General features: G+C 43.0%; 1 protein-coding gene across 1 annotated transcript; it reads left to right on the top strand.

Annotated features, from left to right (window-relative positions):
• The first annotated feature begins 33,828 nt into the window (after positions 1-33,828).
• On the top strand, positions 33,829-61,563 carry FAM124B (family with sequence similarity 124 member B). The gene is made up of 4 exons (XM_075863979.1): positions 33,829-34,030; positions 38,363-38,540; positions 49,043-49,778; positions 60,936-61,563. The coding sequence occupies exons 3-4, from the start codon at positions 49,050-49,052 to the stop codon at positions 61,425-61,427; spliced, it is 1,221 nt and encodes a 406-aa protein (XP_075720094.1). The 5' UTR covers positions 33,829-34,030; positions 38,363-38,540; positions 49,043-49,049; the 3' UTR covers positions 61,428-61,563.
• The last annotated feature ends 10,526 nt before the right edge of the window (positions 61,564-72,089 follow it).

Genomic DNA, 72,089 nt, shown 5'->3' with positions numbered 1-72,089 from the left:
GGGATAATACTTCTTTCTCTGTCTCGTACTCTGTATCACATTATACAATAGCCATTTCCGGCAGGTAAGAGGAGAAGTAAAGCACTTCAGACAACACAGCCTGTGGACTAAGAAATACATCAGCGAAAGTGAAAAGGTACAGTACAACCGATCCTTTTAACGGTCTTACTTCCAGAAAGCAGAGTAATACGTTGGCCATTGTACGGACTTGGTGCATGGAATTATTTATATCAGCTCAAGGACATTTACAATTATACATACCACAAGTCACATTCTTCTCAAACGGTCAAATTAGAACTGAAGCATACGTTAGTTTGGAAATCTATTTTTGTCTGTTCGTTTTGTCAACATACAGGTGAAGCAGAGCTCAATATTTCTATTTTTCCCATGTAAATTTTATAAATTTTTCCACAACTCAAAAAAAAACCACATAGCAGTATGTTGGGCAAAGTCAAGAAGAATTGGAGTTCTAGCAGGAACCCAGATAATTGACTCTGGGTAAAGATAATCTAGTCGGTTGGACCAAATGGCAAACTTAGCTCTGATACAGCTAAATAATCATATCTGATGTTATTTTTATTTTTTTATTTTTTTTAAATAAGATTATAAGTTTGCAAAATTAAATTGTATGTAACTAGTACTATTATGTTGTGTCCTAATGCTATTGACAATTGAGCTGCCCAGCTGTTTCCAATGTTAGGTCCTAGTCATTCCTTCGCAACTTCAACTGTTCTACATTGGGAAATGGCAGAGATATTATAGTATATTTTAAAGATCAAGTGCCTGGGAAGGAACCCCCGAAATTTAAAATGATAATTCCTTGAGCTAGTTAATACCACACCCCCGGTATGGTGGGTATACACCATGTTTGGACATTAGAAAGCCAAGGTAAACCAAGCATTGTTTGTCCAATCATGTAATGTAATCTGTAATGTAAAGCCCTGTTCACATCTGCGTTGGATGCTTCGTTAGGGGCTTCCGTCGCAGCATCTGTTGTTTTTGCCAAAGTCAGGCAAAATGATGGAAACTATGACAGAGACCCAACAGAATACATTACAGTCAGTGGGCTCCATCGAGCGCCCTTGGTTTCCGTCATGCAACGGATCTTGAGCTTCTGGTATTCTCGTTGTTCTGCTCATCTGATGGAGCAGAATAGCGGAACCCGGAGTGCAGATGTGAACGAGCGATTAGAGAATGTCGGCATGAGGCCAGTTCCCTTCTACATTTTTTGTATTTGTGTACTGATTGAGGAATACAGCAGAACTGCACAAGGTTGTACAGTGGAAATCTTTACTGAATAAGTTACACAGTGTGTGTCTTGTAAACCACAACCTATTATTCCAACACTTGACAAAAAAGTGACAGGGCCTTGATAAATATGGTGTAAAGCCTGAGCACCAGTCTTCAATTTTATTACATGTACGTCCAAATGTAGCTGTGGACACCGCTGATTGACAGCCACACTCCTGAGGGAACAGCTGGAATTGGAAAAAGCTCAGTTGCTGGCTGTTTAACCCCTTATATGCTGTGGCCAATAGCGACCTTAGCACCTAAGGAGTTAGGGCAGATTCACACGAACGTTGCGTTTTTGCGCGCGCAAACAACGCAGCGTTTTGCGAGCGCAAAAAACATTTGACAGCTGCGTGTGTCATGCGTGTCTGATGCGCGGCTGCGTGATTTTCGCGCAGCCGGCATCATAGAGATGAGGCTTGTCGACGTCCGTCACTGTCCAAGGTGCTGATAGAGCTAAATCTTTCAGCACCCTCGACAGTGAATGCCGAACACAACAGCGAAAAACCTGTAAAAAAAAAGAGATAAAGTTCCTACTTACCGAGAACTTCCCGGCCGTTGCCTTGGTGACGCGTCCCTGGTGACGCGCCTCTCTTGACATCGGGCCCCACCTCCCTGGATGACGCGGCAGTCCAAGTGACCGCTGCAGCCTGTGATTGGCTGCAGCCTGTGCTTGGCCTGTGATTGGCTGGAGCTGTCACTTGAACTGAAGTGTCATCCCGGGAGGTCGGACTGCAGGAAGGAGACAGGAGTAATCGATAAGTTAGAACTTCGGGTTTTTTTACAGGTTCATGTATTTTGGGATCGCAAGTCACTGTCCATGGTGCTGAAACAGTTTAACTCTTTCAGCACCATGCACAGTGAATGTCTCCCGATGTCGCGGACTGGAATTTTTTTTGCCGGGTTCGGCCAAAACGAGTTTGGCCGAACCCGGTGAAGTTAGCTTCGGTTGTCGGGGTTCGCTCCTCGCAAAGACACTCCGTTTGGATGCTTGGAAACAGAAAAGCACGTGGTGCTTTTCTGTTTCCATTCATCCTTTTGACAGCTCGTGCGCTGTTTCAGTCGGTTCGCACGGAAGAGCTTCCGTGCGACCTGCCTGGTTTTCACGCACCCATTGACTTCAATGGGTGCGTGATGCGTGAAATACGCAGAGTTATTGAACCTGTCGCGTATTTTGCGCAGCGAACAAACGCTGCGCAAAATACACGGACTGTGTGTACTGCCCCATAGACTTCTATAGGGCATTGCGTGCCGCGCGAAAACCACGCGGCCTACACGCTGCCAAATCACGCTCGTGTGAATCCCCCCTTAGACGGAGGGATTGGGACTCCCTCCAGCCATTCCCCTTTTTCATTAAAAATTATTTTTGTGTTTAAAAATAGTTCAACATAAAAAAAATACATATATGGTATCGCCGCAATTATAATGACCCATAGAAAATAGATAACATGTTTTTTACACTGCACAGCACATAGTGTAAAAAAATAAAAATGATAATTGGCAAATTTGCTGGTTCCCCAACTCAACAGACTGTTTTCAGGAGAAAACAGCTGCGTCGTTTCAGACGTAAATGCTCCTCCTCGCATTTTGCGAGGCGTCTTTGACGCCCGTAATCTTGAGCTGCTCTTCATTGACTTCAATGAAAAACGGCTTAAATTACGTTTCAAAGAAGTGCCCTGCACTTCTTTGATGAGGCAGTAATTTTACGCGTCGACGTTTGACAGCTCTCAAACGACGACGCGTAAATTACTGGTCGTCGGCATAGTACGTCGGCAAACCCATTCAAATGAATGGCCAGATGTTTGCCGACGTATTGTAGCCCTATTTTCAGGCGTAAATCGAGGCATAATACGCCTCGTTTACGCCTGAAAATAGGTTGTGTGAACCCAGCCTTAGGGTATGTGCACACGATGAGAGGCTTTTACGTCTGAAAAGACAGACTGTTTTCAGGAGAAAACAGCTGTGTCGTTTCAGACGTAAATTCTGCCCCTCGTATTATGCGAGGCATCTTTGACGCCTGTAATCTTGAGCTGCTCTTCATTGACTTCAATGAAGAAAGGCTCAAATTACGTTGCAAAGAAGTGTCCTGCACTTCTTTGCCGAGGCAGTCAAATTACACGTCGTCGTTTGACAGCTGTCAAACGACGACGCGTAAATGACAGGTCGTCTGCACAGTACGTCGGCAAACCCATTCAAATGAATGGACAGATGTTTGCCCACGTATAGTAGCCCTATTTTCAGACGTAAAACGAGGCATAATATGCCTCGTTTACGTCTGAAAATAGGTCGTGTGAACCCAGCCTTAAGTCTTTTGCTGCGTTTTTTACGACCATTTTTGGAGCTGTTTTTCTATTGAGTCAATGAAAAACTGCTCCAAAAACGGCTCATGAAGTGACACGCACTTCTTTTTATGTAAAATAACGCCCCGTCGGAACAGAACGCCGTATTTCCTATTGAAATCAATCGGCAGATGTTTGTAGGCGTTCTGCTTCCGATTTTTCAGCTGTTTTTCGGGACGTTTACGGCCCGAAATACTGCTGAAAATAGCCCGTGTGAACATACCCTTAGGGTATCTTCACATGCAAAACGAAAAACGTCTGTAAAATACGGATCTGTTTTCAAGGGAAAACAGCCTCTGATTTTCAGACGTTTTTAAAGCATCAAACGTTTTTGATGCGTTTTTTGGAGCCCTTTTTGGAGCTGTTTTTCTATTGACACAATGAAAAACGGCTCCAAAAACGGCTCAAGAAGTGAAATGCACTTCTTTTTACAGGGCGTTTTTTACAGGGCGTTTTTTCAAACGTCCGTTTAAAAAAACGCCCGATCTCAGCGAAACGCAGTTTTTCCCATTCAAATGGGCAGATGTTTGGAGGCATTCAGCTTCCATTTTTTCATGCGTTTTTCGAGGCGTTTACGCCCGGAAAAACGGCTGAAAACACAGTGTGTGAACATACCCTTACACAGCTGTTCATCACAGCCCTTTATACTTTTACTCCCTAAGGCCTTATTCACACGAGCGTATTTCATGTCCGTGTGCTGTCCGTTTTTTTCACGGACACCACACGGACCTATGAAAATCAATAAGGTTATTCAGACATGCGTTGTTTTTCACGCAGCGTGTGTCCGTTGCGTGAAACTCACTGCATGTTCTATTTTGGTGCGTTTTTGCGCACCACGTAGCCCATTGAAGTCAATGGGTGCGTGAAAAAATATGTGTCCTTCAGTTTTGTTTGCTGACGTAAAAAACGTGTGACATACGGATGACATTTGCCCGTAAAAAATGCAAATGCGCACCGTACACGCATGTCACACTGAACTGCAATGCAAGAAATACGCTGCGTTTTTTACGTGTGCAAAATAGACACGTTCGTGTGAATAAGGTCTAAAACACATGCACCAATGTTAAAGGAACACTTGCTCTAAGTCTCTGTGAACGTGGCCATAATATACAGTAGCTTTATATTTTGTGCCAAGAATGGGATCAGAACTCATAGTCTTAGATCAGGAAAGCCTGCAAGTTTATGATCCCATAGTACGGTATCTGATCCTGCCCCTGGCATATAAATATATAGTTCCTGTTTGGAGTCATAATAAGATATTTTTAAAGTCCTGATCCATGTAATTTGGCAAAGCTCCAACTTCACACTCTGGGTAGGAGGTATCCGTTGCTCTGCATTTTAAAGGGAAGTGTCAGTTTCTTTGTGAGCTAACAATTGGTATCCAGTGTAAAGGCTCTATTACACGGGCCAATGATCGGACATACGAGCGTTCATATGAACGCTCATTCCCGATCCTTGCCCTGTGCAAGCAGGGCAATGATCAGGCGATGAACGAGCAAGTTCTGCCGACATGATAAAAATGTATGGGGACGAGCGATCGGCGTAACGATCGCTCGACCCTATACATAAGCAATCATTGCTCTGTGTGAAAGGAGCAAACGAGTGCCAATCAACGAGCTGTCTTGCATTTTTCTGTGCGGTTTTTACATTTTGATGCTGTGGGTTTTGGTGTGTTTTTCCTTACAACTAGACAGATACAATTCGCAAGCGAAAACGCAAGATAAATTGAAATGTTGCAGATTTTATAATACGCACCACAGGTCAATTTAGGTGCAGAAAAAAAAAACGCAGCGTATTTTGCTGGTATTGTATTACGCTGCAGATTTTCTGCACGCAAATACGCACGTCAAAATCGCACGTAATTAGCATCATGTGGATTGAGCCTTATTGTCTTTTTAAAATTCTACATGAATAGTACACTCAATATGCAATCAGCATTCATTGTGAACGCTGCCCTTTAAGATAATCTTAAGACCCCCTGCACGTGTAACCTAAATGCTGCAGATTTTCCGCATTACTGGTCAATTTTGGGTGTTTTCTGCAGATATTTTTTTCCGTAGCACGTAGATGAGATTTGTTTACTTGTTTACCAGAAGCCAATGAGGAAAATAATAATAATAATAATAATAACAAAAAAGAAATTCAAAGAAACAAAAAATCCAACCCACTGACTCCTGATTAATGTCCCATGCTTTGGAAAGAATGGATTAAGGCCCTAGGCAGGCGGTTAAACTTTAGGACTAAGGAAAAGATAAGGGATTAATTGGTTTGGCAGAAAGAAAAGAAAAAAGAAAAAAATGGAAAGGGTTTTTACCTGGTTGCCAGGAGTATTCAGGTGGTCAAGCAGGTTTAGCTGAGGGAAGACAGAATATTATCACCCACTGACCATAATAGTCACAGCCTACGGAAAATGTAATTGTCACTGCAATCTTTTTGGTAGAGGTATTTTAATGAGATAAAAGGATGGGAATAGTGGCCTGTTTGAGGTATGAGAGTTCCCAGCGAATATTCAGCATAGTCAAAAGTATTAGTGATGGCGTGAATACAGGACTGAGGTTTCAGGTGGACGGTGTTATCGGTGATTGGGGCAACATTAGAGCAGAAGTGATACTGATGTTGCGGGTATGTTATATCCAACATCACACATTGAATGTGTGCGGTGTATTATTTGGGAATTGAGATGGAGCAAATGGTGAAGTGGATTTGTAAATCATGACTGGAAATAGGCGAGATGATTACCCTAGCCAGAGACGTAACTAGGTTCTCCAGCACCCGGGCAAAGATTCAGTTTGGCGCCCTTCGCCATGTTTGTTTTCTCTACCAGTCAATGAGGTTTCAGTTTTTTCGCACATTTTTTTTTGTGTAACTCAAGCATAAAACCATTTGTACATTTTACAAGCAATATAGTTCTATATACAACGCCAGAACCAAGCTCATTACATATATACAGCACCAGAACAAATCTCAGTACATAAATACAGCACCAGAACCAAGCTCAGTACATATATACAACTCAAGAACCAAGCTCAGTACATAAATACAACGCCAGAACCAAGCTCAGTACATAAATACAATACCAGCACAAATACAGCTCAATTTAGTTCAACCCCTGCCGTATAGCTTTGCACTAAATTTTATACAGCTCCCAGCATGGCCCAAACAATGGTATGTATATGCTGGGAGATGCTGTTTCACCAAAAAAAAATCATACCACCCATGATATCGCTGCAGATCATACAGTGACTACAGTACAGATTAGAGGCAGAATAAACATTTACATTAAGTGACTCACAGGTGACGTCAGGTTCTAGTTGTTCTTTTTCTCTTTTCTTCTCCATCCGGTCCAGACCTCTATGACAACTTCTCCTGGCCACAGCCCATTTCTGCAGTTTGACGCTCAGATGTCTTCAGCTTCTCACTTTTCAAACATTTCTGCACCAATAAATGAAGATAAAGTTCTCATGGTGCCAGACACTGTGCCCCTAAATATAATAGCGCCATATACTGTGTCCTACACACACACACACGCACACACACTGTGCCCCCTGTAGATAGTGCCCTACATAGATTCCCCTGTAGATAGTGACCCCCATAGAGCCCCTGTAGATAGTGTCCCACATAAGCCCCTGAAGATAGTGCCCCACATATAGCCACCCCTGTAGATAGTGCCCACATATAGCCTCCCCTGTATGATAGTGCCCCACATGTAGCACCCCTGTAGATATTGCCCCACTTGTATATAGTGCCCCACATTTAGCTCCCCCTGTATATAGTGCCCCACATATATCTCCCCCTGTAGATAGTGCTCCACATATAGCCCACCCCTATATATAGTGTCCAACATATAGCCCACCCCTGTAGATAGTGCCTCACATATAGGCCACATTTAGATATAGCCCACCCCTGTAGATTGTGCCCTACATATATCTCCCCTATAAATAGTGCTGATGAGTTCCGTTTTCTTTTATATCACATGTGCGTCACTTACATGGGGAAGAGATGGCACCAGGATGCACAATGGAAAGAAGGCAAGTCAGCGTAGGCAGAGTTATGCTCTGGGCAATGTTCTCCTAGGAATCCTTGGGTCATGGCATTCATGTGGATGTGACTTTGACACGTACCCCCTACCTAAACAGTGTTGCAGACCAAGTATTCATGGCAACGGTATTACCTAATGGCAGTGGCCTCTTTCAGCAGGATAATGCGTCCTGCCACTCTGCAAAATTTCAGGAATGGTTTGAGGAACATTAAAAAGGTGTTGACTTGGTCTCTAACTTTTTCACATCTCAATACGATCGAGCATTTGTTGGATGTGCTGTAAAAACAAGTACAATCCATGGAGGCCCCACCTCACAACTTACAGGACGTAAAGGATTTGCTGCTAATGTGTTACGGCTGATTGGTATATTTATCCCCTCAGTTCTAAGCACTGTCGTTACTCTCAGGAACAAACATTCTCCACTTGACTTAGTTAACTAAAAGAATCATCATTGTGACGATAAAGAAAGAAACACCATAAATCTGCAAGAAACAGACAGATAATGCTGCGGCAACCAGCAAAGAGATTTTTTTTTTTTTGCATTGGGAATGCCTGGAATGCAGCCTCCTAGTGAGCTGTAAATTAAACAGAAACAAATGAAGTCATTCATCTAATACATTGTGAAACCAATTTTATTTTTAATATTTCTCTCACTGTCACACAAGAGACTGATGGATAATCCAGCACCTCCATGGTTTTGAGGATGCTGGATTATAAGAATTTTACTGTGGCATCTAATTGGTTAGACATAGGGAGGGGGCTCGGTGCTGATGAGTTGCAATGGAAACCAGGGACCTAACAAAAGCCACCAAGATTGCCATGGGTGAATGCCATGACTATATGTATTATTAGAAAGCAATAATGCTTTTGGTATAATGAGTATACCTAAACATTATAAAAGCAAACAATAGATCGCACATACATATATTTGGTGTCACCATAATTATAACAACTAGTTTAATAAAGCCGTGATTTTCTGGTCGGCCGGCAGCGAACTGTCAGCCGGCGAGCCGCCCATGCACATGGCCGCGGCCATTATTTTCGTGTGCATGGCCCCATAGAAATGAATGGGGCCGCAATTCTCCCGTGGATTTTCGGGGGAATTGCGGTTGCAAAAGCACGTTCGTGTGCATGAGGCCTTATACAGCTACGTCGACAGAAAAATGAAAACGTTTGGCCCTCTGAATTCGACGACACAAAAATTCTTAATCTCAAAATAGGCTTAGTCCTTACAGGAATTATGTGTATAGACAGTGGATATAAAGAGTCTACACACCCCTGTTAAAATGCCAGTTTTGTCATGTTACAAAGTCAGTACAAGATTAATAATTTCAGAACTTTTTCCACCTTTAATGTGACCCATAATCTGTATAATTCCATTGAAAAACCAACTGAAATCATTTAGAGGGGAAAAAATAAAAATAACAAAACTACAATAATGTGGTTCCATAAGTGTGAACACCCCCTATAATTGGGGATGTGGTTGTGTTCAGAATTAGCCAATCACATTTAAACTCATGTTAAATATTAGTCCGTACAGAGCTGCCATTATTTAAAGTGATTCTGAGTAACCCCATATAAAGTTCAGCTGTTCTGTTAGGATATGTGCACACGTGGTGTTTTCACCTGTTTTTGGGCCGTAAACGTCCCAAAAAACGGCTGAAAAATCGGAAGCAGAACGCCTCCAAACATCTTGATTTCAATGGGAAAAACTGCGTTCTTTTCCGACGGGGCATTTTTTACGCGGCCGTTTTTAAAAACAGCCGCGAAAAAGAAGTGCATGTCACTTCTTCAGCCGTTTTTGGAGCCGGTTTTCATAGACACTATAGAAAAACAGCTCCAAAAACGCGACTGAATAAAAAACGTCTGAAAACAGCGCCGTATTTTCAGACGTTTTTTACTAAGCGTGTGCACATACACTTTCTATGTTACATGTGACAGCAAATGCCATGGTCCGTAAAGAGCTTACAACACATCAAAGGGATCTGATTGTTGAAAGGCATCAGTCAGAAGAAGGGTACCAAACAATTTCCAAGGCATTAGATATACCATGGAATACAGTGAAGACAGTCATCAAGAAGTGGATTACATTTGGCACAACAGTGACATTACCAAGAACTGGACATCCCTCAAAACTTGATGAAAAGACGGGATGAAGATTGGTCCAGGAGGCTATCAAGAGGCCTACAGCAACATTAAAGTAGCTGCAGGACTTTCTGGCAGATACTGGTTGTGTAGTGCATGTGACAAAAATCTCTCGTTTTCTTCATATGTCTGGGCTGCGTGGTACGGTGGCAACATGGAAGCCTTTTCTAACAAAGAAAAACTTCCAAGCCAGGGTATTTTTGCAAAGACCTACATCAAGTCTGCCAAAAGCATGTGGGAAAACGTGTTATGGTCTGATGAGACCAAGGTTGAACTTTTTGGCCATAATTCCAAAAGGTATGTTTGTCGCAAAGTCAACACTGCACATCACCGAAAGAACACCATACCCACAGTGAAGCATGGTGGAGGCAGCATTATGGAGCATGATGGAGGCAGCATTATGGAGCATGGTGGAGGCAGAATTATGCTTTGGGACTGTTTTTCTGCGGCTGGAACAGAGGCTTTAGTCAAGGTGAAGGAAATTATGAACAGTTCCAAATATCAGTCAATATTGGCACAAAACCTGCAGGCCTCTGCTAAAAAGCTGAAAATGAGGAGTAATTTCACCCTTCAGCATGACAATGACCCAAAGCATACCTCCAAATCAACAAAAGAATGGCTTCACCAGAAGAAGGTCAAAGTTGTGGAATGGCCCAGCCAGAGTCCAGACCGGAATCACATTCAAAATCTGTCGGGCGACCGGAAGAGGGCTGTACAGATTTGGAGCGCTTTTGCAAGGAAGAGTGGGCAACAATTGCCAAGTCAAGATGTGCCGTGCTGATAGACTTCTACCTAAAAAGTGTTTCCGTTTTCGAGCGCCAAGCATGGTACTGTCCAGGGTGCTGAAAGAGCAGGGTTGTTCAGAGCTAGTCACTGTACAGGGTGCTGAAAGAGTTAATGGGCTGCACTGCTCGTCGGTAACTCTTTCAGCATCCTGTACAGTGACTAGCGCTGAAGAATGACCATGCTCGGCGCTCGCAAAATACAATTTATGAAATAAAAAATAAAAAAATCAGTTCATACTTACCCAGAACTCCCTGCATTTTCCTCCTGTCCGGCCTCCTGGGATGACGTTTCATCCCATGTCACCGCTGCAGCCAATCACAGGCTGTAGTGGCGGATACGCCGGACTGGATGACATCAGAAGGCCGGCCTCCTGGGATGACGCTTCATCCCACGTGACCGCCTCTGCAGCCAATCACAGGCTACAGTGGCCAAATGGACTGCCGCATCATACAGGTAGGACTGGAGGAAGAAGAGGGACTCGTCACCAAGACAACGACCGGGGTACATATGAACTGCTTTTTATTTTTATCAGCAGCCTCTTCCCTCTATCAGTGATGGATAGAGAGAAGTGGCTGCCGATTAGTGTAATATCTCTAATGTACTTCTGCCCGCCCGCCCGTTGCTAGGCAACCGCTCCGTCACACACGGACGGCACATGGATGCCTTCCGTGTGCCTTCAGCTTTTTTGACGGCCCCATTGACTTGCATGGGCCTCACGGTCACGGACTCTCAGACCAAAGTAGCACATGCTCTACTTTTGTCGAAATGGAGCAACGGGACAGTCAAAAAAACTAAAGTGTGCATGGCCCCATTGAAATGAATGGGTCAGGGTGCTAGCCGTCAGATAAACGGCTAGCACCCTGAAGAAAAAGACTGAAGTGGGCATGAAGACTTAGAATTGCAATCAGGGCCTCCTGCCCTCAAGTTCCCTAGTGGGACAAAGTAAAAAAGTTAAAAAAAAGTTGTGTAAAAAGAAAAGTTTTAAAAGTAATAAAAAGTTAAAATCCTACTTTTTCCCTTATCAGAACAATAATAAACCATACCAGAATCACAATTTTTTGGTCACTTCACCTCCCAAAAAATGGAATAAAAAGACATCAAAAAGTCGCATCTATCTAAGGCTTTATTAAGACGAACGGGAAATACGTCCGTGCAACGCGTGTGATTTTCACTCTCGTCGCACGGACCTATATTAGTCTATGGGGCCGTGCGGACATGTGCGTGATTTTTACTCAGCGTGAGTCCGCTGAAAAAAAGTCACGACATGTCCGTTCTTTGGGCGTTTTGCGCGCATCACGCACCCATTGAAGTCAATGAGTGCGTGAAAACCACGCATGCCACACGGAAGCACTTCCGTGCGAACTGCGTGATTCGCGCAACAGCTGTCAAAAGGATGAATGAAAACAGAAAAGCACCACGTGCTTTTCTGTTTACAATCATCCAAACGGAGTGTCATAATGATGGCGGCTGCGCGAAAACCATGCAGCCGCGCATCATATGATACTGCCACACGGAGCTGTTAAGAGGTTTTTGCGCAGGCAAAACGCCACGTTTTTGCATGCACAAAAACGCCACGCTCGTGTGAATCCAGCCTAAAAATGGTACTGATCGAAACTACAGTTCGTTACGCAAAAAACAACCCCTCACACGGCTTTCTTGATGGAGAAATAAAAAAGTTCTGGCTCTTAGAATAAGGTAACACAAAAAGTAAATGATTTTTTATGAAAAGGATTTTATTGTGCAAACATCATAAGACATAAAAAAAAACTATAAACATATGGTATCGCCGGAATCGTATCGCCCTGCAGAATGAAGTGAATATGTCATTCATAGCGCACGGTGAATGCTATAAAAAAGGAATAAAAAATCAATAGTAGAATTGCTGGTTTTTAGTCACCACGCCTCTTAAAAATAGAATAAAAACTGATCAAAAAGTCACATGCACCCCATGAAAACAACAATGAATTCCTCAAGGGGTCTAGTTAACCATATACCTCTCTTATTACACACTCCGTTTCATAAATGGTACCATAATGCCTACTCCACTGCTTCTAGAGGCACTAGCATTGCTTTCACACCTCACGTGCCCTTTGACCTTCTGACAGCTCAATCAAATCCTGAGGGGCGTTATCTTTCCCTCAAAGGCACCGTCGCAAATCAGTTGTTTATCTTTGTTAATTTATATGCCCCCAACATTAGGCCAATTTCCTGGCTGATAGATTCTCTTACCCCTTTTACAGAAGGTACTTTGGTGTTAGGTGGTCACTTTAATACAGTCTTGAACCCCGCCTTGGACTCCTCGGCAAGCACTCGCTCCCCTCCACACAAATTGCTCCGTAAATTGAAACTTTCCCTGTCATCACTACACCTCAGGGACGTCTGGAGAAGCTTACATGCCGACAAGAAGAACTATACTTTTTACTCAGGGAGGCATCAAACCTATCATAGAATAGATCACTTGTTCTTATCTGAACAAATTATGCCAACTGTCAATGTAGCTGATATAGGGGTGACCTTGGTCTCCGACCGTGCTTCTGTATCTATGACCTTTTTCCCCGAGGGTCTCCCAAAACGGTCATTTCAATGGGTCCTTACTGAAACTTTGAAACACAAAGAATGAACAGGACCCCTGATAGTTGGCGGGCACATTAACAATTGTACAAAGAAAGGCTGCCTGCAAGCAGTAAAAGCCCAATTTCCCAACTACCAATTAGTAGTATGAAAAAATAAAAAAATGTAAACTTTATTGGGCTACGTATAGCCAGACAGACCACATAAATTTGGAGTTAAAAATTTCACTACCTAGAGACCGTACTGGAATGTGAGTTACCTGTATGATCACAGGCATTAGTAGTACAAGGCTTGGGAATAGTGTTCAGTTCCCTAGCCAGTTAAATTGCTAGACTAGCTGATAATAAACAGTAAGTACGGTCAGTGGTAGGTATTAAAATCCTAACAGCCCCCCCGACATGTTTCGCTACAGAGTAGCGTCCTCAGGGGTACACGGGGCTAATGGCGGTGCGGCAGGAAAGAGATCCAGATAAGGACACGTCAAATGACGTATCTGGAGGTGTGTGAAGGCACATAGCCAATAACGATGATGGATATAAAAAGCCAAAATGCCCATCATTACATCTCCAGATAAAATTTATAATACGTCTGACCGACAAAATTTATGTCTGGTCTATGATAGCACGCCGCTACCATTATGTGGTCACAGTCATGTATTGCATCAAAAGCAGTTGTCTAAACTATGACATATGTATGTATATGATCATTGATTATTTATAGAAAGATCACAACGTCTATATGAGTTGGTTGGTATGTGACTGGTGTAAAAATATACATAATGATTCCCACACATGTGGATGTCTCCGAAACAGTTAGTCATACGGATAGACATAAGAGAACGACTGTCAGCTATTACTGTGCACTCACAGAAAGGCACTAAAAGTAAATCCCTCGTTCAGACCTGAGGGGGACATGGTATTAAGTCGGTGGATCCACCGCGCCTCTTCTTGTAAGAGTTTGCGGTCAAGATTTCCCGCTCTAGGACCCATTTTAATTTGGGTGATACCCCAAAATTGGAGCAGCTTAGGGTTACCCCCATGAAATTCAAGAACGTGTCTTGAAAGAGTAGTATCCTCCTTACAGTTGACAGTTGACGTCTCCTAAGCTCCTGGGTAGTTTTGCCCACATAGAGCTTAGGGCAGGGGCATTTGGCAATATAGATGACCCCACTGCTCCGACAATTCAAATATTGTTCAATCGCGTACATTCTCCCATCCGTAGGGTTAGTAAAGTTCTTCACAGTCGGCATCAAAGGGCAGAACGAGCATCTGCCACATGGATGGAATCCCTTAACTGGTGATCTAAGCCAAGTGGATGGTATATTAGATTGTCTTGAGAAATGACTGTGCACCAAGACGTCCCGTAAATTCCTTCCCCTACGGTAAGTGATGCTTGGATTAGTCGTGACAGCATCCTTTAGATCGGGATCAGCAGTAAGAATAGCCTAATGTTTTTTCAAGATTTGAGTGACCTGGGGAGAACAAGCATCATAAGTGCCTATGCATCGAATGGCACCAGATGATCCTGTTTTTGTGGATTTATTTTCCATGTTTGACAATAAGTCACTTCTCTCAGAAGCCCTTGCCCTGGCATAGGCCCGATGTAACCATTTTTTTGGGTAGCCACGTGCTCTAAACTTATTAAAAAGTCCATCGCATTCTGCTTGGAAGGACAGTTCACTAGAACAGTTGCGTTTGGCTCTCAAATACTGGCCTATGGGTATCCCTTTCTTGAGGGCAGGGGGATGGTGGCTTTCCCAATGTAAAAGGCTATTGGTGGCAGTTGCCTTACGATAAATATCCGTTTGGACACCGCCACCAGGATCCAAGGAGATCTTGAGATCAAGAAAGTTAATGGCATGGTCATGAATTTCATGCGTGAACTTCATGCCAATATCGTTAGCGATGAGCATAGACATGAAGTCACCAAAAGTGTTGACATCCCCATCCCAGAGGATGAGAATGTCGTCAATGTATCTTCCCCAGAAAGAAATATGTGAAGTGAAACGAAGGAGGTTGTCTGAGAAGACAATAGTGTCCTCCCACCACCCCAAAAAAAGATTGGCATAAGTGGGTGCACAGACTGTGCCCATGGCCGTGCCCTTAATTTGGTGATAGTATTTGTTGTCGAAAATAAAATAATTGTGAGTAAGCAGAAAACGTAAAAGTGACACAACGAAATTATTATGTTGTTGAAATTGAATGCCTTTAGTGCTTAAAAAATATTTTATAGCAGTGAGTCCTAAATCGTGATGAATATTGGTATATAGTGACTCCACGTCTATGCTCGCCAGCATGGTAGTCGGAGTAACATTGATCTCATGGATCCTGGTGACAGTGTCCTTGGTATCTTTAAGGTAGGAAGATAAGGAAGAGACGAATGGTGTCAGTATCTCATTGACATAGAGACTAATACCCTGTGTCAGGCTATCATTACCTGACACAATAGGTCTTCCAGGGAGAGGAGAGGTTGCTTTGTGAACCTTCGGTAGCACATAGAAGGTTGCCATAGTGGGAGTAGGGTTATATAAACATTTGAATTCATCGGCAGTAATAAGACCATCATTTTTGGCATCCCTCAAGAGGGTATGTAGTTCAGACAGGTAATTAGCAGTAGGGTTATTTCCTAAAATAGCATAGGTGGCATTATCATCCAGCAACCTATGGACCATGCCGACATAGTCAGCCTGGTCCATGATCACTATGTTACCACCCTTATCGGAGGGTTTAAGGACCAGTCTGTCATTCCTACATAAATCATCCATTGCCAATCTCTCTTCATTAGTAAGGTTACCAAAGGTGCTAGATCCATTGGTTTTTAATTTTTTTAGGTCATTACACACCATCCTGACGAAAGTGTCGATATGGCTGTATTGTGAGAAAGGAGGTGTGAGCTTGGACTTGGGACGTAGTGACGAAAGTGGTCCAACAGCATCAGTAACACCAAAATCGCTCTCATAGAGCGGACTCTCCAGATCCCTCAAAGTATTAGATTCTGCACGATCCTGAGATGCTCTCTCAGATACATTAGACTTAAAATGTTTGTGTAGTGCCAATTTACGTGCAAAAAGGTTGATGTCCTTTACCCAGACAAATTCATCAAAGGATGGAGTTGGAGTGTATGATAGACCTTTTTTAAGCAAGGTTAGTTGATGAGGATTAAGTTGATAGGAGGATAAATTCATTATCTGCATCTCGTCATCCCTGGTTGCCTGTATATTAGGTGTTAGGATTTTAGTCCCCAGTTCAGACTGGGCTGGCCCAAAAAAGGAAATGTAGTGTTGGGACCTATTGGATGGTGAGTCACATTGTCCCCCCCATTCAGGCTGGGATTGGGGCGAAAGGATTGGGAGCTGATAGGCGTATTGATGGAATTTGGCATAGATGCAGACATAGGCATAGATAAAATAGATGAGGAATTCGGTGTAGTGGAGGGACATGATGTAATACGGTTAGGAAAATTGGTAGTCTGCTTGGATGTGCTTGGAGTTCTTTTAGAAGAACCAGGTCTATTGTTCCTAATCTTTCGTTTAGTACCCAGTCTCAGACTATCAATATTATTTCTGGATTCCTCCGTACCTGAAGCGTCCGATTCAGAGAAATCTGTGAACACCGTAGTGCGTTTTGGATTAGAGTATGAGTTGGTTTTATAAGTATAGATCTGTCCTAGATCAAAGTCTCTCCTATCGCGGATATATTTACGGTGTTTCCGTTCTTTGATCTCTCCCTGTAATTTTTCTATGTTCCTCTGCAATTTTATTTCAGAGGTGCCAAACTCAGGACAAGAGCTAAACACCTGTATGTCTATAATCTCCTTCTCCAATTTTGCACTAATACTACTATAATTCTGCCTCTCAAATTCCAACAGATATTGAAGCATACGCATAGAGCTATCAGTGAGAAGTTCCTCCCAACCCTTGACAAAGGCGGTGTTATCTCGATATGAATTTGGTGTAATGTTGATCCTCAACCCTCTATATATGATTTTTTGTTGTATGTAGGTTTCCAGACTGGCTACCTCCCAACGTGATCGTACATATTTTTGGTATGTTTTTTGGAGATCCCTGAACGCTGTCTGAACGTCAAATTGATGTAATGGAATGTTGCCCACAGAGAAGACGTATGCCGCATCAGCGGACAGCGTCTCTATATTAGGCTTTTTAGATAAAAAGGCAGCCATACCAAATCAATTAGAGTGGATACCTCAGTAAGTGAAATGTTCCAAGTAGGAACGGGGTCAGCAAAAGAGGGTAATTAACCCAGCAACTTAGAAACACAAAGAATGAACAGGACCTCTGATAGTTGGCGGGCATATTAACAATTGTACAAAGAAAGGCTGCCTGCAAGCAGCCAAGCCCAATTTCCCAACTACCAATTAGTAGTATGAAAAAATAAAAAAATGTAAACTTTATTGGGCTACGTATAGCCAGACAGACCACATAAATTTGGAGTTAAAAATTTCACTACCTAGAGACCGTACTGGAATGTGAGTTACCTGTATGATCACAGGCATTAGTAGTACAAGGCTTGGGAATAGTGTTCAGTTCCCTAGCCAGTTAAATTGCTAGACTAGCTGATAATAAACAGTAAGTACGGTCAGTGGTAGGTATTAAAATCCTAACAGCCCCCCCGACATGTTTCGCTACAGAGTAGCGTCCTCAGGGGTACACGGGGCTAATGGCGGCGCGGCAGGAAAGAGATCCTGATAAGGACACGTCAAATGACGTATCTGGAGGTGTGTGAAGGCACATAGCCAATAACGATGATGGATATAAAAAGCCAAAATGCCCATCATTACATCTCCAGATAAAATTTATAATACGTCTGACCGACAAAATTTATGTCTGGTCTATGATAGCACGCCGCTACTATTATGTGGTCACAGTCATGTATTGCATCAAGAGCAGGTGTCTAAACTATGACATATGTATGTATATGATCATTGATTATTTATAGAAAGATCACAACGTCTATATGAGTTGGTTGGTATGTGACTGGTGTAAAAATATACATAATGATTCCCACACATGTGGATGTCTCCGAAATAGTTAGTCATACGGATAGACATAAGAGAACGACTGTAAGCTATTACTGTGCACTCACAGAAAGGCACTAAAAGTAAATCCCTCGTTCAGACCTGAGGGGGACATGGTATTAAGTCGGTGGATCCACCGCGCCTCTTCTTGTAAGAGTTTGCGGTCAAGATTTCCCGCTCTAGGACACATTTTAATTTGGGTGATACCCCAAAATTGGAGCAGCTTAGGGTTACCCCCATGAAATTCAAGAACGTGTCTTGAAAGAGTAGTATCCTCCTTACAGTTGACAGTGCTCAGATGTCTAGACACACGTCTCCTAAGCTCCTGGGTAGTTTTGCCCACATAGAGCTTAGGGCAGGGGCATTTGGCAATATAGATGACCCCACTGCTCCGACAATTCAAATATTGTTCAATCGCGTACATTCTCCCATCCGTAGGGTTAGTAAAGTTCTTCACAGTCGGCATCAAAGGGCAGAACGAGCATCTGCCACATGGATGGAATCCCTTAACTGGTGATCTAAGCCAAGTGGATGGTATATTAGATTGTCTTGAGAAATGACTGTGCACCAAGACGTCCCGTAAATTCCTTCCCCTACGGTAAGTGATGCTTGGATTAGTCGTGACAGCATCCTTTAGATCGGGATCAGCAGTAAGAATAGCCCAATGTTTTTTCAAGATTTGAGTGACCTGGGGAGAACAAGCATCATAAGTGCCTATGCATCGAATGGCACCAGATGATCCTGTTTTTGTGGATTTATTTTCCCTGTTTGACAATAAGTCACTTCTCTCAGAAGCCCTTGCCCTGGCATAGGCCCGATGTAACCATTTTTTTGGGTAGCCACGTGCTCTAAACTTATTAAAAAGTCCATCGCATTCTGCATGGAAGGACAGTTCACTAGAACAGTTGCGTTTGGCTCTCAAATACTGGCCTATGGGTATCCCTTTCGTGAGGGCAGGGGGATGGTGGCTTTCCCAATGTAAAAGGCTATTGGTGGCAGTTGCCTTACGATAAATATCCGTTTGGACACCGCCACCAGGATCCAAGGAGATCTTGAGATCAAGAAAGTTAATGGCATGGTCATGAATTTCATGCGTGAACTTCATGCCAATATCGTTAGTGTTGAGCATAGACATGAAGTCACCAAAAGTGTTGACATCCCCATCCCAGAGGATGAGAATGTCGTCAATGTATCTTCCCCAGAAAGAAATATGTGAAGTGAAACGAAGGATGTTGTCTGAGATGACAATAGTGTCCTCCCACCACCCCAAAAAAAGATTGGCATAAGTGGGTGCACAGACTGTGCCCATGGCCGTGCCCTTAATTTGGTGATAGTATTTGTTGTCGAAAATAAAATAATTGTGAGTAAGCAGAAAACGTAAAAGTGACACAACTAAATTATTATGTTGTTGAAATTGAATGCCTTTAGCGCTTAAAAAATATTTTATAGCAGTGAGTCCTAAATCGTGATGAATATTGGTATATAGTGACTCCACGTCTATGCTCGCCAGCATGGTAGTCGGAGTAACATTGATCTCATGGATCCTGGTGACAGTGTCCATGGTATCTTTAAGGTAGGAAGATAAGGAAGAAACGAATGGTGTCAGTATCTCCTTGACATAGAGACTAATACCCTGTGTCAGGCTATCATTACCTGACACAATAGGTCTTCCAGGGAGAGGAGAGGTTGCTTTGTGAACCTTCGGTAGTGCATAGAAGGTTGCCATAGTGGGAGTAGGGTTATATAAACATTTGAATTCATCGGCAGTAATAAGACCATCATTTTTGGCATCCCTCAAGAGGGTATGTAGTTCAGACAGGTAATTAGCAGTAGGGTTATTTCCTAAAATAGCATAGGTGGCATTATCATCCAGCAACCTATGGACCATGCCGACATAGTCAGCCTGGTCCATGATCACTATGTTACCACCCTTATCGGAGGGTTTAACCCCTTAAGGACGCAGCCTAGTTTGGGCCTTAAGGCTCAGAGCCCATTTTTCAAATCTGACATATTTCACTTTATGTGGTAATAACGTCGGAATGCTTAAACCTATCCAAGCGATTCTGAGATTGTTTTCTCGTGACACTTTGGGCTTCATGTTCGTGGTAAAATCTGGTCGATATATTCAGTCTTTATTTGTGAAAAATTGCAAAATTTAGAGAAAATTTACAAAAAATAGCATTTTTCAGAATTTAAATGCATCTGCTTGAAAAACAGACGCTTATACCACCCAAAATAGTTACTAGTTCACATTTCCCATATGTCTACTTTAGATTGGCATTGTTTTTTGAACATTATTTTATTTTTCTTGGACGTTACAAGGCTTAGAACATAAACAGCAATTTCTCATATTCTTAAGAAAATTTCAAAAGCCTTTTTTTGAAGGTACCTCTTGAGTTCTGAAGTGGCTTTGAGGGGCCTATGTATTAGAAACCCCCATAAAACACCCCATTTTAAAAACTAGACCCCTCAAAGTATTCAAAACAGCATATAGAAAGTTTTTTAACCCTTCAGGCATTTCACAGGAATTAAAGCAAAGTGGAAATGAAATTTGCAAATTTCATTTTTTCTGCTGAATTTCAATTTTATTCAATTTTTTTCTGTAACAGAGAAGGTTTTACCAGAGAAACACTACTAAATATGCATTGTCCATATTCTGCAGTTTTTAGAAATGTCCCACATGTGCCCTACTGCTCTCGTGGACTAAAACACAAGCCCTAGAAGCAAAGAAGCACCTAGTGCATTTTGAGGCCTCTTTTTTATTAGAATATATTTTAGGCAGCATTCCAGGTTTGAAGAGGTGTTGAGGTATCAAAACAATGGAAACCCACCAGAATTGACCCCATTTTGGAAATTACACCCCTCAAGGAATTAATTTATGGTTTTTGTTATCATTTTGACCGCACAGTTTTTTCACAGCACCTATTTGAATTGGGCTGTGAAATGAAAAAAAATGATATTTTTTCCAATAAGATGTCATTTTTGATCAAAATTTCTTATTTTCACAGGGAACAACATACCCCATTTTGTTGCCCAATTTGTCCTTAGTGCGGCAATACCCCATTTGTGGTGATAAACTGCCGTTTGGGCCCATGGGAGGGCTCAGAAGGAAAGGACCACCATTTGGCCTACTGGAGCTTTTCTGGTGCTAAGTCATGTATGCAGAAGCCCCTGAGGTACCAGTACAGTTGAAACCCTCGAGAAGTGACCCCATTTTAAAAACTAAGACATTCATCTAGAGGTGTAGTGAGCATTTTGACCTCACAGGTACTGTGTAAAAGATAATGCGCAGCAGATGGTGCAGTGTGAGATTTGCAATTTTATATATATATATGCCATTTCAGTGTCCAATATAGTGTACCCAGCATGCGCCACCGGAGATATACACCACTTAAATTGTAATGTGGGTTCTCCTGGGTACGGCAATACCCTACATGTGGCTGTTATCAGCTGCCTGGGCATACGGCAGGGCTCAGAAGGGAAAGATGAGGGGGGTAAGCTGTGCGGAGTGCATCAGGGTAAATTAAAAATCAAGGGATGTATGATACATTTTAAAACAATCTTTTATACAGAGCCCTGGTTTTTCGGGACACGTGTCACATTGGTATATTGTGTTCTTCCTTATCCCCCTCTTATAGCAGACTCTGCACCTCTTTTGACTCTTTCCCTTTCCACCGGTTTGGGGAACTTCTCCTGGAAAGTGTTGCCCTGGTACGATGCGTGTGGCCTCGCTTCCAGAAGTACTGGGTGCCCCCCCTTCCTGGTCCCTAAAGATTAGATCTTGAAATTCCAGGAAAGTTCCCCTCTGGCCTGCACATCGACGTAGCACGTACGCATTGTACAAAGCCATCTGCATGATGTGCCCGGCCAGCTTCTTATACCACACCGCATGGCGCTGTAGGGCTTCAGGACTTGATTTGACAAGTCCACCCCTCCCATGTACCTATTGTAGTCCAGGATGCAGTCTGGTTTGGGGGTGGCCTTTCCTTCATATAGCCTAAACCTGTAGGTATACCCTGATGCACTCTCGCACAGCTTATACATCTTCACGGCATACCCTGCCCTCTTACCCGGCAGGTACTGGCGGAATTGAACCCTCCCTTTAAAATGTACCAGGGACTCATCAATAGAAAAACACTTCTCGGGGGTGTATGCTTGGGAAAACCGGGCACTGAAACGGTCTAATAGGGGTCTCCGTTTATACAAACGGTCAAAACTGGGGTAATCTCGGGGTGGGCACGGCTCATTATCAGTATAATGTGAGAAGCGAAGTATTGCCTCATTTATTTATTTTTTTAGGTTCCAGTTCAGTTCTGAAGTTGCTTTGAGGGGACTATATATTAGAAACCCCCATCAAACACCCCATTTAAGAAACTAGACCCCTCAAAGTATTCACAACAGCATTTAGAAAGTTTATGAACCCTTTAGGTTTTTCACAGAAATTTAGAGCAAAGCAGAGGTGAAATTTACTTTTTTTTTTGTCAGAAAATCCTCTTTATACCATTTTTTTTATAACACTGAAGGTTTTATCAGAGAAACGCAACTCAATACGTATTGCCCAGATTCTGCAGTTTTGAGAAATATTCCACATGTGGCCCTAGTGCGGTAATGGACTGAAGCGCCGGCCTCCGAAGCAAAGGAGCACCTAGTGGATTTTGAGCCCTCTTTTTTATTAGGCACCATGTCCGGTTTGAAGAGGTCTTGTGGTGCCAAATCATTGGAAACCCCCCAAAAGTGACCCCATTTTGGAAACTAGACCCCTTGAGGAATTCATTGTAGTTTTCTTGGGGTGCATGCGGCTTTTTGATCAGTTTTTATTCTATTTTTAGGTGGCGTGGTGACTAATAAACAGCAATTCTACTATTGTTTTTTTATTCTTTTTTTTTTACTGCGTTCACCGTGCGCTATAAATGATATATTCACTTTATTCTGCGTGGCGATACGATTACGTCGATACCAGATGTTTATAGTTTTTTTTTATGTCTTATGGCGTTTGCACAATAAAATATGTTTTGTAAACAATCATTCACTTTTTGTGTCACCTTATTCTAAGAGCCAGAACGTTTTTATTTTTCAATCAATAAAGCCGTGCGAGGACTTATTTTTTGCGTAACGAACTGTAGTTTCCATCAGTACCATTTTTCGGTACATGCGACTTTTTGATCTCTTTTTATTCCATTTTTTGGGAGGTGAAGTGACCAAACAATTGTGATTGTGGTACGGTTTATTCATATTTTTTTTTACGGCGTTCACCGTGCAGAATAAATAACAAAATAATTTTGTAGTTCAGGCCGTTACGGACGCGGCGATACCAATTATGTATAGTTTATTTGTTTGTTTATATATTTTTATTAATAATAAAGACTGATAAGGGATAAAGTGGGACTTTTACTTTTATTACTTTTAAAACTTTTATTTTCTTATTTTTACACATTATTTTGTAACTTTTTTTTTACTGTATTACTTTATCCCACTAGGGGACTTGAGGGCAGGAGGCCCTGATCGCTATTCTAATACACTGCACTACATGCGTAGTGCAGTGTATTTGAACTGTCAGCTACTCACTGACAGCAAGCATAGTGGGTCCTGACGTTGTCAGGACCCACTAGGCTTCCGTCTATGGCATAGCCGGACGCCATTGTTTGGTGTCCGGTTGCCATAGTCACCATCGCCGGCCGCTATCGTGTAGCAGGCCGGCGATGGCGGATTAACCCCTAAGAAGCCGCGATCGCTATTGAACGCGGCTTCTGAGGGGTTAATCGGCGGGGGAGCTCCGCGATCGGTCCCGGCACATTGAGCAGTGATAGTCTGCTGTCGGAAACAGCAGCTATCACAGCTCATGAACGCGCCCCGCGCGAACGGCGCCGTGTTTACTCCATGACCTACTATTAGGTCACTGAGCGCGAACGCTACAGTTAGCATGACCTAATAGTAGGTCATGGAGCGTTAAGGGGTTAAGGACCAGTCTGTCATTCCTACATAAATCATCCATTGCCAATCTCTCTTCATTAGTAAGGTTACCAAAGGTGCTAGATCCATTGGTTTTTAATTTTTTTAGGTCATTACACACCATCCTGACGAAAGTGTCGATATGGCTGTATTGTCAGAAAGGAGGTGTGAGCTTGGACTTGGGACGTAGTGACGAAAGTGGTCCAACAGCATCCGTAACACCAAAATCGCTCTCATAGAGCAGACTCTCCAGATCCCTCAAAGTATTAGATTCTGCACGATCCTGAGATGAGAGAACTCCAAGCACATCCAAGCAGACTACCAATTTTCCTAACCGTATTACATCATGTCCCTCCACTACACCGAATTCCTCATCTATTTTATCTATGCCTATGTCTGGATCTATGCCAAATTCCATCAATACGCCTATCAGCTCCCAATCCTTTCGCCCCAATCCCAGCCTGAATGGGGGGGACAATGTGACTCACCATCCAATAGGTCCCAACACTACATTTCCTTTTTTTGGGCCAGCCCAGTCTGAACTGGGGACTAAAATCCTAACACCTAATATACAGGCAACCAGGGATGACGAGATGCAGATAATGAAATTATCCTCCTATCAACTTAATCCTCATCAACTAACCTTGCTTAAAAAAGGTCTATCATACACTCCAACTCCATCCTTTGATGAATTTGTCTGGGTAAAGGACATCAACCTTTTTGCACGTAAATTGGCACTACACAAATATTTTAAGTCTAATGTATCTGAGAGAGCATCTCAGGATCGTGCAGAATCTAATACTTTGAGGGATCTGGAGAGTCTGCTCTATGAGAGCGATTTTGGTGTTGCGGATGCTGTTGGACCACTTTCGTCACTACGTCCCAAGTCCAAGCTCACACCTCCTTTCTCACAATACAGCCATATCGACACTTTCGTCAGGATGGTGTGTAATGACCTAAAAAAATTAAAAACCAATGGATCTAGCACCTTTGGTAACCTTACTAATGAAGAGAGATTGGCAATGGATGATTTATGTAGGAATGACAGACTGGTCCTTAAACCCTCCGATAAGGGTGGTAACATAGTGATCATGGACCAGGCTGACTATGTCGGCATGGTCCATAGGTTGCTGGATGATAATGCCACCTATGCTATTTTAGGAAATAACCCTACTGCTAATTACCTGTCTGAATTACATACCCTCTTGAGGGATGCCAAAAATGATGGTCTTATTACTGCCGATGAATTCAAATGTTTATATAACCCTACTCCCACTATGGCAACCTTCTATGCGCTACCGAAGGTTCACAAAGCAACCTCTCCTCTCCCTGGAAGACCTATTGTGTCAGGTAATGATAGCCTGACACAGGGTATTAGTCTCTATGTCAATGAGATACTGACACCATTCGTCTCTTCCTTATCTTCCTACCTTAAAGATACCAAGGACACTGTCACCAGGATCCATGAGATCAATGTTACTCCGACTACCATGCTGGCGAGCATAGACGTGGAGTCACTATATACCAATATTCATCACGATTTAGGACTCACTGCTATAAAATATTTTTTAAGCACTAAAGGCATTCAATTTCAACAACATAATAATTTCGTTGTGTCACTTTTACGTTTTCTGCTTACTCACAATTATTTTATTTTCGACAACAAATACTATCACCAAATTAAGGGCACGGCCATGGGCACAGTCTGTGCACCCACTTATGCCAATCTTTTTTTGGGGTGGTGGGAGGACACTATTGTCTTCTCAGACAACCTCCTTCGTTTCACTTCACATATTTCTTTCTGGGGAAGATACATTGACGACATTCTCATCCACTTTTGGTGACTTCATGTCTATGCTCAACGCTAACAATATTGGCATGAAGTTCACGCATGAAATTCATGACCATGCCATTAACTTTCTTGATCTCAAGATCTCCTTGGATCCTGGTGGCGGTGTCCAAACGGATATTTATCGTAAGGCAACTGCCACCAATAGCCTTTTACATTGGGAAAGCCACCATCCCCCTGCCCTCAAGAAAGGGATACCCATAGGCCAGTATTTGAGAGCCAAACGCAACTGTTCTAGTGAACTGTCCTTCCAAGCAGAATGCGATGAACTTTTTAATAAGTTTAGAGCACGTGGCTGCCCAAAAAAATGGTTACATCGGGCCTATGCCAGGGCAAGGGCTTCTGAGAGAAGTGACTTATTGTCAAACAGGGAAAATAAATCCACAAAAACAGGATTATCTGGTGCCATTCGATGCATAGGCACTTATGATGCTTGTTCTCCCCAGGTCACTCAAATCTTGAAAAAACATTGGGCTATTCTTACTGCTGATCCCGATCTAAAGGATGCTGTCACGACTAATCCAAGCATCACTTACCGTAGGGGAAGGAATTTACGGGACGTCTTGGTGCACAGTCATTTCTCAAGACAATCTAATATACCATCCACTTGGCTTAGATCACCAGTTAAGGGATTCCATCCATGTGGCAGATGCTCGTTCTGCCCTTTGATGCCGACTGTGAAGAACTTTACTAACCCTACGGATGGGAGAATGTACGCGATTGAACAATATTTGAATTGTCGGAGCAGTGGGGTCATCTATATTGCCAAATGCCCCTGCCCTAAGCTCTATGTGGGCAAAACTTAGGAGACGTCAACTGTCAACTGTAAGGAGGATACTACTCTTTCAAGACACGTTCTTGAATTTCATGGGGGTAACCCTAAGCTGCTCCAATTTTGGGGTATCACCCAAATTAAAATGGGTCATAGAGCGGGAAATATTGACCGCAAACTCTTACAAGAAGAGGCGCGGTGGATCCACCGACTTAATACCATGTCCCCCTCAGGTCTGAACGAGGGATTTACTTTTAGTGCCTTTCTGTGAGTGCACAGTAATAGCTGACAGTCGTTCTCTTATGTCTATCCGAATGACTAACTGTTTCGGAGACATCCACATGTGTGGGAATCATTATGTATATTTTTACACCAGTCACATACCAACCAACTCATATAGACGTTGTGATCTTTCTATAAATAATCAATGATCATATACATACATATGTCATAGTTTAGACACCTGCTCTTGATGCAATACATGACTGTGACCACATAATAGTAGCGGCGTGCTATCATAGACCAGACATAAATTTTGTCGGTCAGACGTATTATAAATTTTATCTGGAGATGTAATGATGGGCATTTTGGCTTTTTATATCCATCATCGTTATTGGCTATGTGCCTTCACACACCTCCAGATACGTCATTTGACGTGTCCTTATCAGGATCTCTTTCCTGCCGCGCCGCCATTAGCCCCGTGTACCCCTGAGGACGCTACGCTGTAGCGAAACATGTCGGGGGGGCTGTTAGGATTTTAATACCTACCACTGACCGTACTTACTGTTTATTATCAGCTAGTCTAGCAATTTAACTGGCTAGGGAACTGAACACTATTCCCAAGCCTTGTACTACTAATGCCTTTGATCATACAGGTAACTCACATTCCAGTACGGTCTCTAGGTAGTGAAATTTTTAACTCCAAATTTATGTGGTCTGTCTGGCTATACGTAGCCCAATAAAGTTTACATTTTTTTATTTTTTCATACTACTAATTGGTAGTTGGGAAATTGGGCTTGGCTGCTTGCAGGCAGCCTTTCTTTGTACAATTCTTACTGAAACTTTGTTACAAGATTCTAGGATCTCCCCAACTTTACACGATTCCCTGACAGACTTCTCTATTAACAGCACTCCAGACATCTCTGAGTATATTGTTTGGGAAGTGCACAAAGCAGTACTCAGGGGTACGTTTATTAGCATAATCTCAGGCCTGAAGAAACAATGGGAGAAACGCATTGACTCACTTCTGTCGCAAATATCCACACTGGAAACTTTGAGTAAACACACTGCTGTACAGGATGCACAGGAAGATCTTTTACTGCTCAGGCAACAACTGAGGGATTTGTTGAATGTTAAGGCGGCTAGGGCACTACATCTATGCAAATACAAACATTACGTACATGGAGATAGGGGCTCCAAAATTACGACTGTATTACTTAAACAACAGGGCAGGATCCTTTATCCAAGTTGTGAAGTCCCGCTCTGGGTCCCACATTACTGACACTGATAATATTGCCAGAGAGTTCAGTCACTATTACCAAACTCTTTATAATATCTCACCAGGTGGGAATGGTATGGCACATGGTTTAGACCCCGACCCGGTCTCTTCCTTTTTGGACTTACACACATTATTGGAAGAAGTCAAAATGAAATTGTCTGCTCCTGTAACAGCAGCATCTAAACTCATGATGGTTCTTTCCTCAATACGATAAGAGCCTGGGACCAGACGGTTATCCAATTGCCTACTATAAAAAATTCTCAGATATACTAATCCCCAAATTCGTAAAGGTTTGTAATTCCCCTTTGTCGGGAGTCTCTTGGCCTGAACAGGCGCTTGAGGCACATATTTCAATTATCCCTAAAGATGGCTAACATCCGGAACTGTGGTCTAGCTATATTGACCTAAAATGGTGGTCAAAGCTTTTAGCGACCAGAATTTCTGGGATATAACATAATTTGATTGGCCCTGAGCAAATAGGATTCATCCCTGGTGGAGAGGGCAAATTTAACACGGCTAGGCTAATCCATGCAGTAATTCACACAGGACACCATAGAAAACCTCTTGTCCTTCTTAGCACTGATGCTGAGAAGGCCTTTGACCGTGTGAATTAGCACTTCATGCATGCTACACTAGTGAAATTTGGCTTCCCCCCCAGTTTAGTCACAGCTATTTTTTCCTTTTACTCATTTACAACATCACGAGTTAGAATTAATGGCACGTTATCTCCACAGTTCCACATTAACAATGGTACTAGACAGGGCTGCCCTCTATCTCCTGTTCTTTTTGTTTTAACTATGGAGACGCTTATACAAAAAATTAGGCAAACCCCGAAGATACAAGGACTAAAAGTGGGTGGTTATATCCATACCACTGCGGCTTTTGCTGACGACTTAGTCGTCTTGCTCACCAATCCAGCTGAAGCTCTCCCATCCCTCCTGCGCCTAATTGAAATGTAGGGTAAAGCTTCCTGCATTAAAATTAATCTTGAGAAATCTGAAATATTGAATGTCACTGCCTTTCTAGTGCTCTGAGAAATCTATCACAGTACTAGGAACACAGATACCCTCTAACCTTGATCTCCTATATTCTCTTAATTACTGCCCCCTCCTTTCTAATATCAAAACACAGATTGCCAATATGGCACTACCGTTCACGTCCTGGGTGGGTCGGAAAAACATTAAAAACCTATATTCTGCCCAAAATCCTATATTTATTACAGACGGTTCCCCTTGCTCTGCCTAAGGGTATGTGCACACACACTAATTACGTCCGTAATTAACGGACGAATTTCGGCCGCAAGGACCGGACCGAACACAGTGCAGGGAGCCCGGCTCCTAGCATCATACTTATCTACGATGCTAGGAGTCCCTGCCTCGCTGCAGGACAACTGTCCCGTACTGAAAACATGATTACAGTACGGGACAGTTGTCCTGCAGCGAAGCAGGGATTCCTAGCATCGTACATAAGTATGATGCTAAGAGCCCAGCTCCCTGCACTGTGTTCGGTCCGGTACTTGCGGCCGAAATACGTCCGTCAATTACGGACGTAATTAGTGTGTGTGCACATACCCTTAGCGGTTTTTTGACCAACTTCAGTCTGTTTACCACTTTCTTGTGGAAAGGCATACATCCCAGGATAGCCTATTCTCTTCTAACTAGGAAAAAGGCAGAAGGCGGTTTTGCGTTGCCCGATATATACACGTACTATAGGGGCGAATCACATCTCTCGCTAGCTAGACTTGATTTCGCTATTTCCTGCACCTATACATATAGAGATTGAAAAATCGCTTCTGGGTTTGAAGGCCAGTTATTTTTTGTGGTCGTCTAATGTAGCTCCTAGGAAGTTAGACGTATTCAGCACAATAACTAGGGGCACGATTCAGGTCCATCAAGATTTTATTACCTCTTTAGCAATCGCCAATTTACCTTTGATGCCAATAGGAGTTATTCCCTCCTGGCTGAATTCTGGCACGGTTTATGTTGTTGCGCCTTGGTCTAGCCTCTTTGATTAAAGAACTCGCAGGTTCCTGATTTGTATATTTACTCTTTGGGATCGCTTGGGGCTATTGCAGACACAACCTTCTTACATAACCTGTCTTTTAGACAGACATGCAGATATTTTTTCCATCAGGTTTCTCATCCACTTAGGGACTTGAATTGGGTAGGGAAGCTTCTCACGGACACTTCACCTAAAGCTAAGTCCATGTCTAATGCCTACTCATTACTGCTCCTACAGGGTTACACCTCGAGACCTTACTATATAAGAGACTGGGAACAAGAACTTGACAAAACATTCTCAGAAAGGGAACTTAAAACTATTATGTCTAGCTCCCAAGGGTTCTCGCGTGGCGTGAGAATTCAGGAGAGCTAATTTAACCCCTTCCCGTCGTAAACAACTTTCAGATTTTAATTTTTGTTTTTTCCTCCCCACCTTCCAAAAGCCATAACTTTTTTATTTTTACGTCGATATAGTCCTATGAGGGATTGATTTTTGCGGGACGAGTTGTAGTTTTTTGTAGCGCCATTTATTGTGCCATATAATGTACTAGGAAACGGGAAAAAATTATTTGTGGGGTAGAAAATGTAAAACACAGCGATTCCTACATTGTTTTTTGCGCTTAGTTTTTACGAAATTTACTGTGCAATTAAAACAACATGTTAACTTTATTCTGTTGGTCAATATGATTACGGCGATACCAAATATATATAGTTTTTTTTATATTTCACTACTTTTACAAGTAAAAAACTAAGTGTAAACATTTTTATTTATTTTGTGTTGCCAAATTCTGAGAGCCATAACTTTTTTATTTTTCCGTCGATTAAGTGGTATGTGGGCTTATTTTTTGCGGGATAAGCTGTAGTTTTTAATGATAGAATTTTGGGTACATACGAAGTTTTGATCACTTTTTATTCCATTTTTTGTGGGAGATGAGGTGACCAAAAAATAGCGATTCTTGCGTTTACAATTTTATTTTTTTACGGCGACAATACCAATTATGTTTATTTATTTATTTTTTTACTATGCTCTAGGGGAAATGGGAAAAGGTTTTTTTTTTACCTTTTAATTTAAATTTTTAATTTTTAATTTTTTTTATTAGTTCCCCAAGGGGACTTCAACCAGCGATCGTTGGATCGCTTGCACGATATACTGCAATACTAATGTATTGCAGTTTGCCGTCTTTCTGACAGGCTTCTATTAAGCCCTCTCACAGGCAGGGCTTAATAGGAGCACAAAGATGGCAGACCTGGGGGCCTTCATTAGGCCCCAAGGCAGCCATAGCAACCATCACCACCACGTGATTGAATTGCGGGGGGGGGGCGCGATGAGCTGCTAGAGGGGGTTGCCCCCCTCTTTCTAACTATTTAAATGCTGCGGTTGCTATTGACCGCAGCATTTAACGGGTTAAACGGGCGGGATCGCGCTCGAGCACGATCCCGCTCGTTACTGTGAAACATACAGACGACACCCGCATCGTATGGAGCGGGTTCACTCCGTGAGCCCGTTCCATACTTCCCCTACCCGACTATGACATATGGATACGTCAAATGTCGGGAAGGAGTTAAATTGTTTACACGTTGGTATGGGACACCTGCATTCTTACACAAGATCAACCTCTGCGCCTCAGACCTATGCTGGAGGTGCTCGTCTGAGTCTGGCACATTGTCTCACATTTGGTTGACTTGCCCTAAGATTGTACCCTTCTGGGAAGCAGTTAAAGAAGAGATAAGTGTGATTTGTGGGATGTCTCTGTCTCTCAACCCTGAAACTATTCTCGTCTGGGACCCTTCCCCAGATTTCAAACCCAAAAATACACTGTCTGATTACTTGGCTGCTACCAGCAGCTAAATTACTTATCCCACTGCATTGGAGAGACCCTGAGCCCCCCTCCATACAGCAATGGCGAGTAAAAGTTCATCAATTGTTCCGGTTCGAGGAACTTTGTGGGTGGGAACAAAATAGGCAAAGATTCCTCCGAGCATGGGATCGCTGGATTACACACACAAATCCTCAACACACATCTACTTTCTCCACTGAAGCAATTTAATAGAGAAGGTTTTTTCTTCTATTCTTCACACAGCTGACTTGGCGAGGTAATTGACACCCCCCCTCCCCCCCCCCGGCATCTTGATTATATATATATATTTTTTCTGTATTCAATTGCTACCTTTTTTACAGCTTTATATAGGATGTGGCGGCGAGAGGCATCTCCGCCATAGTTCTTGCTTTTTGTTTCTGATGTATTGTTCTGGTCCCGATACTGACTTGTTTTGTATTTACGTGATTGTTCCAATGTTATGGGATGCCCTTTTGTATAATTGTTTGTCTGTATGTCTTACAGTATATGCAAGTAATGTGTTCTTCTTATATATAAGTGCTACCCTGCGAGGTATGCTTTTATACGTGACACAATCATTGTTCTCATTGCATGTATTTCTTTTGAACGCTACGCTACGTGTGAACTTACCCTAAACGCTGTGTGTGAATCCGGCCTTAGAGATAAGCGGTTAAGTCACATTTCTGTCAGCAGAGTTGAGGCAAACTGCTTTCTGTTTCCTATTGCAAACAGTAGAATTCTGAAAGCTGGGCTGTATATCTAGAAATATAGAATAAATTAAATAATATAAAGTAAAATCGGTACAAACACTAAATGTTTTATGTAGATTTAGGCCCCATGCACACGACCGTATTTTCACCTTTCCGTAAATATGGATCCGTAGTCATCCGTATTTCGTCATCTGTGTCCATAAATACGGTATATATGGATCCGTAAAAAAAAGGGAGGCCAACATGTTGCATAGCAACGCTTGCGGAAATACGGATTGTTTACGGATGCACATTCGTAGCCGTCCGTATTTACAGAAGCGCCCATAGGCTTCTATGGGAGAGTCTGTGCCATAATTATGGACAAGAATAGGACAGGTTCTATAATTTTTCCAGCACGGACACCCATCCGTAAAAATACGGAAAGGTGTCCATGGCCAATAGAAATGAATGAGTCCGTAATTATGGTCTGTAATTACAGTCCCTAATTACGGATGCCTTAGGCCACGGGGGTTGCGCATCTTGAACGTGAAAAACTGCCGCTTTTCATGTCCAAGGTGCATCCGTGCTCTGTGGGAGCGATATCACGCATTCCCCATAGACTAGAATCTATGGAGGGATGAGTGAAGCGTGAAAAAATAGGACATGTCCTATTTTCTCACGGACCCTTCACACGGTCTGTTGAAACAACGGCTGTGTGAGCGGCCACATTGAATTATATAGGTCCGTGTGACGGCCGTTGTTTCAACGGCCGTCACACGGACGTTTAACACGTTCATGTGAATTCGGCCTTAAACTGAAATCTTGCTAAATTCAGCATTTTCCTTTCTATTAACCACACAAATATAGAAAATATCAATAATATAATATAAAGCTGACCTATTACTGCTGGTCTATGTGATGTATATTGCTGATTATTACGGCTTATTTCTCATTAGACTACTATTGTTTTTCCTTTTATAGACTTTTACAGCAGGAGGAGAAAAACGGTGGCAGCTTGTGTTATAAATTACTGCCTGACAATAGATGCTCAGACTGCGTTTACTGCTGATGTAGGAGGGGGCCACCTCCCCAGAACAGAGGAAAGGTCGGGACTCTTCCTTTTCCAGTTCAGTTTGTTCATGAGAAGAGAAAGGCAAAGAATCTGCGGAGCAGCATGAAAAAATCCCCCCAACAATGTATGCAATGAACAACCCACCACCATCAACAACAGGTGAGTAAGCAGATCAGAATACAAGACGGGGACACAATGTTTTATACAGCAAAACACATTATTTTACAATATGGTCCCCAATCACTGTCCCTGGGGACCACAGCAGCAAGGAATACATATTTTATTTCTATCTTGTCCATTACATGGGATATGTCTACAGATATCTTCATACCGTATGTAAATATGGTCAACATATATGTAGTATACATTCTGCAGCTGCGAACCCAAAGAACAACACTTCAAGGTTTATTGTCTTCTTGAGTGAAGTCTTTTAATATTTTATTCAGCTATTTCTAAGATATTTTTGTCTCTTTTGGACTTCTGAGTTATTTTGTTCTCCACACATCTAACAGATGCCGGGTTACAACCACTAGTGGCAGCCATTACAGTGTTCATTGCGGCTTTCTCCCAGCTGCTCAGCGACATATAAATCTGGATTTCTATGCAGAGTGTCATTTTATACCAATCCAGACACACACGTCCTACACACGTCCTATACCAATCCTACACACGTCCGTATTACAGCCCCATACAACCTCCGAGTTGTGTGAAGTCGTAATATGGTGCCCCTAGAAGTTTGTGAGGGTCTGCTGTACTTCTATATGCCTTCAATTTCATATGTTTGCAGTTTTTTCTGTCAGGTTTTGCCTGAATTCTGTCTTGTTCCATCGAATGCCATATTACGCAGATAATTGCTTCTAGGGAGAATATCTCCGGAATAAGACGCTGTGTGGAGGCACAGTAGTACATAGTCACAGGGGCTCCTGTGTGTCCCCGTACAGGCTCTATGCAAATGGGCTTTTCAGTTCACATGAACAATGGGGAGTCTGGGGTCTTGCAGCTGTAATACGGATGCTAAAATGCGGCCACATTACGGTCTTCTGAATCCGGCCTTACTCTAAATAGACAATTAGTAGTTGACATGTACCCTGATCTGCGCAGTTTGAGATTAATTAGAAACAGAAAGAAAACAGGAATTGGTCTCACAGAAGCCTTTGTTCTCTGTTGTCCGTTTTCTAACCATGTCCATTACTTTGTACAGCAAGTTAATTTCTTTATCCGACAGGAATACGTTTGCTGTGGATTATTGGCAGATAGTTGTGTTATTATGCACACAAGCTTGTGAAATGTGTGTGTTGTGCAGGAAACATAAAACACAATGTAATTATCCATATTGAGCATTTCAATGGGTGAGGGGGAGAAAAGCTGTAGACTCTGCCAACTTTCTTACTCAACAGAAGTAGCTTCGAAGTTTTTTCACAAATACTTTCATTTGGTTTTGCCCATTTTAGGAGCATAATATAGTAACACAAGTAATACGCAAAACAATTTTCTTCATTTACATAGATACTTGCAAAAAACATACAAATTCCAAGTATATCTGACTAAAAGGAAACAATAGCGTGGAGGGCAGCATGGTGCCTCAGTGGCTATCAGCAATGGAGTCCTGGGTTCAAATCCAACCTAGTAGTGTGCTCGTGTTTGTGTGGGTTTCCAGGTACCCTGGTTTCCTTACACACCTCAGAAAAAAAAAATACCAATAGGGGGTTTATAGTGTGAGCCCCAATAGGGACAGTAAATAAAGACAACCTCTGTACATCGCTTCAGAATGTGTTGGTGCTATATGAGTAACAGAAATAATCAATAAATAAGGGAAAGCAGACTATAGCTGGGCCAATGTTACAAGACTTCCACCTAATATCAGAGGGGGTGCACACGATATGAGCAAAACACAACATGCGTGTCTTGTGCGTGCAAAGATAGTAATAATTCATTGATTCCTAAGGCTACGTGCACATGACTGTTTACATTTTGCAGCCCGTAAACAACGGATCCGTTGTCCGTTTTTGAGGTCTGTGTCTCATGTGTAATGACGGGGTAGGGAGACGGACAAGTGAGCCCTAATCTACCCGCAACCCAGTCCCTGCCTACTTGCACGGTCCGTCCTAGGCGACGGCGTACAACTGGGCGACGGTCCCTACACTCAATATGTGCACGACAGACAACACAAGACAGGGTACACAGAAGAAAGGGAAGTGGGGCAGTTGCCCACGGCAACACCGTGAGCAACAGGAGTAGTGAACGAGCCGAGTCAAACCAGGAGAGTACGTGGTAACAAATGCAGAGCAGAAGAATAGTAAGTAATCAAGCTAGGGTCAATATGAAGCAGGTCAATTGTAAATAGCAGGAACAGCAGAGCCAGGAGACAGGAGAATCACAGGCAAAGGACAAGCAGCAAATGAAGGTATACATAGACCAAGGGCGGGAGATAGAACCGTCTGGCCAGGCTGTGATAGGTTCTCCCACTCCTCAGCCTACCAGCCTGAGTGGTAGCAGATCGAGTCACTCTAGCAGACCTAGGCACAGATGCAGGCTGATTAACCACGGGCGTCGACACAGAAGCTGTGTCAGGCAAATCCTTTACATCATCAGTATGTCCTCCGCATCCATTCTGCATGCCCGCAAACACGATCCGTATTCACAGATCCGCGAAAAAACGGAAGGCAGGAAATTATGTCAATACCTTGTCCAACCCCCTGAGAAGGTCGCATAATTTCCATCGCCTAGTAATATCTGCAAAACACGGACAGCATACAGACAGCACACGGGTGGCATCCGTGTGCCGTCAGTGGGATTCACGTCGTCATAGAATTGAATGGGCGCGATGGAGCCGCAAACACGGACCGGAAAAGGACCTGTTTTGAGTTTTGTGGCCCAATTGCACATGAATCCATGAAAAACAGTAGTGTGCATGAGACCATGGAAATGAGTCAGCGTGCTATGCGTTAAAAAACGGATAGCACACTGATGAAAACAATGGTCGTGTGCATGTAGCCTAAAATGTATTGGTATGTTTAGATTTTTGAGTTGAGGTGCCATCCTGGTATCCGTTGTTTTGACAGAAAGAATAGTGAGGCATGCTGCCAACGGAGGCTCCAAACAGAGCATGTGACAGCAGTGTGAACTCAGCATAAGGCCGGATTCACATGAGCGTGTTCGTTCCGTGATATACGGACCGTTTATCGGCGGTATTTCACGGACCGAACACACTTCAGGGAGCCGGGCTCCTAGCATCAGTTATCTATGACGCTAGGAGTCCCTGCCTTGCTGTGGGAAAACTGTGCTGTACTGTAATCATGTAGATAACTATGATGCTAGGAGCCCGACTCCCTGCAGTGTGTTTGGTCCGGCAAATACTGCCGACATACGGTCCGGACCGAACACGCTCGTTTGAATCTGGCCTTAGATTGTTGGCCGTTCCAAACAAAATTGATGTATTTGGCAGACTTTTATCTAATGTGTATGTGAGCTTTATACCAAATCAAGATGGATGAGAAAGTTTGTCCTTTACTTTTTTCAAATAAATTTATATGTAGAGTCTCAGAGAACCCCTTTAAGCTTTATAATGACATGATGTGCTAGGCTTTTTAATATTTTTACCCTGTCCAGTTAGTTTATAAATGCATTCCCAGCATTATTCTTGCAGTGTCTGACAAATCAAAAAATGAAAGAGACATTCCAGTGATTTTTTTTCTATTGCAGCCCTCGTTTGTAAAGTGCACCCGGTAAAAGGTAGGACAGGTCATCCTCTTGCCGGGCGCTTTGTTGCCGAAATATCCCGGCTAAAATTATGTCACGTGACCGCACTGTGACCGGCCGATTCCTGCAGCCTCTGCTGTGTGGACCGGAAGTCTCTTTTACTATACATTCCTATGAGACTCAAATTAAGCGTCCTGCCCTAGCTTTTACCGGATGTACTTTACAAATAGGTGGCCGCAATAAAAAAAAAAACACTGCTTTTACCGGATGTACTTTACAAATAGGGGGCCACAATAAAAAAAATCACTGGAGTGTCTCTTTAAAGGAAAAGTTAAGAGACTCGTTACACAGTATTTGGACTTGGACTACAAAGCGTGTTGTCTTTGGATTAGCATACTTATATGCATGGTACTATGGTGGAGCAATTGTATCCCAGATCGGACACATTTATGAAAACTAGTGCAAAAGAGAAGGGGAGGTGTTGCCCATAGCAACCAGTCAGACAGCTGAACCAGAAAAGTAACGTAAACTAGTTTCATGGTTCCTTGGTTTTCAGTTAAACATTCTACAATAAGATCTGATTCAGCTTTATCTACAAGCATGCTATGTTTCGTCATACGGGGTGGGGTGGAAGGGGGTTGCCTTCTATTGATAAGTAACATAACCTGTAACTAAGGAGACCAGGACTTTGCAATGTAAATGAAGGAACAACAGTGACATCTTTGTAAACCAGTTATAAGAGGGAATTCCAGATGAAATGTACTAATATGTATTGATGCATCTCGTTTCCAGTATAGGTCATCCTTCAGAACTATGTGAACTACTGATACAGAGACGTTTGTGACTTGTTTCACCACAAGCTACAAGCAAATAAAATAGCAGAAATGGCTTAAAGGGAACATTGATCTCCAAGAATCATGAAGAACGAGAGCTCTGTAAAGGGAAGATATTACAGGTAGAAACCAGAAAGGTAACTGTCATTGATTCAGTTCTGTCTATCACTAGGAACAATAACACTGGCACCGAATGAGTTATATTTTTTTTATATTAGCCTTTTATTGTATAGAATCATCTTTTTTATCTATTCTAAAGAACAGAAACAATTTTGCATAGGCATTCTTAAACCAAAACGAACTTTAAAGCAGCTTAAAACTATGGGGCAGATTTATTATGGCATCATGCACACGACCGTAGTTTTGCGGTCGTATACTATCCACAATTTCAGATAGTATAAAACACATGCTAACCTATGGGCCACTGCACACGACCGTCATTTCCATGGTCCGTGCATTGCCCGCAGTCCGGACAGCAAAAAAAATAGGACATGTCATTATACAGTCCGCAATTGCGGGTCAGGCTCATTGAAATGAATGCACATCTTGTGTGTGCACGGTCCGTGATTGCGGATGGCCTGTGGATGACACTCCGCGGCCCGTCAGTTCCGTAATCACGGGCAGTATACATAGCTACGGCCGTGTGCAGGAGGCCTAAGACTGGTGTTTCATATGCCAGTCTTAATATAAAGAACAATAATTGTAGAATAAAACTGACCACAAGAACGGGTGGTGCTCTGTGGTTGATAGCAGCAGTTCCTTGAGATAAATAACGAGGAGAAAAATTTCACGGCACTCACCATGTCGTCTTTTTTGGCATAAAGCAGTAATGGGATGTGGAACTAAGCCTACATCCGGTTTTGCGTGTTCCCACGCTTTTGTCAAGGCCGCAGCGTTCCAACAGACCCCAGCCCCAATATATACAAACAAGGCAACTTTAATGATACATAGTAAAATAACAATGTTAATACATGAATACACAACATATTGTAATTAGACAGCGTCTGCACAGTCACATCTATATCAAACAGGTATAATAACATATTTCAGCTTAAAAACGCACTTAGATCATTGCTGTCGTTTAGGTCTAACGGTCCCAGGGGTTACATAGTTACATAGTTACATAGTTAGTACGGCTGAAAAAAGACACATGTCCATCAAGTTCAACCAAGGGAAGGGAAAAGGGAAGGAAAAATTTCTACACATAGGAGCTAATATTTTTTTTTTGTTCTAGGAAATTATCTAACCCTTTTTTAAAGCCATCTACTGTCCCTGCTGTGACAGCTCCTGCGGTAGGCTATTCCATAGATTCACAGTTCTCACTGTAAAGAAGCCTTGTCGCCCCTGAAGCTTGAACCTTTTTTTCTCCAGACGGAGGGAGTGCCCCCTTGTTTTTTGAGGGGGTTTTACATGGAACAGGATTTCACCATATTTTTTGTATGTGCCATTAATATATTTATATAAGTTAATCATGTCCCCCCTTAGTCGTCTTTTTTCAAGGCTAAATAGGTTTAATACTTTCAATCTTTCCTCATAGCTTAAATTCTCCATGCCCCTAATTAGCTTCGTTGCTCTTCTTTGTATTTTTTCCAACTCCAGGGCATCCTTTCTATGAACTGGAGCCCAGAACTGAACTGCATATTCTAGATGAGGCCTCACTAATGCTTTGTAAAGTGGTAATATTACATCCCTGTCCCGCGAGTCCATGCCTCTTTTAATACACGACAATATCCTGCTGGCCTTTGAAGCAGCTGATTGACACTGCATGCTGTTATTGAGTTTATGATTTACAAGTACACCCAGATCCTTCTCAACAAGTGAATCCGCCAGTATAGCTCCCCCTAGGACATATGATGCATGCAGGTTGTTGGTACCCAGATGCATAACTTTACATTTATCTACATTAAACTTCATCTGCCAAGTGGACGCCCAAACACTTAGTTTGTTTAAATCTGCCTGCAATTCATGAACATCTTCCATAGTCTGAACTATATTACATAGCTTGGTGTCATCTGCAAAAATAGAAATAGTGCTATTAATCCCATCCTCTATATCATTAATAAATAAGTTGAATAATAGTGGTCCGAGCACGGAACCCTGGGGTACACCACTTATTACCGGGGACCATTCAGAGTAGGAATCATTGACCACAACTCTCTGGATACGGTCCTTGAGCCAATTCTCAATCCAATTACAAATTATATTTTCTAAACCTATAGTCCTTAATTTACCCATTAGGCGTCTATGGGGGACAGTGTCAAATGCCTTTGCAAAGTCCAAAAACACTAAATCCACAGCGGCCCCTCTGTCTAGACTTCTGCTCACCTCTTCATAAAAACAGATTAGGTTAGTTTGACAACTTCTGTCCTTAGTAAAACCGTGCTGGCTGTCACTTATAATGTTATTTATTGTCACATAATCCTGTATATAGTCCCTCAATAGCCCCTCAAACATTTTCCCCAAGATGGATGTTAAGCTTACTGGTCTATAATTACCCGGGGAAGACCTAGAGCCCTTTTTGAAAATAGGCACCACATTTGCGCTGCGCCAGTCCCTTGGCACTATACCAGTCACTAGAGATTCTCTGAATATTATGAAAAGGGGGACAGAAATAACTGAACTAAGCTCTTTAAGAACTCTAGGGTGTAACCCATCTGGTCCCGGGGCCTTGTGCACATTTATTTTATTTAATTTAGCTTGGACCATATCTACATTCATCCAATTCAGTATATCAACTGATATATTAACAGCACTGGCACCGGCTACATCAGCTGCTCTTTCTTCTGTTGTATATACAGAGCTAAAGAACCCATTTAGTAACTCTGCCTTCTCTTGATCCCCTGTGACCAACTCCCCATTACCACTATCTAGGGGTCCTACATGTTCAGACCTGGGCTTTTTTGCATTTATATACTTAAAGAATTTTTTGGGATTTGTTTTACTATCCTTGGCCACCTGCCTTTCATTTTGTATTTTTGCTAATTTTATTACATTTTTACAGATTTTATTAAGCTCTTTATATTTTACAAAGGCTACAGCTGTACCCTCGGATTTGTATTTTTTAAATGCCCTTTTTTTGTCATGTATTGCCCCTTTCACAGAAGGTGTAAGCCATGTGGGGTTTAATTTTAGTCGTTTATACTTGTTACCTGTAGGAATAAATTTTGCACTATAATAACTCAAAGTAGATTTGAAAATCTCCCATTTATCATTTGTCCCATTATTTGACATTAGTTCTTCCCAGTCCATATCCTGAATTGCCACCCTCATTCTGGGGAAATTGGCTTTCTTAAAATGAAATGTTTTTGCCCTCCCAGCCTGCGTTTGTTTTTTACAGTATAGGTAAAATGTAACTATATTATGATCACTGTTACCAAGGTTTTCACGAACATTGACGTTCCCAACAAGATCTGCATTATTAGAAATGACCAGATCCAACAGAGCTTCACCTCTAGTCGGGTCTTCCACAAACTGGCCCATAAAATTTTCCTGCAACAGGTTGAGGAAATGTCTCCCCTTTGCAGTTGAAGCTGAATCATGACACCAATTAATATCCCGGAAATTAAAATCTCCCATTATCACTACAGTACCCGCCTGTGCAGCCCACTCCATCTGTTTATATAGCTGAACTTCCATCTCCTCAGTTATATTGGGGGGTCTATAGATTACACCAAAAGTAATTTTTTCAGTGTTTACCTCCCTGTCTAGTTCCACCCACAAGGTTTCAACCTCCTCACAGTATTCACCCACTATTGTCTCTTTCAGACTCGCCTTCATATCACTTCTCACATACAGACATACACCACCGCCTTGCCCGTAGGATCAATTCCGCATAATTTTGGAGTAACAAATTATGCCTGTTTTCCCCCTTTAAGAGGTTTGTTTAATACACATAATACCAGCAAAACGCATTCTTCTAGGATTACCCTTAATATAAAGAGCACTGGAGTCAAATCCGTCTAATTTATTAAGCGGCACACCTCTCTGAATAAATTAGGCCCATCTCTGTTTGCCCATGCACCAGAACGAGAAATCTACACCAGCTTTGAACTGGAGTCGATTTCCGCTATAATTTATATAAATTATAATGAATTTGACATGCTGTAAGTGGCCGTGCTCCTCTCCTCCTCATCAGCTACTTTTTTGAAAAGAGGCATAGGCAGCGTAAATATGCAAAAGAGACAAATTGCAACTTTTCTACACTAGAAAACTGGCGTAGATTGCTTAATGAATTTCCCGCTTTGTCTCCAAATATCATTGAGTATTGCATACTGTTGAGGTCTTGTAGCTCATGACTACCACATCCGAAGCCAATGGGCACAGTTTCTACTATGACATGACACAGGGATTTATTAAAACCACTGCATGTCAGAAGTTTGTCAAACGTTTAGCTACACTTTAAAGGATGAAAACCTGATTGTCTGCTATGGGCAATTGTTCAATCTTTCCTTTTACATTTTTTTCCCCCAACTAAAACTTTATCATACCACAATGCTGGTCTAGAAAAACCACGATTCCTCATCCTCACCTTGCCCTTTATGCTAGTCCACACACATTATAAAATTTAACATGTTTGCTTGGAAATGGAAATCTTATAAGACCAATATTTTTTCACATTTGTAAATAGTCCTTGTTGTTGAGCTGAATTATTTTTCCATTTACTTCTAAATATACTTAAAAAAGGACCGGTCTGCTCTCTTGATATGCCTGTGTAGCCAAATATTTGCATTCTCCATAAAATAACAATGCTGAAGCATCAGTTCTTAGAACTCTGTGTTGTGGCGTTCCATTGTCATTCCTCCTGGAAATGTTTGAATAAAATGACAACTGGATATTACCAATCCCCTTGTCAATAGGGTTTGTTCCTCGCAATCTGACACTGTCAGCAATGAATGGACAGTATCAGACTGTGAAGGGACATGCCTTATTGACAAGGGGAATGGTCAATTATTTTCTGAAGGAATAATAGAGGAAGTGCACAAACCAGGGTTCTATGGAAATATGCTCCAGAATTATTATTTTATGTTGAATACGAATATTTCCTTAAACAAACATGTCAGGAGAGAAAACAGGTCCTCTTTAAGTGCTCCTTTTCCTAGTTTTCTATGCAGGGCTGTATGTGCATTTGATGGTACTCTAAGTATTGTATACATGTAAAGGATCTGCCAGGCACAACTTCTGTGTATACGTCCATAGGTAATCAGTCTGCACCTGAGTCTATGTCTCTGAGACTGACTCCAGCTTCCACCACTCAGGATGGCAGGCTTAGGAGTGGGAGAGCCTATCGCAGCCTGGCCAGCGGGAGCTAGCTCCGTCTGGCCAGGCTGCGATAGGCTCTCCCACTCCTAAGCCTGCCATCCTGAGTGGTGGAAGCTGGAGTCAGTCTCAGAGACATAGACTCAGGTGCAGACTGATTACCTATGGGCGTATACACAGAAGTTGTGCCTGGCAGATCCTTTACAATACACTGCTCAAAAAAAATAAGGGAACACTTAAGCATCACAGTATGACCCCAAGTCAATTAAACTTCAGGGATATCGATCTGTCCAGTAAGGAAGAATAAGCAATTGTAATTCAATTTCACCTTATTTGGTGTAAATGAAATTGACAACAGGTGTACTGGAGAGGCATCAGCAAGACAACCCCCAAAAAGAGAATGGTTTTGTAGGTGGAGGCCACAAACTATTCCTGTCGCCTTAACCTTCCTGACTGATTATTTTCTAGTTTTGCATTTTGCTAGTGTTCTAGTCACTACTGGTAACATGAAGCGGTACTTGCAGCCCATTCAGGTTGCACAGCTAGTCCAGCTGCTCAAGGATGGCACATCCATATGTGCCGCCACAAAAAGGTTTGCTGTGTCTCCCAGCATAGTCTCAAAGCATGGAGCAGATACAATGACATGACAAGGGCATCAACCTATCAGCAGGACCGACATCTCCTTTGTGCAAGGAGAAACAGGAGGAGCACTGCCAGATCCCTACAAAATGGCCTCCTGGAGGCTACTGGTGTGCATGTTTCTGACCAAACTCTCGGAAACAGACTCCATGAGGGCGGCATGAGGGCCCGACATACTGTAATGGGACCTGTGCTCACAGCCCGCACCATGCAGCTCAATTGGCATTTTTTGACTACTGTTAGGTACCTGGATGAAATATTCAGAGTCATGGTCAAACTTTACAGTGTGGCCTGGGTTCCTACTGGTGCTGCACAATGCCTGGCTTCATGTGGCTTGAGTGTGTAGGCAGTTCATGGACGACAAAGTCTTTGATGCCATTGACTGGCCCTCATGCTCCCCAGATCTAAATCCAACTGAGAACTTTTGGGACAATATAAATCCGTGCATCTGACACTGCCAAGTAGCGCCACAGACTGTCCAGAAGCTCACTGATGCCCTGATCCAGTTGTCCCATCATTGTTCTCTTCATTCTGTGATTAACACTTCTTAGTCAATTATTCAATGTTAACTCTCAGTCAAGGTGAAGTTGTTCCTGCTCTTCATGTTTGCTTATTGGTGATTAAGTTATAAATTTGAATAAGAAAGAAAATTATATGAGCTAGACCGTATGATGTGTTAGACATTGTCGGGAGTGCATAGAGGCACGTGAGGGCCATATACATTACTGGGTCACGTTATGCCGTGATTTAACTCATGCAAATTTGCTCCACCTGTGAATTTAATTTTTTAGTTTGATTTTCAGGGTGATTTGGAATCCAGCAATTGGTTGATGATTTTGATTTTAAGCCCAGAAAAAGAAACAAGTCACGACCAAATAATTGAAAAAATATATATAAACAGTCTTTATTGAAGTTACTTTAGACACAGAGACAACATACAAACAATTAAATATATTAAAATACCAGAAACCCTCGAACAGGGATGGAATCAGAACAAAAAAGCAGAGCGACCCCCAAATAGTAAAATATGGTCACAATCAACTCCCAAGTGTATCTAAAGTGCATATATATAAGCTATTTAAGCAAGTGCTAGGCATAATACATTTGCACAGATGGACACGTATGCATAGTGTGAATAGTCAACAATCTAGAATGCAGTCCTAAGTACATATAGCATACTGAGCAATGTACCTACACCTACATGATAAAAGATGAATGGGAGATCCGGACCAGGAAGGGGGACCTCTGCTTGACCCAAAGCACGAGCGAAACGCGCGTTGGGTCAAGCAGAGGTCCCCCTTCCTGGTCCGGATCTCCCATTCATCTTTTATCATGTAGGTGTAGGTACATTGCTCAGTGTGCTATATGTACTTAGGACTGCATTCTAGATTGTTGACTATTCACACTATGCATACGTGTCCATCTGTGCAAATGTATTATGCCTAGCACTTGCTTAAATAGCTTATATATATGCCCTTTAGCTACACTTGGGAGTTGATTGTGACCATATTTTACTATCTGGGGGTCGCTTTGCTTTTTTGTTCTGATTCCATCCCTGTTCGAGGGTTTCTGGTATTTTAATATATTTAATTGTTTGTATGTTGTCTCTGTGTCTAAAGTAACTTCAATAAAGACTGTTTATATAAATTTTTTCAATTATTTGGTCGTGACTTGTTTCTTTTTCTGGGCTTGTTATCTAGTCACTAGGACCACTAGTATATTTTGGGGTATTACTCGGTTTGCTGGATGATTTTTATTTTCATTGACTGTTGATATGTCATTTTCTTCTCAATGAATTACACAAATTATACTCAACTCAAATCTTTCGTTGATCGAGGTCCAATAAGTGATTTAAGTGTTCCCTTAATTTTCTGAGCAGTTTACATCCCGAAATATCTGCTCTGCCCCACTATTAGATGTTTATGTTTTCGTTTTTAGTGACCTATTATTTTATTTAGAAAACACTTGCCTAGCGAGAACCAGGGTTGGCAACTCTGCGTAATATGGACAGTCCGCAAAAAACTGGTGTTTTTTTCTGTTGGACGTAGTGTCCGGCAGAAAAAAAACGCTGTCTGGGATTTTTTCCTTTCCTCTGATAATTTGCACTGCGCATGAACCAAAATTTACATGCACAGACGAGGTGCAAATAACAAGGGAATAGGGCCCGCAGCGGCAGCCGGCAATTAGGAGGACCTGGAGGAGTGAATGATGGTCCGTGACTGTCTCTGACTGAGGTGAGACCTCAGTCCCAGACAGACAGTCATTGGGTCGGTGGGGACCAATCACCTGGTCCTCACGACACGTGACGAGTCACGTCACAACCTCAGTCTCAGACAAGGTGGGGGGTTGGAGTGAGTCGGACTCGCCAATCATAGCCCCGCTTGTGGCTTTCCCATGACTAATTAGCATGTGAAAGCTACAAGCTGGTCTGTGATTGGTGAGTCCCACTCCCAGCGCATGCATGCAGCAGCAGCCAGCGCCCGGTCTACCGTCATGCAGCAAACAGACGCCATCAACACCATCTGCAGCCTTGAACTGAACCAGAACATTGCAAAAAATAAAAATGCAGACTGACCCTACTATTATTTTTTTTAACTACTGTATCATTACTTTCTCATTCACAATTAACATTGATAACCTGGTTATATTAATGCTTTAAGTCATAGAAACATATTATTCTCAATTTTCTAAACTGTCCGTAAAAACTTCTGGCCAAACATGTCCAGAAAAAAATTAATTGGTGGTTGGCAACCCTGGCGAGAACAATTAGCTAAAATGAATGTTTACATAATAAATATGGTCCTGTAAAATAACAGTTTAATACATTTATTAGGTAATAAGCACACTATACCTTACCCATGTACCCACTTTCTTCACATACACAGTAAACAGACTGTAAAAAAATGTGTTGCAAATGAGAATCCTGAATCATATTGCTGCAAGTGTAACTTCAGCTTTGGGAGAGAGCTTTGAATTTCAATACAGTGTATAGATGTTTGAAATAAGTCAGAACACAATGATAGGAAGTGGCACCTTTCCTGCTCATATGAAGGCTTGTGCAGTTAAATAGGAATGTTGTGTCTAAATATAAACTGTGATGGAGAATCATATTAAAAGCGCATTTCGAACGCCATTGTTCCATATGCCCTGAAGACGCCGGCTCACAGCAGAACATGTCGGGGGAAGGGGGTGTTACTGATTCTATGTGTTTTTTTTATTGTCTTGCAATAATTATAAGTCTCTAGAAGGTGAACTGCTGTCACCTCCATAGCGAAGTGTCTTGTCCTTCCGGCTGGCAAGGACATAATAATTAGTCAACAGCCTTTCATGTTTGAGGCAGATTTATCTGACAATATAAGCTTATTAGCTAATAGGCAGTGTGCATGACGGATTTTTAAATTATGTGGCTAATCTAATAAAAGTTATATTTTACAATTCACCTCAGAATAAGAAAATAGTGGAGTGGAAAACTGCATTATTTGCATTCTGGCAATTAGTTTCTAATTGAAAATATTTATTATTGTCCACCACCTACTGGGACTCTATTTTGAATTTTCCTTCTATCTTCACTCTGATACTGACGGCTTGTGTGATCTGCCCTCCCTGAAGACTTGAATGCCTTCTTCCCTCTCCATACTCTGATCTGCCGTGTACAACCTACTCCCATCCCTCCTGCTATCTCTAATACTGATAGGAAGGAGGGAGGGATGGAGGGAATGGGGAGAGCAGATAGACACAGGATGGAGGGGAGTGGGAGAACAGAGAGACACAGGAAGGAGGGAGGGATGGAGGGAAGGGGGAGAGCAGATAGACACAGGATGGAGGGGAGTGGGAGAGCAGAGAGACACAGGAAGGAGGGAGGGATGGAGGGAAGGGGGAGAGCAGAGAGACACAGGAAGGAGGGAGGGATGGAGGGGAGGGCGAGAGCAGAGAGACACAGAAAGGAACAGTGTGCTGTCATATCTGTCAGAATCAGCACCACTGCCAGCTATGTACAGGAGTAGTAAAGACTCTACAGCAGCCAAATAGTAAACATTTTTTTTAATAAAGACTATTTAGAAAATGGCTTTATTTTGCATTTAGAAAGCAAAGGAACAATAAAGAGGTGTCCATAATTTTTAATCATCACACAATGCCCATTAAAATCAATGAGTTGTTTGTGTAATGCAGGATAGATCCTCCAAAGCGAGAGATGCTCTTTGTAACCTCTCTACTGTGGCAAAAAAATGAGGACCCTGAACATGGAACCCCCTCTGTATACTCAGAATTTTCTAATAAGATTTATGAAAATGGGTTTTTAAAGCTAGACAAACCCGTTCTGTTTTAGGTTCTTAGGTGGAATTGATTATTTTCTGTTCTCCCACCAAAAATATTAGCGTGAATCAATGCGTTATATGTACCCCAATATGGTACTAATAAAAATACTTGTCCCGCAAAACAAATCAAGCCCCCATAAAGCTATGTAGACAGAAAAATACAAAAGTTAAGACTCTCAGAATGCACTGATGAATGTCCTGAAGGCCAAAATAGACCAGATACTTAAGGGGTTAAGATTATCAGTATACAACATTAATAAACATATAAATATCTAGTGATATGACCAACTTTTGGTTGCCACTGTATAAAGCATAGTGTTATACAGTCATGAAATATGATTTGTACCGTAATAAAAAAAAAGTGTACTGTAGCTTGGGGAATCAGGTTTGCATGAGGTTATAATATAATATTATTTTCTTTAACACAGCTTTTAAATGGATGGCAGACATACTGTTCTGGCTGTCACCATTCACCTTCTTGCCAACCCCGGTGACTCTGCAGTGTTTCGACAGGCAGTCGACGGAATTCTTCAGGGACTGCGTCTAGATACTCAAATCTTTTTGGTGTCAGAACGAGCAGGACCAATCCAACGCTATGAACATCGAAAGAGAAGATTTGAATTTCCAGGGATTTCTGTGATACTGTTTCTCCGTGAAGACCTAGGTGAAGAGAGAATATCGCTTTTGCAAAGCTTTTTCCAGCTACCGCCATGGGACCATGTCAACACAGGGTTTAGCCAAGAACTATTACAATCATCACGTCAAACTAGTGATAACTTTTACTGTCTAGATGTGCACATGCCGGTGTGGGGAATAAGACAGGTACATTATGGCACAGAGATCTTGAGAGTTACTCTGTACTGTGATTTTGATAATTATGAGGACGCAATAAGACTTTATGAAATGATTCTGGGAATGGAGGCAAACAGCCAAAAGATTGGATTCTGCTTCTTTGCCTTGCATTCTACTAAGCATACATCCATACAATTCTCCTTAAAACAGCTGCCGCCTGGTGTGTGTGCACAAGTAAAACAGGCCTGTGCACTGGAGTTCACCATACAAGCAATAGGACAGCTGGTTCCCTTGCTGCCCTACCCTTGTGTGCCAATCAGTGACATGCGATGGCAAACCCAAGACTATGATGGAAACAAAATCTTGCTTTTGGTAATGAATTCTGCTTCAGACATTTACATCGTTTAAGTCTCATTTACCTCCTTATACACGATTTCCATGCTTTGTTTTGCATATTTATGAAATGAAAAATGATCACCAAACTATGAAATTACATGCAGCATAAAATCTTAAATAATTTTAATATTATTTTATTATGACGTTTTATTCTGCATGTGAAGGGTGTTCTGTGTTTAACTTTAGATAGGTTACATTCTTAGCACAGCACAAACAACCTAAGGCCTCATGCAAATAGCTGTATTAAGGATCCGGATCACATGGATCCAAAATACACTGCCCACAAAAATCTATGAACCCATACCATACCTCCATTTGTATTATTTTTTTACACGGGGACCCAAAGATTTTCTATCTTAAGGATTCTGTGTAAATTGATTAACATTGTGGCACTACAATATTGGCACATAGGCACATTGTGTGCTGCTTTACAGGGTCTGTGCACATGGCATTGCTGTATGTGTAAGGCCTAAGTGCCATGATGCGGCATCAAGGTTCTTCTTTTATGCAAAATGTTTTTATTTTGCATGTGTTTTTGGGATATTAAACACCTTAATGTGGGTTACGCATAAACATTTGGACTGGAAGCACTGAAGTAGTTAAAACTAAACTAATAATTTTGGGGTCTGATAGCATTTCAGTGAATTTAGAGGTATAATGATCTTTTGTGGAGGTGTGGCAACACAACAAAAATTCTGCACTGGGAATTTTGAAAAAAAAAATCTAATTATCATGCTACGCAGTAGTATATGGTGTCCAGCAATGATTTGACTAGTAATGTATTGATAAAATGGCACAATATGTTTTATTTTTAACTTTGACATCTTCTTACGCGTGTTAAAAGGCGGCAATAAAAATAGTAAAAATTATTATAAAAAAACTGTAGCAGAGGAAGAATCAGAGGAAGAAATATACAAACATATTATTATATAAACATATAACAGATATTGACAAATTCAAGTACAAACTATGAAACAAGGGAAGAATTGGTTGTAATGGGTCTTAAAGGGGATTTCCCATCAGGGACATTTATGGCATATACAAAGGATATGCCATAAATGTCAGATAGATGCGGGTCCCACCTCTGGGACCCACACCTATCTCTAGAACAGGGCCCCCTAAACCACGTTCTACCTTCCTGTGCTCCGGTTGAACGGTGTGACTTCCAACCATGAATAGGAAAACAGCGTAGCTCGTTGAGCTACGCTGTTTCCTTAAGTTCCATAGTAGTGAATGGCAGTTATGGAAACAGCGTAGCTCACATGCTACGCTGTTGTTTTGAAACTAGCATTCAGTTCTATGGGATTTACAGAAACAGCGTAGCTCAGCGAGCTACGCTGTTTTCCTATTCATGGTCTGAAATCACACGCGTCAGCCGGAGCACGAAAAGGTAGAACAGGGTTTAGGGAGCCCCATTCTAGAAATAGGTCCGAGACCCAGAGGTGGGACCCGCATCTATCTGACATTTATGGCATATCCTGTGGATATGTCATAAATGTCCCTGATAGTAAAACCCCTTTAAGTAGTCCTAGATAGACAAAATAAATAACAAACAAGACCTGACCTCTTATGGTACAGGCCAAATCTTTTTAACAAACTTGTCAGAATATGGCGCCTACATACTGTATGTATCTATGTATATTCAGTACTGCGCAAAAGTTTTAGGCAGTTGTGGAAAAATGCTGCAAAGTAAGAATGCTTTCAAAAATAGAAGTGTTACTAGTTTTTCTTTATCAATTAACAAAATTCAAAGTGAATGAACAGAAGAGAAATCTAAATCAAATCAATATTTGGTGTGACCACCCTTTGCCTTAAAAACAGCATCAATTCTTCTAGGTACACTTGCACACAGTGTTTGAAGAAACTTGTCAGGGAGGCTGATCCAAACATCTTGGAGAACTAACCACATATTCTCTGTGAATGTAGGCTTTCTCAAATCCTTCCGTCTCTTCATGTAATCCCAGACTGACTCGATGATGTTGAGATCAGGGCTCTGTGGGGGCTATATCATCACTTCCAGGGCTCCTTGTTCTTCTTTACGCTGAAGATAGTTCTTAATGACTGTAAAGGATCTGCCAGGCACATCTTCGGGGTTAACGCCCATAGATAATCAGTCTGCACCTGCTTCTATGTCTGTGAGACTGACTCCATCTTCCACCACTCAGGGTGGCAGGCTTAGGAGTGGGAGAACCTATCACAGCCTGGCCAGACGGAGCTAGCTCCCGCCCCCTGTCTATTTATACCTGCCTTTCCTGTTCCTCCTTTGCTTGTGATTCTTTTCGTTTGGTTTCCTGGCCCTACTGCAGCTTCTTGTACTATTGTCCTTGCTTCATATTGACCCCGGCTTGCTGACTACTCTCCTGCTCTGCGGTTGGTACCTCGTACACTCCTGGTTTGACTCGGCTTGTTTACTTCTCTTGTTGCTCATGGTTTTGCCGTGGGCAACTGCCCCTTTCTCTCCCTAGCTCTGTGTACCCTTCTCTGTTTGTCTGTCGTGCACTTATTGAGCGTAGGGACCGTCGCCCAGTTGTACCCCGTCGCCTAGGGCGGGTCGTTGCAAGTAGGCAGGGACTGAGTGGCGGGTAGATTAGGGCTCACTTGTCTGTCTCCCCACCCCCCATCATTACATAATCACAAGCCCATACCTAGTCTACCCTGGTCCCTGACACCACTATGGACCCCCTTGAGACCCTGGCTCAGCAAATGCAGGGTCTCTCCCTACAGGTCCAGGCCCTGGCTCAGAGGGTCAACCAGCCTGATGCTACCTTGGTAGTCCCCCTCACCTCACCTCTTGAACCCCACCTCAAGTTGCCCGACCGGTTCTCAGGGGACCGGAAGACTTTTCTCTCCTTTCGGGAGAGTTGTAGGCTCTATTTTCGCTTAAAGCCCCACTCCTCAGGTTCTGAGAGCCAGCGGGTGGGTATAATTATGTCCCGGCTCCAGGAAGGGCCCCAAGAATGGGCCTTCTCCTTGGCTCCTGACGCCCCTGAACTTTCCTCCGTTGATCTTTTCTTTTCTGCTCTCGGACTCATCTATGACGAGACTGACAAGACTGCTTTTGCCGAGAGTCAGCTGGTGACCTTACGTCAGGGTAAGAGACCTGTTGAGTATTGCTCGCTCTGACTTTAGGAAGTGGTACGTAGCTTCTCGGTGGAATGACCCTGCCTTAAGGTGCCAGTTTAGGTTGGGTCTGTCGAACGCCCTGAAAGACCTGCTAGTTAGCTATCCCTCTTCTGACTCCCTAGACCAGGTTATGGCTTTAGCGGTACGACTTGACCGACGTCTCAGGGGACGACAACGTGAACGTTTATGTGTTTTCTCCTCTGACTCCCCCATGATACCTCCCGAGGTTCCGTTGCTTCGTTCCTCCCCGGAAGACTCGGAGGTACCTATGCAACTCGGGGCCTCCGTGTCCCCCCAACAACGTAGAGAGTTCCGCAGGAAGAATGGTCTCTGCTTCTATTGTGGGGATGACAAGCATCAAGTGAACAACTGTCCTAAGCGTAAGAATGCAGCCGGAGAACTTCCGCGCCTAAGTGATCATCGGGGAGGTCACTTGGGCGCACAGGTATTTTCCGTAAATATGAAACGTAATAAAATCTTGCTTCCCTTTCAGGTCTCTTTTGGTGGTAGGTCTGCTACCGGCAGTGCCTTCGTGGATTCAGGGTCGTCTGCTAATATCATGTCTGTGGAATTTGCTATGTCTCTAGCTATGCCATTGATTGATTTGCCTAAACCTGTCCCGGTAGTGGGTATCGACTCCACTCCTCTTGCTAATGGTTATTTTACACAGCATACCCCTGTTTTTGAACTCCTTGTTGGCTCCATGCATTTGGAGCAGTGCTCTGTACTGTTAATGCAGGGATTATCGTCCGATTTGGTTTTAGGCCTTCCCTGGTTGCAGTTGCATAATCCCACGTTTGACTGGAATACTGGGGATCTTACCAAGTGGGGTAATGAATGCTTGACGTCATGTTTTTCTGTTAATTCTATTTCTCCCCCTGAGGTGGTGAACACGCTACCTGAGTTTGTTCAGGACTTCGCCGATGTTTTCTCTAAGGAGGCCTCCGAAGTGTTACCTCCTCATAGAGAATATGATTGCGCAATCAATTTGGTACCAGGAGCTAAGCTCCCTAAGGGTAGGATATTTAATCTCTCTTGTCCCGATCGTGAAGCCATGAGAGAGTATATCCAGGAATGCCTGGCCAAGGGTTACATTCGCCCCTCTACTTCTCCGGTAGGTGCTGGCTTCTTCTTCGTAGGGAAGAAGGATGGTGGTCTTAGGCCATGCATTGACTACCGAAGCTTGAATAAGGTCACTGTAAGGAACCAGTATCCCCTTCCTCTGATTCCTGATCTCTTTAATCAGGTTCAGGGGGCCCAATGGTTTTCTAAGTTTGATCTACGGGGGGGGGGGGCGTATAACCTTATCCGCATCAAAGAGGGGGATGAGTGAAAGACTGCGTTTAACACGGCCGAAGGTCATTTCGAATACCTAGTCATGCCCTTTGGGTTGTGTAATGCTCCCGCGGTCTTCCAGAATTTCATAAATGAGATTTTAAGAGACTACCTGGGGGTATTTCTTGCAGTGTACCTTGATGACATACTTGTGTTTTCCAAGGACTGGTCCTCCCACATTGAGCATGTCAGGAAGGTGCTCCAGGTCCTTCGAGAAAACAAACTGTTTGCGAAGACCGAAAAATGTGTGTTTGGGGTGCAGGAGATACAATTTTTGGGCCAAATCCTCACTCCTCATGAATTCCGCATGGACCCTGCCAAGGTCCAGGCTGTGGCGGAATGGGTCCAACCTGCCTCCCTGAAGGCGTTACAGTGCTTCCTGGGGTTCGCTAATTATTACAGGAGGTTTATTGCTAACTTCTCGGTCATCGCTAAGCCTCTTACGGATCTCACTCGCAAAGGTACTGATCTCCTCCACTGGCCTCTTGAGGCTGTCCAGGCTTTTGAGGTCCTTAAGAAGTGCTTTATCTTGGCCCCGGTGCTGGTTCAGCCCAACCAAATGGAGCCATTTATCGTGGAGGTTGACGCGTCCGAGGTGGGAGTCGGGGCTGTCTTGTCCCAGGATACCAGGTCCCTCACCCATCTCCGTCCCTGTGCCTACTTCTCCAGGAAGTTTTCACCCACTGAGAGTAACTATGATATTGGCAACCGCGAACTTTTAGCCATTAAATGGGCATTTGAAGAGTGGCGCCACTTCCTGGAGGGGGCTAGGCACCAGGTAACGGTCCTTACCGACCACAAGAATCTGGTTTTCCTAGAAACAAGCTCGTTGGGCGTTATTTTTTACCAGATTCAACTTTGTGGTTACCTATGGGGCTGGGTCTAAAAATGTTAAGGCCGATGCACTGTCACGTAGCTTCATGGCCAGCCCTCCTTCGGAGGAAGATCCTGCTTGTATTTTGCCTCCAGGTATAATCATTTCCGCTATTGATTCTGATTTAGTCTCTGAAATTGCGGCTGATCAAGGTTCAGCTCCCGGGAACCTTCCTGAGGACAAGCTGTTTGTTCCCCTGCAATTCCGGCTAAGTGTACTTAGGGAAAATCATGACTCTGCAATATCTGGCCATCCAGGCATCCTGGGTACCAAGCACCTCATTGCCAGAAACTATTGGCGGCCTGGGTTGCCCAAAGACGTTAAGGCCTACGTCGCCGCTTGTGAAGTTTGTGCTAGGTCCAAGACTCTCAGGTCCCGACCAGCGAGCTTACTATGTTCTTTGCCCATTCCCCAGAGACCTTGTACCCATATCTCCATGGATTTTATCACCGATTTGCCTCCATCTCAAGGCAAGTCGGTGGTGTGGGTTGTAGTAGACCGCTTCAGTAAGATGTGCCACTTTGTGCCCCTCAAGAAACTACCCAATGCTAAGACGTTATCTACCTTGTTTGTCAAACACATCCTGTATCTCCATGGGGTCCCTGTCAATATTGTTTCTGATAGAGGGGTACAATTTGTTTCATTGTTTTGGAGAGCCTTCTGTAAAAAGTTGGAGATTGATCTGTCCTTCTCCTCTGCCTTCCATCCTGAAACTAATGGCCAAACTGAGAGGACTAATCAGTCTCTAGAACAATATTTAAGGTGTTTTATCTCTGACTGTCAATATGATTGGGTCTCATTCATTCCCCTCGCCGAATTTTCCCTTAATAACCGGGTCAGTAACTCGTCAGGGGTCTCCGCCTTTTTCTGTAATTTTGGGTTTAATCCACGGTTCTCTTCCGTTTCACCTGGTAGTTCCAACAATCCCGAGGTAGAGGTCGTTCATCGAGAACTGTGCACAGTCTGGGCTCAGGTTCAGAAGAAAATAGAGGCATCCCAGAGCATACAAAAAACTCAGGCAGATAGAAAACGTTCTGCTAACCCCTTGTTTATGGTCGGGGATCTGGTGTGGCTATCGTCTAAAAATTTGCGCCTTAAGGTCCCGTCCAAGAAGTTTGCTCCCCGGTTTATAGGGCTGTACAAGGTCATTGAAGTCCTCAATCCTGTCTCCTTCCGACTGGAGTTGCCCCCATATTTTCGAGTACACGACGTGTTCCATGCCTCCCTCCTTAAACGCTGCTCCCCGTCCTTGGCTCCCTCGAGCAAACCTCCGGTCCCTATTCTCACCCCTGAGGGGGCAGAATTCGAGGTGGCCAAGATTGTGGACAGCAGGATGGTCCAAGGCTCCCTCCAGTACCTGGTCCATTGGAGAGGATACGGGCCTGAGGAGAGGACTTGGGTACCCGCTCGGGATGTTCACGCTGGGATATTGGTCAGGAGGTTTCACCTTCGTTTCCCCAGTAAATCAGGTCCACTTAGAAAGTGTCCGGTGGCTGTAAAGGATCTGCCAGGCACAGCTTCGGGGTAACGCCCATAGATAATCAGTCTGCACCTGCTTCTATGTCTGTGAGACTGACTCCATCTTCCACCACTCAGGGTGGCAGGCTTAGGAGTGGGAGAACCTATCACAGCCTGGCCAGACGGAGCTAGCTCCCGCCCTCTGTCTATTTATACCTGCCTTTCCTGTTCCTCCTTTGCTTGTGATTCTTTTCGTTTGGTTTCCTGGCCCTACTGCAGCTTCTTGTACTATTGTCCTTGCTTCATATTGACCCACGGCTTGCTGACTACTCTCCTGCTCTGCGGTTGGTACCTCGTACACTCCTGGTTTGACTCGGCTTGTTTACTTCTCTTGTTGCTCACGGTTTTGCTGTGGGCAACTGCCCCTTTCTCCCCCTAGCTCTGTGTACCCTTGTCTGTTTGTCTGTCGTGCACTTATTGAGCGTAGGGACCGTCGCCCAGTTGTACCCCGTCGCCTAGGGCAGGTCGTTGCAAGTAGGCAGGGACTGAGTGGCGGGTAGATTAGGGCTCACTTGTCTGTCTCCCCACCCCCCGTCATTACAATGACATTGGCTGTATGTTTGGGGTTGTTGTCCTGCTGCAGAGTACATTTGGAGCCAATCAGATGCCTACCTGATGGTATTATATGATAGATAAGTATCTGCCTGTATTTCTCAGCATTGAGGACACCATTAATTCTGACCAAATCCCCAACGCCATTTGCTGAAATGTAGCCCTAAACCAGCAAGGAACCTCCACCATGATTCCATGTTGCCTGCAGACACTTATTATTGTACCGCTCTTCAGCCCTTTTGCGAACAAACTGCCTTCTGTTAGTCAAATATTTCACATTTTGACTCATCAGTCCAGAGCACCTGCTGCCATTTTTCTGCACCTTAGTGGCTTTGTTTTCGTGCATAGTTGAGTCGCTTGGCCTTCTTTCCACGTCAAATGTCTCCGAACAGTAAAAGGGTTTACCTGGGTCCCACTGGTTTCTGCCAGTTCTGAGCTGATGGCACTGCTGGACATCTTCCGATTTTGAAGGGAAGTAAGTATGATGTGTCTTTGATCTGCACTGCAGTGGTCTACAGTCCTCAGCATTGCCCGTTTCTTTGTGCTTATTTTTTTTAAAGCACTCCTACTTTGCAGATTTTTTCCACAACTGCCTAAAACTTTTGCACAGTACTGTATATATATATATATAATAAATGCTCTGTAACTTTCTATCTATAAATCAGTACTACAAAAACATACACACATGTCAGCTTAGTAAACACTTGCATTCCCCACAGATTAACAATGCTGGAGAATCTTTTCATAGTAGTCTGTGTTGTGCCGTTCCTCTGTTATTACTCATGGAAATGTTTGAATAACTTGACAACTGAGTGTTACTATTGCCTTTGTCAATGAAGCATGTACCTACACACTCTACAACACCCAAGAAGTGTGTGACAGTGCCCAACTGTGTAGGAACACACCCTATTGACAAGAAGAATGATAACACCCAATTGTCAATTTATTCACACATTTTTAGGAATATCAGGGGAATGGCAGAATACAGAGTTCTAAGAAAAGATGCCCCGGCATTACTATTTCAGGGAAAATGCATGTACTTACTAAAACATACATGTCAGGAGAGGTGACAGGTCTTCATTAAAGAAAATGCATTTCAGTACAATAAAACTTGCTGCTCTTATACATGTTTCTTGTTCATAGTATTTTACTTGTTAGAGCAGAAGTTTAAATTTACAGCTACACTTTCTACTTTAAGTGGGGGTAGAGAGATACAAATAAAGTCACCTATTATAGAAGCGGGAGAGATCATTTTTTAGTCACTTAGTCATCCACCTGGATACACGTACACACAGAGGCGCCTTCGTCCCCTGTTCTATGTCCGTGTGTCGAGTTATGTCCATGTATGTTACTCTTATGGACTCACTTTTGTGCCATCTGTGTCTATGAATTAACACATGTGAAAATTCTCCTAAACCGAGGTAGTAATACCCATAAGAAAGTCCACATACATCTTGGCAGAACTCCTCCTCTTTTGGGTTTCCATTTTTTACCGTGGAGTTCAGAGCCTGGGAGAAAACAACTCTAGTATGTGGGATGACTGTGACATATAATAAGAAAAAAGGATTTGTTTTAATGGTTCACCTTGAAACAAGTCTATGCAAAAAATGTGGAACAAATAACTAGATCAATGTTCAAATCCTTAGAAAGAGCAGTAAGGCCTCATGCACGCGGCCGTACCCGTAATCATGGCCCGCGATTGCAGGCACGGCCGCACCCTGCATTTTCGGCCCGTTCTCTCATACAAAGTGTGGGGGAGAACAGCCCGTAAAACGCAAAAGATAGAACATGTTCTATCATTTGCGGTACAGTTCTATGGCACGGACACCTATCTGTAGCGATACGGAAAGGTGTCCGCAGCCAATAGAACTGAATGGGTCTGTAATTTGCGGACCGTGTTACGGTCCACAATTACGGAGATTTTTTTACGGTCCTGTGCATGGGGCCTTAGGTAGTATTTGTTTTAATTGCAATGTATAGTATATTTTACTACATGACATAATGGTTCCTTTAAAAATTCTAGACCATGGCCAAATGTCCACCATGTTTTAACCAGTGGAGATAACAGGGGAAGAAAAAAGGTTTTCATGGTAACGATATTATTCTTGTAATGCTTTTGTCTTGTACGACATCAAAGTATCTGATGCCGCACTTATATTGATTACATCAATGCCCTTGTCACATTTTCACAGTGGAAGTACATAAAAATGGTAATAAATGTTTCTCTCTCTCTATAGGATTATGTCTGCCCTACTGTAAAATGTAATATTAGAAGTCACAAAGGAGTACATTATAAAAGCATGAGGCTGTAGACTGAATATATTTATAGATCACAGAACTCGGAGGTGACTTCTAATATTTTTTAAAAGTTGCTGCACAACCTCTACTGCTGCAGAACCTCTTTTTGCAGAGTAAGGTATATATTCTCATCCACCATTTATATATAATGTCCTCATTCTTTTCATACAGAAGATCTTCAGTAGCTGAGGTGAGTTGCGATCAGCAGCAGTGACACAGAATTGTATAGTATACTGCAGCTGCTGAAGAATCTCTTTTTAAAAAGCGAGGAAGCACTATGTCCCTGGTTTACTAAGACTGGCATTTCATAGACCAGTGTGAGACTGAAGGCTGCTAAAGTAAGATACGACAAATTTATATGTAGGCGCGTGCCTTTTAATAAAGTTGTCACATGTTAAACTGTCCGTGCGCCACAAAGTAAAATCTGCGCCAGGCACGAGCCGGCTGAAATTTTCTGCTATAATTTCTGACAATTTCTGGCATAAATTAGTACATTTGTCGGGCCACTGGAGACCCCACCCCTTATCCTAAGATCCACCCACTTAAACTGATGTAAAAGAGTTAAAAATTAAAAAGATTAGTACAAAACAGGTGTATGCGCCAAAATTTGCAACATTTTACCATCACTAAAGTGGCATACCGTATATGCCGGCGTATAAGACTGGGCGTATAAGACGACCCCCAACTTCTGCCCTAAAAATATAGAATTTGGTATATACTCACTGTATAAGACTAGCCCTCTCCCAATAGGATTAGTGCAGGGGCGGGGAGTCACCGGGAGGAGAAGGGGGGCGGGGTCGGCACTTATTGTAGCAATATGCACACTTACACCAGCATGTAAGCTCTTCATTAATATCACAGCATGGATGCGAGGGGAAAGCTGGCGGTGCAGTAACGCCAGATTCCCCTCGCATCCATGCTGTGATATTAATGAAGAGCTTACATGCTTCTGTAAGTGCCGCCTGTGACCCCCAGCTCTGTGACGCCGACCGCTGTGACGGGGCGGCTGCATTAGCATACAGCGCGCCGCCCTGTCAGCGCGTACTAAGCCTCTTCTAATGACTGTGAGAGGCGGACTGCCGCGCATGCGCGGCGGTCCCAGGAAGCGGCTCTCTACGCGCTGACGGGGAAAAAAAAACACCTCACACAGTATATCCTGCGTATAAGACGACCCCCCACTGTAGCCATTATTTTAAGGGGTTAAAAAGTCGTCTTATACGCCAGTATATACGGTAAATCTTTTAATACATACCCCCTTATATGTCAATCAGTGGTTGGCACAGGAGAAAGATTTTCCTGCAAAAGTGATATGGATAAATGGATTCTGCAAATATTCTTTACAGACATATCAATGGAAGATTTCTATTGGCTGATATTTTAGTGTGACTTTGTTAGTTTTCTGTTTTTTTCACATACTTTTTATTTGCAATTAGGTGACTGACAGCACCACATTGTCAAAAAGTGATGAGAAATCTGACCCAGAGCCTCCGTCAAATCCCTTAACTGCTCAATTATCATCACACTCAAAGGAAGAAAGGGTAATCGTAAACCTGAAACTCAAGCAAGCTCTTAAAAAGTCCTTCAATACATCAGAACAAAGACAAAACGTTTGCAGTATTTCTGATACCAATCTTCCGACGCGAATGCCAAGGCCCCATCTAGAGAGAGACGAGACAGAAACCAATGTAGATACTGGACACAGAGTTATGAATCTGCCTTACATTGACAGGATGCCAAGGGGCCAACAGAATATTCCAGTGTATAAAGATGTTCTAGATTTACCCTCCACGCAGGGAGACTCTAGTTTCCCTCTGGCTATCAAAGGGAACAAAGAAACTCACATCAGAACCAAAATATTTCCTTCTGAGAGATCTCAACGACTCCATAGTAATGGCAAGCAGCTCACAGAGGAATTTTTCATTTAATGTCAGCCAATGCTGCATCTATTCACCTTCTATTGAAGAAGTACCATTTATTTTCACAAAGGGACGTTTAACATTCAATTTAATTTTGTGAAATGTGTGTCATGTTTTCTTAAAGAAATTATATTTCAGAAATAAAGCAGAGGTTCATCTTTTAATTCCATTTTACATCTTGATATAATCTAGATAAATTGTGCAATTGCTTCACTGATCCTGTGTTGATCCTGAGCTGCAAGTATGTATGATAGGTTGTTCTCATGTACAGCCGCATTTACAATTCTGCAGGCTGCTGAGCTCAGGTCTCACAGCATTACCTTCTTGTTCAGTGTGAGTACAGAGCATGCATTTGGTGTATTGCATTCTGGGAGCTGTGATTTTTTTACACTTTACTGTACAGTAACACAAGGGCGGAAAGAGACAGCAGAAGGTGTATGTGCAAGTAAAACCCCTTGTAGTACAACAGCTGATTTGTACAGCAAGGGACCACTTTGTTCTCATCCAAGCATAAGGACCACCCTAGTGCAGTATGGTAAGGTATATCCTGGCGATATACCATAATCTACTGCAGTGAAAAACTTTCTTTAAAGGAGTTTTCCCAAAATCATAAATTATCACTTATCCATAGGTGATAATTTTCTGATTACTGGAGTTTCCACTGCTGGGACCCCCACCGATTGTGAGAACAGGGGTCCCATACCGCTTGACTGCAGTGAGGGGGGACATTGAATGGAGCAGCAGTCGAGCATGCACACTGCCACTCTATTCAAGTCTAAGTGAATGACGGAAACAGCCCAGTACAGCGCTTGGCTGTTTTCGTCATTCTCATAGACGTTGAATGGAGTGACGGCTGCAAGCTGAACTGCTGCTCCATTCAATGTCCCCCTCACTGCAGTCATGTGGAAAACCCCTATAAATGATAAAATTCTGACTGTCTACAGCTAATATTAGGGAAGCGTACTGCATACAAAATTATAAAACTTGCATTGAATTCAAATATCCAATGAAGTTTCCTCTTTCTCTAGTGTCACAGATTATTGGACCAATTTGATTCACTAAAATCAAATGATAAAATACTTGAAGGTGGTGGTGGGTCCTTCTGCAATTGCACAGGCTGGACATGTAGTGTGTTCGCACCTGAAGTCATATTGAAAAACTAACTCTCCCACTGAATTGTGGGAACTCTGCTTACATTTTAGAGATGTCCTGAGCAGGAACCAGCAGATTTCTAAATGCAGGTGGGCTGGAGCTACATTGTGACAAATGTTGCATGATTAGCGACGCAGAATAACATTGCAGCTGCTTATTTACTACAAAGAATCATTATGTTTCATTAATACATTGTAATTAATATGCCAAATAATATATGTACATGCATTTGTAATGTGACAATTGCCAAAATTTACTGTTGACAGTGTCTTGTCGATTGTCTCAAAATGCATTCTACTGCAACATAGTGTGATCTCATGCAACGATAGCATGTAATTTTATTATTCTACTCATATGTGGCAAATGTTGCATTATAATCACATGGAAATCCAACTGCAATTTTATTAAATGTTGGCAGCACAACTTTTCACATTAAACCTGTTGCCATGTAGGTAGCTCTAGTCTAGGCACAGTTACTTAAAGGAGCTGTAATGGATTTGCCTGACACAGTTTCTTTGTCGACGCCCGTGGTTAATCAGCCTGCATCTGTGCCTAGGTCTGTTAGAGTGACTCGATCTGCTACCACTCAGGCTGGGAGGCTGAGGAGTGGGAGAACCTATCACAGCCTGGCCAGACTGAGCTAGCTCCCGCCCTCTGTCTATTTATACCTTCATTTCCTGCTCCTCCTTTGCCTGTGTTTCTGTCTGTTTCCTGGCTCTGCTGCTTCTGCTAATATTATGTCTGTGGAATTTGATATGTCTCTGGCTATGCCTTTAATTGATTTGCCTAAACCTGTCCCGGTAGTGGGTATCGACTCCACTCCACTTGCTAATGGTTATTTTACACAGCATACCCCTGTATTTGAACTCATGGTTGGCTCCATGCATTTGGAGCAGTGTTCTGTGTTGGTGATGCAGGGATTATCGTCCGATTTGGTTTTAGGACTTCCCTGGTTGCAGATGCATAATCCCACGTTTAACTGGAATACTGGGGATCTTACTAAATGGGGTAATGAATGCATGACTTCCTGTTTTTCTATTAATTTTGTTTCTCTCGCTGAGGAGGTGAACACTCTACCTGAGTTTATTCAGGACTTCGCTGATGTTTTTTCTAAAAAAGCCTCCGAAGAGTTACCTCCTCATAGAGAGTACAATTGCGCAATCGATTTAGTACCAGGAGCTAAGCTCCCTAAAGGTAGGATATTTAATCTCTCTTGTCCTGAACGTGAAGCCATTAGAGAATATATCCAGGAAAGCCTTGCCAAGGGTTACATCCGCCCCTCTACTTCTCCGGTAGGTGCTGGCTTCTTCTTCGTAGGGAAGAAGGATGGTGGTCTTAGACCATGCATCGATTACCGGAACTTGAATAAGGTCACTGTAAGGAACCAATATCCCCTTCCTTTGATTTCTGATCTCTTCAATCAGGTTCAGGGGGCCCAATGGTTCTCTAAGTTTGATCTTCGGGGGGCTTATAACCTTATCCGAATCAGGGAAGGGGATGAGTGGAAGACTGCGTTTAACACGCCCGAAGGTCATTTCGAATACCTCGTCATGCCCTTTGGGTTGTGTAATGCTCCCGCGGTCTTCCAGAATTTCATAAATGAGATTTTAAGAGACTACCTGGGGGTATTTCTTGTAGTGTACCTTGATGACATACTTGTGTTTTCCAAGGACTGGTCCTCCCACATTGAGCATGTCAGGAAGGTTCTCCAGGCCCTTAGGGAAAGCAAACTCTTTGCTAAAACTGAAAAATGTGTGTTTGGGGTGCAGGAGATACCATTTTTGGGTCAAATCCTCACTCCTAATGAATTCCACATGGACACTGCCAAGGTTCAGGCTGTGGTGGAATGGGTCCAACCTGCCTTCCTGATGGCTTTACAGTGCTTCCTGGGGTTCGCTAATTATTACAGGAGATTTATTGCTAACTTCTCGGTCATCGCTAAGCCTCTTACGGACCTTACTCGCAAGGGTGCTGATCTCCTCCACTGGCCTCCGGAGGCGGTACAGGCTTTTGAGATCCTTAAGAGGTGCTTTGTCTCTGCCCCAGTGCTGATTCGGCCTAACCAAATGGAGCCATTCATCGTGGAGGTTGACGCCTCCGAGGTGGGAGTGGGTGCTGTCTTGTCCCAGGGTACCAGGGGTCTTTCCCATTTCCGTCCCTGTGCCTTCTTCTCCAGGAAGTTCTCCCCCACTGAGAGTAACTATGACATTGGCAACCGCGAACTCTTAGCCATTAATGGGCATTTGAAGAGTGGCGCCACTTCCTGGAGGGGGCTAGGCACCAGGTAACGGTCCTTACCGACCACAAGAATCTGGTTTTCCTAGAATCTGCCCGGAGGCTAAACCTGAGACAAGCTCGATGGGCGTTGTTTTTTACTAGATTCAACTTTGTGGTCACCTATAGGGCTGGGTCTAAAAATATTAAAGCTGATGCACTGTCGCTTAGCTTCATGGCCAGCCCTCCTCCCGAGGAGGATCCTGCTTGTGTTTTGCCCCCAGGTATAATCATATCCTCTGTTGATTCTTAGCCTCCGAAATTGTGGCTGATCAAGGTTCAGCTCCCGAGAAGCTTCCTGAGAACAAGCTGTTTATTCCCCTGCAATTCCGGCTAAGGGTACTCAGGGAGAATCATGACTCTGCACTATATGGCCATCCAGGCATCCTGGGTACCAAACACCTCATTTCTAGAACCTATTGGTGGCCTGGGTTGCTTAAAGACATTAAGGCCTACGTCGCCGATTGTGAAACTTGTGCTAGGTCCAAGACTCTTAGGTCCCGACCAGCGGGCTTACTATGTTCTTTGCCCATTCCCCAGAGACCTTGGACCCATATCTCCATGGATTTTATCACCGATCTGCCTCCATCCCAAGGCAAGTTGGTGGTGTGGGTTGTAGTAGACCGCTTCAGCAAGATGTCCCACTTTGTACCCCTCAAGAAACTACCCAATGCCAAGACGTTAGCGACCTTGTTTGTCAAACACATCCTGCGTCTCCATGGGGTTCCTGTCAATATTGTTTCTGACAGAGGGGTACAATTTGTTTCATTGTTTTGGAGAGCCTTCTGTAAGAAGTTGGAGATTGATCTGTCCTTTTCCTCGGCCTTCCATCCTGAAACTAATGGCCAAACTGAGAGGACTAATCAGTCTCTAGAACAATATTTAAGGTGTTTTATCTCTGACTGTCAAGATGATTGGGTCTCCTTCATTCCCCTCGCCGAATTTTCCCTTAATAATCGGGTCAGTAACTCGTCGGGGGTCTCCCCCTTTTTCTGTAATTTTGGGTTTAATCCACGGTTCTCCTCCGTTTCACCTGGTGGTTCCAACAATCCCGAGGTAGATGTCGTTCATCGGGAACTGTGCACAGTCTGGGCCCAGGTTCAGAAGAACCTTGAGGCATCCCAGAGCATCCAAAAGACTCAGGCAGATAAGAGACGTTCTACTAACCCCTGGTTTGTGGTCGGGGATCTGGTGTGGATGTCCTAAAAAAAATTGCGCCTTAAAGTCCCGTCCAAAAAATTTGCTCCCCGGTATATAGGGCCGTACAAGATCATTGAGGTCCTTAACCCTGTCTCCTTCCGGCTGGAGTTCCCCCATCCTTTCAGATACACAACGTGTTCCATTCCTCTCTCCTGAAAAGATGCTCCCCGTCCTTGGCTACCTCGAGGAAACCTCCGGTCCCTGTTCTCACTCCTGAAGGGGTAGAATTAGAGGTGGCCAAGATTGTGGACAGCAGGATGGCCCAGGACTCCCTCCAGTACCTGGTCCATTGGAGAGGTTACGGGCCTGAGGAGAGGACTTGGGTACCTGCCCGGGACGTTCACACCGGGTTATTGTTCAGGAAGTTCCATCTTCGGTTCCCCAACAAGCCAGGTCCACCTAGGAAGGGTCCAGTGGCCCCTCATAAAAGGGGGGTACTGTAATGGATTTGCCTGACACAGCTTCTTTGTCGACGCCCGTGGTTAATCAGCCTGCATCTGTGCCTAGGTCTGTTAGAATGACTCGATCTGCTACCACTCAGGCTGGGAGGCTGAGGAGTGGGAGAACCTATCACAGCCTGGCCAGACTGAGCTAGCTCCCGCCCTCTGTCTATTTATACCTTCATTTCCTGCTCCTCCTTTGCCTGTGATTCTGTCTGTTTCCTGGCTCTGCTGCTCCTGCTAATACTATTGTCCTCTGCTTCAAATTGACCCTGGCTTTACTGACTACTCTCCTGCTCTGCGTTTGGTACCTCGTACACTCCTGGTTTGACTCGGCTCCTTCACTACTCTTGTTGCTCACGGTGTTGCCGTGGTCAACTGCCCCATTTCCCTTAGCTTCTGTGTACCCTTGTCTGTTGGTCTGTCGTGCACTTATTGAGCGTAGGGACCGTCGCCCAGTTGTACGCCATCGCCTAGGACGGGCCGTGCAAGTAGGCAGGGTAGATTAGGGTAGATTAGGGCTCACCTGTCTGTCTCCCTACCCCGTCATTACAGGAGCTGTCTCAGTAACACAGCCCCCTTCCCTATGAGCGTAGAGCCACAAAATATCAGCAACTCTCACTCTGAAGGACCTCGCCCATCCATGTACTGTACTACATAGTCGCCAAGTAAATCTACATTCACCTTCAGTAGGAGTAATTGCCGAACTGGCTTTATTTCCAAAAGGGGTTATCAGGATGAGAAAAAGTAAATCCACTTAACTAAATAAATATATATATATATATATATATATACACACCGTGTTCCAAAATATTATGCACATTGGATTTAAGTGTCACAAGCATTTAATTATTCGTTTTTCAATTAAACTCATGGATGTGTCTTAGGGCTCTTTGGATCATTGTAATCAATCTCAGACACCTGTGATAATTAGTTTGCCAGGTGTGCCCAATCAAAGGAAAACTACTTAAGAAGGACGTTCCACATTATTAAGCAGGCCACAGGTTTCAAGCAATATGGGAAAGAAAAAGGATCTCTCTGCTGCCGAAAAGCGTGAAATAGTGCAATACCTTGGACATGGTATGAAAACATTGGATAGTTCAAGAAAACTTAAGCGTGATCATCGTACTGTGAAAAGATTTGTGGCTGATTCAGAGCACAGACAGGTTCGTTCAGATAAAGGCATAATGAGGAAGGTTTCTGCGAGACAAATTAATAGGATTAGGAGAGCAGCTGCTAAAATGCCATTGCAAAGCAGCAAACACTTATTTGAAGCCGCTGGTGCCTCTGGAGTCCCGCGAACCTCAAGGTGTTGGATCCTCCAGAGGTTTGCAAGTGTGAATAAAGCTATTATTCGGCCACTCCTAAACAATGCTCACAATCAGAAATGGTTGCAGTGGGCTCAGAAATACATGAAGACTCATTTTCAAACCGTGTTGTTTACTGATGAGTGCCGTGCAACCCTGGATGGTCCAGATGGATGGAGTAGTGGATGGTTGATGAATGGCCACCATGTCCCAACAAGGCTGCGACGTCAGCAAGGAGGTGGCGGAGTCATGTTTTGGGCTGGAATCATGGGGAGAGAGTTGGTTGGCCCCTTTAGGGTCCCTGACGGTGTGAAAATGACCTCTTGCAAAGTACGTAGAGTTTATGACTGACCACTTTCTTCCGTGGTACAAAAAGAAGAACCGTGCCTTCCGTAGCAAAATTATCTTCATGCATGACAATGCACCATCTCATGCTGCAAAGAATACCTCTGTGTCATTGGCTGCTATGGGCATAAAAGGAGAGAAACTCATGGTGTGGCCCCCATGTTCCCCTGACTTCAACCCTATTGAGAACCTTTGGAGCATCCTCAAGCAAAATATCTATGAGGGTGGGAGGCAGTTCACATCAAAACAGAAGCTCTGGGAGGCTATTCTGACATCCTGCAAACATATTCAAGCAGAAACTGTCCAAATACTCACAAATTCAATGGATGCAAGAATTGTGAAGGTGATATCAAAGAAGGGGTCATATGTTAACATGTAACTTGGCCTGTTAAGTTTTTTGATTGAAAGAGCTTTGGATTTCTGTAAATATGACCTCCTGATGCTGCAAATTCAACAAATTACCATTTTAGTTCTCTTTACAACCTTTAAAATGTTTTGATCTCTGTTGTGCATAATAATTTGAAACAGTGCATTTTGAGTTTTAAAAATCTGTTATCATTAGGAGATTTGTTCAATAAAATTCGCATTATACTCCAACGGTTGATAGCTTGAAGATTATACTGACTGTCATTTGCATCGACTATTTTGGAAAATCAGCGGAAAATAACATTTGCATAATAATTTGGAATACGGTATATATATATATATATAGAGAGAGAGAGAGAGAGAGAGAGAGAGAGAGAGAGAGAGAGAGAGAGAGAGAGAGAGAGAGAGAGAGAGAGAGAGAGAGAGAGAGAGAGAGAGAGAGAGAGAGAGAGAGAGAGAGAGAGAGAGAGAGATTCGCTGCAGATCATACAGTGACTACATTACTGATTAGAGGCAGAATAAACATTTACAGTAAGTGACTCACCGGTGACATCTCAGATTCTAGTTCTTTTTCTCCATCCGGTCCAGACCTCTATGATGACTTCTCCCAGTCACAGCCCATTTCTGCAGTGTGTCGCTCAGATGTCTTAAGATTCTCACTTTTCCTACATTTCTGCACCTATAAATAAAGATAAAGTTCTCATTATACCACACACTACGCCCCTAAATATAATAATGACATACACTGCACCTCTATTTATAATAGCACCATACACCGTGTCCCCCACACACACACACACACACACTGTGCCCCCTGTAGATAGTCTGCCATAGAGCCCCCTGTAGATAGTGCCCCCATATAGCCCACCCATGCATATATTGTCCCACAAATAACTCCCCCTATAGTGCTCTACAGATTGCCCACCCCTGTATATAGCCCCCTGTAGATATAGCTCAGCCCTGTATATAGTGCTCCACAGATAGCCCACCCCTGTATATAGCCCCCCTGTAGATATAGCCCACCCCTGTATAAAGTGTTTCACAGATAGCCCACCCCTGTATATAGCCCCCCTGTACATATAGTGCTCCACTAGATAGTCCACCCCTGTATATAGTGCTCCACAGATAGCCCATACCTGTATATACTATATACAGGGGTGGGCTATCTGTGGAGCACTATATACAGGGGTGTACTATACAGTATGTACAGGGGGGCTATATACAAGGGTGGGCTTTCTGTGCAGCACTATAGGGGGAGCTATTTGTGGGATACTATATACAGGGGTTGGCTATATCTACAGGGGGACTATATACAGGGGTGGGCTATATCTACAGGGGGACTATATCTACATGGGGACTATATCTACAGGGGTGGGCTATATCTACAGGGGGGCTATATACTATGTATATGGTGCTCCATAGATAGCCCACCCCAGTATATAGCCCCCCTGTAGATAGACACCCCCCATAGATAAAGCCCCCCGCGTGTAAATAAAGTCCCCCTGTGGATAAAGCCCCCCGTGTAGACAAAGTCCCCCCGTGTAGACAAAGTCCCCGCGTAGATAAAGTCCCCCCGTAGATAAAGGCCCCCCCGTGTAGACAAAGTCCCCCCGTAGATGGAGCCCCCCCCGTGTAGACAAAGTCCCCCCCGTAGATAAGGCCCCCCGTGTAGACAAGGTCCCCCCTCCGTAGATAAAGTCCCCCCGTAGATAAAGCCCCTCCCGTGTAGACAAAGTCCTTCCTCCGTAGATAAAGTCCTTCCTCCGTAGATAAAGTCCCCCCCGTAGATAAAGTCCCCCTTGTAGATACAGCCACACACTTTTATTACAATGAAAAAAACCAAAAAACTATTTAAACTCACCTTAATCCCGCTCCCACGCTGGCTGGCAACAATGGAGACCTGCTCTCTTCTGCGCAGGTCTCCTGGGGGTTGAACGCAGCATCTATGAAAGGCGCTGATTGGCTGGGCAGAATGAGTTTCCCTGTCAGTCAGCGCCTTTCATCGATGGAAGCTTCACTGGTACAGAACGTACCAGTCGCTTCACTGGTGCAAAAGCTCTGAATAGCCGGTCACGGAACGTGCCCGGTCATTCATTGCTTCTAATTGTACCTGTGTCCTGTAGACACAGGTACAATTATAGTGCAGGAGGAGGTGGCACTGGCGCCCCACTCTAAGTTGCGCCCGGGGCACATGCCCCGCCTGCCCCCCCCCTAGCTACGCCCCTGATATATATATATGTGTGTGATTTATGTGCAAACTGTGAAAAAAAACTGTGAAAAAATGTCATAAGCGAGCACACACTTTAAAAGATCTTGTAATAACTAATTTTATAGGAGCAGAAGAGCGGCCCTTTTCTGTGCGATGGAGATACCGTATTTATATCCTTTCATGTTTTGTTTATTATTGCAGTATGTGAGGTCAGAGAGAAGCATGTTTGTATACCTGTTACTTGTTTTATATTTCAGTAAATCAGAAATGGAGCATTAGTAAAAGTGTGGTTATTAGTTTTCTTTTAGTTACAGAGATATTGTACATTTTCTGTTTTGTTGTGGAATTTTTTTTTTGTACAAGTGACAGCAGGAAGTACCACTATATGTGTTATAAAATGGGTTACACATGAAAGCAAACTGATAAAAACAATAGTGACATCAATGATTAACTCCTTTAGGACACAGCCTGTTTTGGCCTTGTGGCACAGCCGATTTTTTTTCAAATCTGACATGTGTCACTTTATGTGGTAATAACTCTGGAATGCTTTTACCTATCCAAGCGATTCTGAGATTGTTTTCTCGTAAAATATTGTACTTTATGATAGTGGAAAAATTTGGTCGATACATTCAATATTTATTCCTGGGAAAACATTTGCATTTTTCTATATTTAAATGTATCTGCTTGTAAAACAGATAGTAATACCACACTAAATAGTCACTAGTTAACATTTCCCATATGTCTACTTTGTTTGCATTGTTTTTTGAACATCCTTTTATTTTTCTAGGACGTTACAAGGCTTAGAACTTTAGCAGCAATTTCTCCCATTTTCAAGAAAATTTCAAAAGGCGATTTTTACAAGACCAGTTTAGTTCTGAAACGGTTTTGAGGGCCTTATATATTAGAATCCCCCCATAAATCACCCCATTTTAAAAACGGCACCCCTCAAAGTATTTAAAACAGCATTCATAAAGTTTCTTAACCCTTTAGGTGTTTCACAGGAAATAAAGCAATGTAGAGGGCAAATTTACAAATTTAATTTGTTTTGGCCGAAATTCATTTAATACATTTTTTTCTGTAACACAGAAGGTTTTATCAGAGAAACACAATCAATATTTATTGCCCAGGTCCTGCAGTTTTTAGAAATATCCCACATGTGGCCCTAGTGTCCTAATGGACCGAAACACCGGCCTCAGAAACAAAGGAGCACCTACAGGATTTTAGGCTCTGCTTTTTTTTTAGATTATATTTTAAGCACCATGTCAGGTTTGAAGACGTCTTATGGTGCCAAAACAGTAGAAACTCCCCAAAAGTGACCCCATTTTGGAAACTACACCCCTTAAGAAATGTATCTAGGGGTATAGTTAGCATTTTGATC

Source organism: Rhinoderma darwinii, chromosome 4 (genome assembly GCF_050947455.1).
Source record: "Rhinoderma darwinii isolate aRhiDar2 chromosome 4, aRhiDar2.hap1, whole genome shotgun sequence".
In the NCBI taxonomy this organism is placed as follows: Eukaryota; Metazoa; Chordata; class Amphibia; order Anura; family Rhinodermatidae; genus Rhinoderma; species Rhinoderma darwinii.
Note: the sequence above shows the minus strand (reverse complement) of the source record. Positions and strands in the feature narration are given on the sequence as shown.

Excerpts from the sequence above, each read along its gene's own strand:
- FAM124B (XM_075863979.1), top strand. The coding sequence starts at position 49,050 with ATGGATGGCAGACATACTGTTCTGGCTGTCACCATTCACCTTCTTGCC. Across the intron at positions 49,779-60,935 it reads GAAACAAAATCTTGCTTTTG|GTGACTGACAGCACCACATT; the intron begins GTAATGAATTCT and ends ATTTGCAATTAG.